This window comes from Electrona antarctica (genome assembly GCF_951216825.1).
Source record: "Electrona antarctica genome assembly, chromosome: 7".
NCBI lineage: Eukaryota > Metazoa > Chordata > Actinopteri > Myctophiformes > Myctophidae > Electrona > Electrona antarctica.
In genome coordinates, this window is record NC_136812.1 from 57,770,845 (window position 1) to 57,842,933 (window position 72,089).

The following is a 72,089-nucleotide window of genomic DNA, read 5'->3' on the forward strand; positions in this document are numbered from 1 at the left end:
TAACATTTTAATCTCTGCCCTCCTTGGGTAAATTCAGGGAAATTATTTCCAGCACTTTAGTTCAACATTGTAACTGTTTTACAATTCTCTATCTTTTATAGTTCTTTTCAGTATTTTTGTATTCTGATGCATATATTTCACATTTGTATTTGTTGTATTTTGCTGATTTTGTGTTTCTGTATTCGGCTACATTGAAAATAAGGGCCTGCCCCTCAATTGTACTCCGAATTTAAATAAAGGTTATGATGATGAATCATCACTGGGTTACAATTAGGTCAGACCAGAGTGGGTGGTTCACTTGCAGTGTTTGAAAAGTCTACAGTCAGAAAAATCAGTTAGAGTCCTCTCTAAGTTGTCTCTAGTTGTTGAAATTAATCATTACTTATTAGGATTGCACAGAGGTGGTTTGGATGTAGTTTTGTTGGGTGCCAGCACATAAGGGGTTGACAGGAAACGAGAGGGCGGATAAGCTTGCCATACGCACTTTGTAATGCAAATTTGAAAGGTGCTATATAAATAAAGTTTAATTATTTATTATAAAGGGCAACTCAACAGGTAATAGCAATACAAGTGTTGCTAGGAAAAGCAAAGGTGAAGAGAAAGCAATGATTAAAAAGAAAGGGATGGAAATATGGCAGAGAAGATGGGATGAAGATCAGAAAGGAGAAGGGACGAGGGTATTACAAAATACATAAAACCGTAACTACAAATGAGTATAATGAAAGGAATAGAAATTAATAGAGAATCATTACAAGCCTTAGGGTGGGCCACACAGGGTTAAATAGTACACTTTTTACTATGGGTAAGGTAGAGAACAATACATGTGGAACTGTGGAGAAATAGAAAATGTAGAGTACATTGTATTGATCTGTGATAGGTACACAGAGGAAAGAGCACAATTTGCAGGACAAAGTTTGTGAAGCATGGTATATGTGTCAGGAATTCTTGGAGCAGAGGGAAGGGAGTAGCAATGGTGAGGAAGGCATTGTTTTCTTTTCTGTACAATACATCTGAGTAGTAGAATATAAGGAAAGATCAGCACTGGGAAATTGACATGATGTTGCACACTCTTGTACAGTAGGTGGCGGTGCCTTTACGTTGGTCTGCTGGGAACAGAGGGTGTGCAGTTCAGCGTGTTTCTCGACGGACGAGAGAGAGAGGGACAGAACTACGAGTCGTCGAGCACATAGATATATAAAGTCTAGATGGCTTAAGTCGGAGTTTCTGACGTCGTTCACCCGGCGGCCATCTTACTTCGGGGATACAGTATAGTATGTTCAATGGCAGCTCAAACAAAAACAGTCATAACTCGCTCAAATCTTGACGGATTTACAAACGGGTTGGTTTATTACAAACGTTGTCAACCGTTGTCAACGTTGTCAAACGTTATCTGCTTAATTTTGTTTTTTTATATGAACGTCGTATAAAAGCATATAAGTATGCGGACGTCTCTGACGTTTATAACAAACACACCCGTTTGAAAATCGAGCAAGTTGTGGTTATTTAAAAGTACATGCCCCATAGACACAATGTTATGTAGCCCCGAGGTAAGATGGCCGCAACGTCGCTCTCCATTGGCCAGAGCGCGGGTGAGCCATCTAGCTTTCTTATATATATCTATGGTCGAGCAAGCCCCCAGTGAGGCTCTCCAGCGTCGAAGCACTCGGCCCTAGTGGTTTGAGTGTGAACTGCAGGCGGACCCGTGGATTCATGACGTGGAAACCCCGTGCAGATGGGCTTTAACATTGAGCGCTCGGTTGCACTTCAAGTAGAGCGTTCTTCCGGGTGCTTCAAAACGCCACTGAGCAACTTCCACTGAAATGAATAGCGGGGGGCGGGGCTAACGCTCCGGATCTGTCTCTATCCTTTTATTACTCTATCATGGTCAGAACAGAAGTAAAGTCTGGTGAGACGCGAGGTTAGAACATAAAAGAACAGAGTGAACGTCCATGCAGAGTAGCCTCGGGTACCCATGCGTTGTTGTTGTTGTTTTAGTAAAAGTAAATCGTTACTGAAACACCACTGAGTCTGACAGAGACGATACAGAATTGAAATTGATTTATCAGTCATCAGATACAGAGGACGTGGTTGAGTGGAAAATCCAAACGGGGAAGATGGACACCAGAGAGACTGACCAGGACATGTTCACAGGTACAGTGACCAACAGTGTTCCCATGTCTGCTTATTAGAAGCGACTTTGGGTTTGCTTTTCTTGAATACCAAACTCGGCTATTGGTATTTATTGCGGTTGCTTTTTTTAAAGCTTGTTGCTTGCTGACCTAATGTTGCTTAAACCTGGAATAGAACGCTAGTCTAACATGTTCATGTCAAGGACCCCCGAATGTGTTATTATTTGAGACACAAAGGACTTCGGGGATTTCAACAACAACAACAACAACCACAGAACAGCTGTTCCAGTTGGTGTTAGACCCTGTTAACTTCGGCACTGTTTTTTTTGGCGCATTCAGACCGCGTCAGCTATCGCCGTAGAGACGGAAGATGTTGTCCGCGTCAATGCCTTTTATTTTATCACAATGTCAAAACATACCAGTGTGACTGATTTGTATCTGGCTAAAGAATCGTCAGGCAGACGGACACTCACACTGCGTTGTGTGGACCTTAGACACGTTTTGTTGTTGAGAATGAGATTTGATTGATTGATTGAAATATTTATTAACAGTTTGCAGAATTACAGTACATTTCAAGCACAAACTCAATACAAAGGCTGTTAACTGTGAGTGGACAACCCAATTAAGCATTACACTTGTTTACAAGAGGGTCCACCATGTTCAATTCATCAAAAGAAGACAACCCCTTCTTATTACTGTGACAGTGTGACTGTCTAACAATACATCATATTAGCTTTTAATAAATGCAACTATTCACCATTGTAGTATGAATGAGTAAACATATGTCACGTACATTAACTATGCAGCCTATATGTAATGCGTCAAAGTAAACGCATTGATGATGAATAAATAAATAAATAGGTAAAGTTATAAACAAACTGTCTAACGGTTCTAACCTATCATGTACGTCTTACTATTTCTAAGTAGCCTATACAGGATAACATGATGAATAATAGATGATGATGATGATGATCTTGGCGAGAGATTAGATAAAAGAAATCTGTCTGCATAGTCTAGTATAGCCAGAATGTGAACCCGGACATGTTGAGTACACCAACGTTTTATGTTATAAATGTTTAGTAATATGGGTCCCCAGCATGTAGAAACTGCCGGATGCTAACTTGCATATGTTGACTAATTTATTAAAGGACCACTTCACCACTTTTCAACTTCTCTTCCTATAATTGGTCCTCACTAATGTTCATGATAAAATACAACCATTTTTTCCTACTCAGTCTGTGTCTCATAGGAAGGCTGTGGGCAGTTCAGAAACCCGTCCACCAGTGACATCATCGATGGTGAATCCAAGCTAATAGAAACGAACTGGCCAAAGCCCTCCTATTAGACACAGACTGAGTAGGAAAAAATGGTGGTGTTTTATCATGAACATTAGTGAGGACCAATTATATGAAGACATGTTGAAAAGTGGTGAAGTGGTCCTTTAAGTAAGTAAGTAATTGGCATATGTGACCATACCATTAACAACCTATGGCAAAATATTCAAAATTTCATCATGCTTTATGTAGCATGTGACATGTCAAACTAGGGGGTTTGCATGATGCTGAATCCATTCCAAGCATTAGGGCTAAAATCAAGTGGGCATGGCCGTTTTTTTTTTGCAAAACTAATGCTTGGAATGGATTCAGCATCATGAAAACCCCCTAGTTTGACATGTCACATGCTACATAAAGCAAGATGAAATTTTGAATATTTTGCCTTCTATACCTCGTTAATGGTATGGTCACAGATTATGCCAATTATGAAAATTGCCCAACATATGCAAGTTAGCATCCGGCAGTTTCTACATGCTGGGGACCCATACTAAAGATTTATAACATAAAACGTTGGTGTACTCAACATGTCCGGGTTCACAATGGGGCTCTATGGGCTGGCTACTAGACTAGCAGTGTTGGAAATCAGTGTGGTGAATGGGGTCTTAGGTTAACCTAGTGACCATGTCTGTTTGGTGTTTTAATGGCTGGTTTTATACTCTAAAAATCAGTCACATCGGTATGTTTTGACATTGTGATGAAATAAAAGGCATTGACACGGACAGATTGATTGATTGAAATATTTATTAACAGTTTGCAGAATAACAGTACAAATAGACACTTCTATATAGTCAAAGAACAGAACAGTTGGTAGGGCGCCTACTAGTGCGCAAGCAGAGCGTGTAAGTACTGTAGACCGCTACAAACTTTCAAATCTCAAATCTCAGCCTCATCACGCCATATGCTCATATGTCTATGTATATGTCTATATGTATGTATATGTAATTTCTGAGTTGATTAGTGGTATACTCGGGTGGTTTGATGCGTATGTCCCTTTAATCCACCCGACACTGAAACATATCATCATTACGTCACCATCGTAAACCAAATTATACCCTGGCATTGGTACATATCTTCATCACGTCATGGGACATACGCTTCGTAGCATGACGGAAAACATACCTGCACGGTCTGCTTCCGTATGTCCCGTGCCAGCATATGACATCATATCATATGCTGCTAAGGGACATTGGTACATATCTTCATCACGTCATGGGACATACGCTTCGTAGCATGACGGAAAACATACCTGCACGGTCTGCTTCTGTATGTACCCTGCCTGCATATGACGTCAAGATTCAAGATTATTTTATTGCCATGTCAACAAGGTTGATAGGAATTTGTCTCAGTGACATTCATTGCAGTAACGGGGGATGAGACAACAAATGAACTACACAGCTGCAGCCATTATACGTCATATCATATGCTGCTAAGGGACATACGCATCGTAGCACCTGACTGATAACATTACTTGCACGCTCTGCTTGCGCAAGTAATAAATAAATAAAACGCGTGGGTTGCTCCCATAGGGGTTGCTCCCCCAAAAAACGCAGCCACGACAGCTTGGCCTCTCCTCATGCAATTTATGTTAGTAGCAAACTACAGCATGCAAGCCGCCTTTGTTTTAAATGGTCCCCCATTAGTAGGCCTACATCGGCAAAACCGTTCACACCTGTCGGCCGGAGATGTGCTACCCCCCTCCCCCGCCGCGATGCTAATTTGCCAGGAGAGTTGAGGGTTGATAGCGAGAATTGATAAAACTACACAGGAACGTAAAATGTTAATTCATGGTGAAACAACCACTTACAAAGTGGTTGTTTGCCAGCCAGAACCATGTTTTCCCAATCCCAATGCAATCTTACGGAAGCAGTACTGTGCTCTGAAGCGCACTGAGTGTAAACTTAATAAAGTGTGAATATGGCCAATATGTGTAGCTTTTTCCCTTATTACTGTGGGAGAGTGCAATCATCCAATCCACTATGCAACTCAAAGCTAGGGTTGAACCATTTGCCATTTTGGCAAAATCTTTGGGGGTGCAACCCACATGTTTAGCAGTGTTGCTCATTCCATGAACGCCTGTACCTCATTGTAAACGTGACTAATCAACAATTAAATTGATGTAAAATAAAATACCAACCACTTTTGAGTTTCACACTGACAAGTGACCACTATAACTATAACAATAGCACAGTACAGTACAGAGTACAGTATACACACAGCCTGCACCGCTCAGTTCACAGATGTAGTGCATACTGATACATCTTCGTACAATTATATCATCATTTTTCGACCACGGTCGAGATCGTGGATTTCACAATAACACGCCAGACTTCCCGGTCCTTCATTGCCATCCACAGTTCCTGCTTACTGATGCCTGTGTCCCTAGCGATGACATCAGGGAACGACAGTTTTCTACCTCTGGTCTGCTTTGAGGCAGGACTCCAGAGAAGAAAGGAAGATATAACAGCTCTGTAGCAGTGGCCGGCAAACTGTGTTCTTCTGGATCGGACTAGTGAAGAAACCCAGGGAAGGTTTCCGTATATTAGATTAGTCGATGGGTGGCTCTTCCAAGACAGATTTTGCGCTCTCATTAGAAGGCGGGTGTAAGTGCCATCCAACCGTTTCTCTAGTTTCTTTGAAAGTGTCCATGTCTCGGAGCCATAGAGTAGAATCGGCTCAACGGTCGTCCTAAATATTTTTTCTTTTAACATCTTACTAAGCTGGGACGACCAGATCTTATGCATGTCATTGCAGGCTGACCAGGCCATACCCTTCCTGGTTTGAAAGTCCTTGAGAGTGACCCTTTTTTGAGTGGTGCTAGTCACTCCTATACGCAGCTATGTATGTATTAGGGATGTCATTTTCAAATGATCGGGATCGGGAGAAATAAATCTGAGATTTTATTTTTTAATTTCAATAAAATGGTTTGTCTAAATAGGCTTGTGTCTAATGTAAATCTCAAAGAAAGATGTATAAACAATCAATGATATTTTGTGAAAACAAAAACAAATCATGTTTATGCTTGATGTTTTCTTGGGGCACTATAGTTCCAGCAGTGGCAACAAAGACATTCACAGAGGCGTGAAATAGACCCATGATGAAAACAAAGGAATGCAACCCCCACTATGTATGATATGATAATGTCCTGTAGCAGGCCTATCTATCTCTGAATGATAGCCGTGTGTGTGTGTGTGTGTGTGTGTGTGTGTGTGTGTGTGTGTGTGTGTGTGTGACTGGATGGCACTGTTGAGCAGCGTCACACACACACACACACACACACACACACACACACATACACAGAGGCCAGGGAGGAGTACAGTACCGGAGTAGTACAGTACAAAGTAGTACAGTACAGCATGGCGTAATACAGTACGGAGTAGTACAGTGTGGTGTAGTACAGTACAGTTACTGTACTACTCCGTACTTTACTACAGTACAATATGGAGTAGTACAGTACAGAGTAGTACAGTATGGCATAGTACAATACTGAGTAGTACAATACATCACCACTCTGTTCAGACGGGTCTGATTTTACAAGTGTAAACATTTAACAAAGTAATTGCAAAATATAAACACTACTGATCATTTCAAAACAAATAAATTAGTATGAGAATCAGTCAAATCCAATCAATGAAACACAATGAGTCTCTGCTGACGTTACTTCCTCTCTCCTCCTTCTAGATATCTCACTCCTTCCTGTGGTTAAAGATGAGGATTCCCCTGAACAGCAGGAGAGTAGCCCCAATCTAGTCCGGGTGAAACTAGAACCTCCACGGATGCAACCCGTAGTAAAGTTGTACAGGACAGGTACGTACCTTTTTATTTAAAGGCAGTTAAACATGTGCTGCTCTTGAAGTATGTATATCAGCATAACTTAAAGTTTCCCTCTTAGGTGAGGGCATATATGAAAAAAAGGCACCTTACCCTAAAAAAATTGCAACAGAAGGTTTCTCAACTGTTTTGTGTAGTATTAGGTGTCCTTAATAACATACTAAAAGTTTACCAAAGTTTGACCATGCGAAAGGTGTTATTTTAGCATAATATGCATAATATGCCCATAACATCCTATATAAGGCAAAAAAGTCCAAATTTCATCATTCTTTAAGTAACATGTGACATATGAAACTAGGGTGTTTGCATGATTCTGAATCCATTCCAAGCATTAGTTTTGCACAAAAAACACTCCTTGGGAGGAAAACGGCCACACAAACGTGATGAGGTCAGCACATTTGGTCAAGTGGATATGGCCTAATTTAGCCCAAGGAGTGTTTTTTGTGCAAAACTAATGCTTGGAATGGATTCAGAATCATGCAAACACCCTAGTTTCATATGTCACATGTTACTTAAAGAATGATGAAATTTGGACTTTTTTGCCTTATATAGGATGTTATGGGCATATTATGCATATTATGCTAAAATAACACCTTTCGCATGGTCAAACTTTGGTAAACTTTTAGTATGTTATTAAGGACACCTAATACTACACAAAACAGTTGAGAAACCTTCTGTTGCAATTTTTTTAGGGTCAAACCATAATTGCACCTGTCTATCTGTGCTTTAACTCCTTGAACGGCTCGAGAATAGAACCGTTGTCTGCTTCCCCCCCCAAAACTCGTGAACCCCGTTTTTTATTAATATGCTTAGATCAACTCGGTGCACACCCTGTCATAAAGCTCTTGAAGTTGGGATCTCACTACAATACCCAGAAAATCCGTGTCATGTGATATACGTGCATGTTTGTACCCAAGAAGGGTGGCCCTTTAGACGCGTCGAGCAGCCGAGCGACAGCCCCCTCCCAGCCCTGGAAGTGCGCCTCGCATATTGCTTATCGTAGGGGAGGTACAGACGAAAATAGTCGTCAAAAGGCGCAATTGGCGACGGGTGAGTTTTAAGGTATTGGAATTGAGCTACTGAGTTGCTCTCTTCTGATGTTCTCCCTCCTCTCTCCTCATTATAGATCTCTCACTCCTTCCTGTGTTTAAAGACGAGGTTTCACCTGAACAGGAGACTGAGAAGAGCAGCCCCAGTCTGGTCCAGGTGAAACTAGAACCTATGCAGATTAAAGATGAACAGCAGGAGAGCAGCCCCAGTCTGGTCCAGGTGAAACTAGAACCTCCACAGTTTAAAGAGGAACAGGTGGAGGAGCTACTGCTAAGACCTGATGGGTCAACATTGACAGTGCAAACTGAACACGTGAAATCACAAGCTGATGTCCAGGACTGTGGAGCATCACAGCCAACCAGAGATGACCAGCTCCTCTCTTCGCACAGTGCTGAATCTGACACTGAAGACAGTGATGAGTGGACTTCACCCTGTTCTGAATCTGACATTGAAGACAGTGACTGGGAGGAGACCGGGGAAGGTCATTCAGCTTTAAACAAAGGGAAGTCACACAAGATGCCAAATGTGGAAGGACGACGATTGTCTTTGAGCAACAAGCTCTCCCAGGACCTGAAATCATCAGAACAAACTACATCAGTGAGGAGTCACACAGGGAGTTATGTGAAACAAAACATGAAGACTGATGCAGGTAAATACATAAATAACTATTTACAGTACATCTAGCCTACAGTTTGTAAAATAAACTTCACTCAAAAGGCTCATCTGAGATGCACATGAACCAAGTTCAGCCATGGGGACTCATACAGTCAAATTCATATTTTTAGTTTGTGGCAATTCACACTAGAGAAAAGAAGCAATTTGAGGTGACGCATGATATCTCATTCAAAACAGTGACATACTGTACACTACAGTATATACCATATTGCCGAATATAAGATGACTCTGATTATAAGACGACCCCCATTTAAGACTAATTTGTGGAAAACACATTTAAGACCAAATTAGGTTCTTTATAAAGAAAATCCTTTTATTTTTAAATGTTTCTATATAATGAAAATCATTTTATTTTTAAATGTTTCTATAATCAACTAAAATGATTTTCATATCACAGGAGCGATGTTTTGAAATGGGCGTCTTTTTTGCGTTTTTTATAAAGCTACCGTCCTCATTATTTAGTTATTATTATCACTGCTGCATTGTCTGAAGGAAGCTGAACAATACCTGTACGAAGATGTAACCGCAAAGTGTCATTACATTATATTAACATTCATCTAACGATCATCTGCGAACGTGCGTAGGGTTATAAGATGTAAAATAAATACAGGGTTCAATCGCTCGATTCATAACATGGTTTCAGCGGTAAGGATGTGTAATGACATGTAAAATAGTCTAGTCTAGTCCAAATATAGTTTTTTAGGATATTTTCATTGGAATACGCATTTGAATGTGAAAAATTAAGCCAAGTTAAGCCAAGTCAAGGGGAGCACAAATACTTGTGCAGTATTTGCCCCTGTAATACATGAGCACAAATACATCCTCTTGACTTAGCTTAACTTGGCTTAATTTTCATGCAACAATGTGATCTTTCGAGGGTTGAGGTGGACCAGAACATAAAACAAATGTGAGAATGAGGACGGTGTAATATTCAGCATTATGTTCCTGTCTGAAACTGTATCTCAATTTCAATGTATACTTATGTCTGACTGTCTCTCTCTCTCTCTCTCTCTCTCTCTCTCTCTCTCTCTCTCTCTCTCTCTCTCCCTCCCTCCCTCAGGAGTGAGGTCCCAGACGCCGCTCTCTTCCTGTTCGGAATGTCCATATGCCTTCACGTCTCAAGTCTTACTCCATAAACACATCAGGAGGAGCCACAACGACCTCTACCGCCGAATGCTGAGGGATGGACAGATCACCTCAGCATCCCGCCAGCCAATTACCAGCTCTGTAACCAGCCAGAAACAAGTAGACACAGACAAGTTTACCGAGACTTTAACTCAACCAGGACAAGTAAAAACACGTCAGCCGACTTGCACAAGAAAGAAACCACTCGCATGTAAACACTGTGGCAATTTATTTTCATTAGGTAACCTGGAGGTACACATGCGTGTTCACACTGGAGAAAAACCTTTCCCCTGTAATACATGTGACAAGACCTTCAGTACGTCAGGTGCTCTGAATGTACACATGCGTATCCATACTGGAGAAAGACCCTTCCACTGTCAACAGTGTGGTAAGAGTTTCAAATTGTTTCATCATCTGCGAATACACCAGCTTTTCCACACTGGAGAAAAACATTTCACTTGTAATGTGTGTAACAAGGGGTTCAGTGTGTCAGCTCACCTGAAAACACACATGCGTGTGCACACCGGAGAAAAACCTTTCCACTGTAACCAGTGTGACAAGAGTTTCGGTTCGACAAGTGCTCTGAAGTCACACGAGCGTGTCCACCACAGTGACCACACTGGAGAAAATCCTTTCCAGTGTAACCATTGTGACAAGAGTTTCAGGTCTTCATATCACCTGGAGAGACACTTACGTACCCACACTGGAGAAACACCTTTCCACTGTAATGAATGTGACAAGAGTTTCAGTGCGCCTTATCACCTGAAGAGACACATGCTTAACCACACTGATGAAAAACCTTTCCACTGTAATACATGTGACAAGGGTTTCAGTCAGTCAGGCAACCTGAAGAAACACATGCTTACCCACACTGGAGAAAAGCCTTTCCAATGTAATACATGTTACAAGAGTTTCAGTGAATCAGGTAGCCTGAAGAAACACATGCATACCCACACTGGAGAAAAGCCTTTCCAATGTAATACATGTTACAAGAGTTTCAGTGAATCAGGTAGCCTGAAGTTGCACATGCGTACCCACACTGGAGAAAGACCTTTCCAATGTAATACATGTTACAAGAGTTACACTATGATACGCAGCCTGAAGTCACACATGCGTCTCCACACCGGAGAAAGAACTTTCCACTGTAACCAGTGTAACAAGAGTTTCACCCAGATGAGTAGCCTGAAGTCACACCAGCGTACTCACACCAAGGGAAAATCATCTCCACTGTAAACAGTATGAGAATTAGCCAGCTGTATGTTGGTAGGGAAGGTGGTCATACAAGCAACATATGAATATTAATACTACTTAACATTTTACAATGAGAGAGAAAACAAATATATTGTTTAAAGTGCCTGTAATCGGGGAATGCCATTTCTTGCTGAGAGCCGTGTTTCTGGGCAGGGCTAAACACCACCTGATGACACGCACAGACGAGTTTCAAGGATGTCATCTGATGGCAGAAGACTGGTGTAGACTGGAATTATGCCAAGGTAAACAGTATTCTGATGCTATACCCTAGAGTGCTATAATTATTACACTGCATTTAGTGGACATCTCCCCCCTCCCAAAGCCCTTGGCAGGAAAAACTATGGCTTATTTATCATGAATTTAGAACCGATTTGTATACACTTAACACTTGTTTTTAAATCCTTCTAATTCATCTGGGTGGTTTGGTTTTTAAAGTTCTGTGGTCTGACAGAGTTTGAATATAATACTGCTTATATGCTTGCTTCTTTTCTACAGGGTCTAGAACTGCAAATAGTTTCCCCAATTCCCCCCATAGCCTAGACTGGAACCCATAAGTATATTATTGCTACTTGGCCAACAACTAAGTTTCTCTTTTGCGTCTCGAGCTGAAAGACGTTTGGGAACCCTGTTCTACACCCTCCACAGTCCAACCGTATTACTAAGCAGCAACAGGGACATATTGCAGTCGGGCAGAAACTTACTATCTCCATTATAGTCCATTATAAATTATAATTTATTATTATTTGTTGTATTTTCCCGGTAAATTAAAGCTCTGCTTGAGCGTCACACAAAGCATCAAAGGTAGAAAATCTAAAAGCTCTGCTACTTTTACTATTTTTGAATTTTAGTCTCATGAAAAGTAAGTTTGGACATATGAGATTTCCACCTGACAGAGATGATATGGAGCTTTGATAATAACAGTGACTAAATTAAGGAGAAAATGGCCGTTATAAAATGTAATTAATGTATGTAACTATTAATGCAATAAACCATATGCAGAGAGTATCGTATTATCTCCATTTGCTATGGAGGATTAATTGGCACAAATAAATGTCATGAGCCAGTTACCCACTATAAATTGGGCCAACCTGTACAGTACAACAGTGGTTATTTTTTAAGGAATCCCTTTCCTAGTCCCCTCTTTACACGACTAGAATATTGTGCTCAGGAAGCTGCTAAAGAAAACCATAGCAACTAGCAAGCATAATGACGCCATGACTCAATGATAATATAAATAAGGGCCCGGTTTCCCAGCCATACCTCTTACCTCATGGTGTTAGAGGTATGGTGTTGCACATGCTCAGTTGCCCTCTATGCCGCACATGAAGCCTGTGCTGGACAGCTGACAGTAGGCTCTCTTCACTCTTAAAAAAAATGTAATTTATTTTCTTTGATGCTGAAGTAGGCCTTAATTTCAAAGTTTTTATATTTAAATGAGATGAAGAAAGTCACCACTCGCACCACACATTTCTCTGTGAATACTAATTCGCCACATGTCGACAGGTGTGTGTAGGCTAAAGAGGCTTTAGGGAAACGGGTTTGTGTATTCATACAAGAGGCCTTACGTGCACAATGAGGACAGGTATGGCTGTGCTCTAGTCTAGTTTGTGTATTTCTATGTTGTGTTTGACAGTGTTTCCCAAAAAAGGACATAGTGTTTGATTGGCTGCCATGCAGCCAATTAGGCCGCACACAGGCTTCATGTGCGGCCTAGAGGGCAACTGAGCATGTGCAACACCATACCTCTTACACCATGGTGTAAGAGGTGTCCTTTGGGAAAACGGGCCAAGGAATGTTGTGAAAGAGTTAGTGCCTCCTGAGCAAATGTATTTTAAACTGACATTTCAGTAAGTCCAGTTGAAATGTCAGCAACAAATACACCAACAATGAAATTAATCACCAATAGTTTAGACACTGATGATGGCTGTGTGCTGCAACGGACCACGGTATACAGCACTATATTGTATTATTCTTGCCTATGCATTAGCCATACAATACAATAAAGGCTTTTTATTTCTTCACTCTCTCGATTGAATGTTTTTATTTCACAATATGTAGACTGGGTACTGTCACTCCCTTCACAGACGAGTCAGGTTGTTGTATAGAGCCTACTGGTGGTTTATTTAAGCATTCTTTCGACACTCCAGGACCAGCGTCAAACTGGTGAACACACAACAAAAACACAGATCAGAACAACAAAATCATACAAACATAATGCAATATGGAAAAATGCACTTGGAAATGTAATCTACCTCGCTGACTGCATAACGATGCAAAGGGAATTAATTCAAGTCAATGGATGCCCAAAACAAACAATAAACCGATCAAACTGATACAAAAGTAAATTGATCAATTAAACTCATAAACAAACATGCAACTGGCACAAGACCATATAAGGCCTAATGGCTGGAAATGACGGGGACGCAAATGTCCGAAACACAACGCTTAAAAAGATAAAAATCAGTGAACAAAATGATGAAATGATGAAAATAATCGTTTACAGCAGTCACAGGTATACATTTCAGACGAAAGCACAAGTCAATACAAAAACTGTTACTTTGTGGATGAACCATGATTAAGCACTCAACAGAACATTCAGAGACATACAAATATACACATACAAAACAGGAAATCATCATATAAGGAAACAAACAAACTAACAACATGAACAACTAACAAAGCATGTTTTCCAACATCATGTAAAAAGTAAATTATTGAAGCCACTTTTCTCTCAGTCTCTCAGACTATGGGGACATTATTTACAGGATCGCTGCTCCATCCATTTTAAAGCACCTTGACACGGTGTACCATTCTGCCCTAAGATGGGTTACTGGTGACAGTTATGGTACACATCATTGTACACTATGAGAACACTGGCTTATCCTCTCCGAGAGGCGTGATAAGCACAGGTATATGTTTATTTTCAAAACCATCTCAGGGATATGGCCCCCCCTTACATTGGCTCTATGTTGGATCAGAATGCTGGTGCCTATCAGATCCACTCAAGTGACTTCTTGACCCTCAAGGTTACTTTTGCTAACACAAAGTGGGGTAAGGCAGCATTCTCTGTCTGTGCTTTGGAATGAGCTCCAGAAAACCTTAACATTTTAATCTCTGCCCTCCTTGGGTAAATTCAGGGAAATTATTTCCAGCACTTTAGTTCAACATTGTAACTGTTTGAATCAATTCTCTATCTTTTATAGTTCTTTTCAGTATTTGTATTCTGATGCATATATTTAATATTTGTATTTGTTGTATTTTGCTGATTTTGTGTTTCTGTATTCGGCTACATTAAAAATGAGGGCCTGCCCCTCAATTGTACTCCGAATTTAAATAAAGGTTATGATGAATCATCACTGGGTTACAATGAGGTCAGACCAGAGTGGGTGGTTCACTTGCAGTGTTTGAAAAGTCTACAGTCAGAAAAATCAGTTAGAGTCCTCTCTAAGTTGTCTCTAGTTGTTGAAATTAATCATTACTTATTAGGATTGCACAGAGGTGGGTTGGATGTAGTTTTGTTGGGTGCCAGCACATAAGGGGTTGACAGGAAACGAGAGGGCGGATAAGCTTGCCATACGCACTTTGTAATGCAAATTTGAAAGGTGCTATATAAATAAAGTTTAATTATTTATTATAAAGGGCAACTCAACAGGTAATAGCAATACAAGTGTTGCTAGGAAAAGCAAAGGTGAAGAGAAAGCAATGATTAAAAAGAAAGGGATGGAAATATGGCAGAGAAGATGGGATGAAGATCAGAAAGGAGAAGGGACGAGGGTATTACAAAATACATAAAACCGTAACTACAAATGAGTATAATGAAAGGAATAGAAATTAATAGAGAATCATTACAAGCCTTAGGGTGGGCCACACAGGGTTAAATAGTACACGTTTTACTATGGGTAAGGTAGAGAACAATATATGTGCGAACTGTGGAGAAATAGAAAATGTAGAGTACATTGTATTGATCTGTGATAGGTACACAGAGGAAAGAGCACAATTTGCAGGACAAAGTTTGTGAAGCATGGGATATGTGTCAGGGATTCTTGGAGCAGAGGGAAGGGAGTAGCAATGGTGAGGAAGGCATTGTTTTATTTTCTGTACAATACATCTGAGTAGTAGAATATAAGGAAAGATCAGCACTGGGACATTGACATGATGTTGCACACTCTTGTACAGTAGGTGGCGGTATAAACCTTTAGTCTTTACGTTGGTCTGCTGGGAACAGACGGACGAGAGAGAGAGGGACAGAACTACGAGTCGTCGAGCACATAGATATACAAAGTCTAGATGGGTTAAGGCGGAGTTTCTGACGTCGTTCACCCGGCGGCCATCTTACTTCGGGGATACAGTATAGTATGTTCAATGGCAGCTCAAACAAAAGCAGTCATAACTCGCTCAAATCTTGACGGATTTACAAACGGGTTGGTTTATTACAAACGTTGTCAACGTTGTCAAACGTTATCTGCTTAATTTTTTTTTTTTATATGAACGTCGTATAAAAGCATATAAGTATGCGGACGTCTCTGACGTTTATAACAAACCAAAGTTACCAAACCGTTTGAAAATCGGTTGAAAATTGAGCAAGTTGTGGTTATTTAAAAGTACATGACCCATAGACACAATGTTATGTAGCCCCGAGGTAAGATGGCCGCAACGTCGCTCTCCATTGGCCAGAGCGCGGGTGAGCCATCTAGCTTTCTTATATATATCTATGGTCGAGCAAGCCCCCAGTGAGGCTCTCCAGCGTCGAAGTACTCGGCCCTAGTGGTTTGAGCGTGAACTGCAGGCAGACCCGTGGATTCATGACGTGAAAACCCGTGCAGCTGGGCTTTAACATTGAGCGCTCGGTTGCACTTCAAGTAGAGCGTTCTTCCGGGTGCTTCAAAACGCCACTGAGCAACTTCCACTGAAATTAATAGCGGGGGGCGGGGCTTACGCTCCGGTTCTGTCTCTATCCTTTTACTACTCTATCATGGTCAGAACAGAAGTAAAGTCTGGTGAGACGCGAGGTTAGAACATAAAAGAACAGAGTGAACGTTCATGCAGAGTAGCCTCGGGTACCCATGCGTTGTTGTTGTTGTGTTTGTTTTAGTTAAAGTAAATCGTTACTGAAACACCACTGAGTCTGACAGAGACGATACAGAATTGAAATTGATTTATCAGTCATCAGATACAGAGGACGTGGTTGAGTGGAAAATCCAAACGGTGAAGATGGACACCAGAGAGACTGACCAGGACATGTTCACAGGTACAGTGACCAACAGTGTTCCCATGTCTGCTTATTAGAAGCGACTTTGGGTTTGCTTTTCTTGAATACCAAACTCGGCTATTGGTATTTATTGCGGTTGCTTTTTTTAAAGCTTGTTGCTTGCTGACCTAATGTTGCTTAAACCTGGAATAGAACGCTAGTCTAACATGTTCATGTCAAGGACCCCCGAATGTGTTATTCTTTGAGACACACAGGACTTCGGGGATTTCAACAACAACAGAACAGCTGTTCCAGTTTGTGTTAGACCCTGTTAACTTCGGCACTGTTTCTTTGGCGCCGTTAACTTCAGACCGCGTCAGCTATCGCCGTAGAGACGGCAGATGTTGTCCGCGTCAATGCCTTTTATTTTATTACAATGTCAAAACATACCAGTGTGACTGATTTGTATCTGGATAAAGAATCGTCAGGCAGAAGGACACTCACACTGCGTTGTGTGGACCTTAGACACGTTTTGTTGTTGAGAATGAGATTTGATTGATTGATTGATTGAAATATGTATTAACAGTTTGCAGAATTACAGTACATTTCAAGCACAAACTCAATACAAAGGCTGTTAACTGTGAGTGGACAACCCAATTAAGCATTACACTTGTTTACAAGAGGGTCCACCATGTTCAATTCATCAAAAGAAGTACCCCTTCTTATTACTGTGACAGTGTGACTGTCTAACAATACATCATATTAGCTTTTAATAAATGCAACTATTCACCATTGTAGTATGAATGAGTAAACATATATCACATACATTAACTATGCAGCCTATATGTAATGCATCAAAGTAAACGCATTGATGATGAATAAATAAATAAATAGGTAAAGTTATAAACAAACTGTCTAACGGTTCTAACCTATCATGTACGTCTTACTATTTCTAAGTAGCCTATACAGGATAACATGATGAATAATAGATGATGATGATCTTGGCGAGAGATTAGATAAAAATCTGCATAGTGTCGTTTAATTTAGAACCACACACTCCCAGCCATACACTGATAGTAGAGTTAAGCCAGATGCATAGGTTGAAGGGGATCTTCATCTTCCTTCCCTGAACATAAACAAAGTTATTCACTTAACATATACAATGTACTCATCCGCATATTTCACACACACACACACACACACACACACACACACACACACACACACACACACACACACACACACACACACACACACACACACACACACACACACACACCGCAGCAGCACTCCCAACTGACACACACAGGCCATATGATACAGCGGCAATGAGGCAATGGTTCATAGGGTCACATGCACACACACGCATGGCACCCACAGGCTGTCAGCCATAAGTTAAACCAGATGCATCAACATACACAATGAACTCATGCGCGTACTTCACACACGCATACTTCACACACGCACACACACACATCCACACACACACACCTCACACACACACACCTCACACACACACACACACACACATCACACACCTCACACACGCAGCACACACACGTAGCATAGGCCTATACACACACACACCTACACATATACATCTGCACAACACGATGAGCTCATGAGGGACCCCTCAAACAGGATGTACTACACACGCACGCCACATGCACTAGCACTGTTGAAACTAGGAGGACTGTATAGGCTGATTGAGTAGGATGTTGGTGCCACCTTGGCGTGTCGGTAAGAACACTCAGAATGCATAACTGGGTACTGTAGCTTTCTTTACTTGCATTAGGTAGCAAACAAATGTGTGTGGTCTGTGCATAAACAAAAGACATAGAAAATAATAATCAGTACAATATCTGGTTATACAGAACATCCAAAGCACTTTCATAGGCAAAATACATTTCTAAACATTACAGAAACATCCATAACAATTGTCTGTCTAAACATCCATAATGTCACAAAGTTATCATACAAACAATAAATAGTAACAGCAAACATAGGTTGACCATCAAACTGTTACATATAAGCCTATGTACTGTGATAACATGGACAAAATACACTTACATATCGTCATTGACGCACAGTCAAAAGGAGGTGTTGCTCTGTCAAACACAAACTGAAAACTGAACTCTCTCTGCAGAGCAAGCTGAACCTACTACATTATGATTAACAGCACAGGTGTCTGTAATGCAGTCTCAATCAGTCCAATCAAAGGCCCTCTGCGCATGCCTGTTGGCAAGGCAGCCTAATATATGGTTTGGCCTTTCCAACACAGCCGCCCCCACATTTGAGGTTAAATGTGCTCTCCGGAAAGGCCAACAATCCATCTGCAATCAGGGACTGTTGGTTGACAAAGGCAGTCCAGAAACTATCTTTGAGCACTTGAGAGTGTATCCAATTCCGATGTCCAAGGGGCTCTGTCTGTGGATAAACTACCTCTGGGAATGAGGTGTCAGGCCGCCCCATCAGCAGGTAACTTGGTGTAACTGGATCCAGATAAGCTACTTTGGGTTCAGGGTGGCACAGGTTGAAGTCATAGTCCTGGAGTAACTTTGCGGGATAGCGACCAGGATCTTCTGCAAAGCTCTCTTGCTGTGCATTCCTGAATACAAGCATCTCTGCAGCTTGATAGGTGGTAGCAGGAGGTGTTATGGAGAGGCTGGCCGCCCCGTGCAGCTCCTCTGCAAGGGGCTCCACCAGCTCTTTCCGGGTCTCAAATCTAGGCTCATTATGTTCTCTGTGGATGGGAGGAAGTACTTAGTCCACAGAAGGTAGAATGTTTGAGTTCTTTGTTATCCTCTGTCTCAGATGGGTCTGGTGGATGAAGGATTGGCAACTCGTCAGGGGTTGACTGTAGGATTTCCGGTCCTTGACTGGGGTTCACAAGCTTGTATAGGGGTTTACCTCTGGCGAGGTTGTCTACCGGATTCTTAGAGGGTCTCTCCAGATCTGTCAGGGGACATTTCTCTAGGCCTCTAAGCTGTGGCATCACAGCACTCATAGGAGCCTGGCCGAAAGTTGAGGTCTTTCTCTGGAGCGACGGTGTCACACATTTCAGAACGCCATCCACGTCAACTCTGGTGGATATGGCTTCAAGGAGAGCTTGCTGGCCTTCTCTTGAATGCATCACCGGCTTCTCATCTCTGACTGGCAGCTTCTCCACATTCTTAACATCACTCAACTCCGCTTCTTTGGGACTGAGTGAAGTGAACAAGCACAGCGGAGGTGACAGCTGTAATTCTTTCAGTTTGGCTGGGCCCTGGAGTGTCCAACCGAGCCTGGTCTTAATAGCTGCCGGTCCACCAGGGGGTCCTAGACGGACTGGCTCGACGTGGGTGATCAGATGAGGGTTGTCTGCGCCTATAAGCAGCATAGGACTTACTTTGTCAAAGGCTTGTAAAGGAATGTCTTGGAGGTGCTTGAACTTCGACTTGAGAGCGTCCACAGGATACGTGTGGCCGGCAAGGCTCAGACGCTTAGCAGTGAACGCATCACTGATCGGGAAGGCTCTGTAAGGCTGGGAGAAAGGTGAGACACTGAAGGTGACAGACGTGCCATTCAGTGTTTGCACATCCTGGCGAATGGTCCGCAAGGCTAGTGATTCTGGGTGCCCTCGCAGTCCTAGTTTATGTGCAGCTGCAGGCAGAAGCATCGTACGCTGTGAGCCGTCATCTAAGACTGCGTAGGTATCAAATGTCTTGTTCTCATGGCGCAGGAGGACCCGCACTACCTTGAGGAGGACTCGACTGCACTCTGCAGGGCGGTCTAGGTACAGTGTCTCTGTGGCAGAACTGACTAGGCAGGATCCTTCCTCTGGAGGTTTGTAGTTGACGTCATGCAGTATCAGGAGATGTTTACCTTGACACTTGCTGCAAGGCTTCTTCAAATCACACTGAGCTGCGCGATGTGCTCTTCCACATCGCCAACAACGTCGGTTGGTCTTTATCCACTGGATGATTTGGTCTTTATTGAATGACTTGAAGGTCTCACACTGGCTTAAGAAATGGTTCTCGCTCTCACAATATGGACAGTAGGCTGGCCGGGCTTTCTTAATGCCTGTGTCTGGTGTCTGTGGTGACTCTGCTGGTTGCTCGTCTTCAGCACCATGCAGTACCGTGGCTGAGTGGGACCTATTGTCGCGCCTTTGCTCTACCTTAGGCCCTTTGAGCATAGCTTGACCTTCACTGTCCTGGCACCAGGCCTCCTCTTGTAGCCATTGAGAGAAGTCTATCAGGTTATACCCAGTTCCAGGTTGGTGGCGCATACATCTGCGAAATCCTGATCGCATATCAGAGGGAAGTTTGCTCAGGAGTCTCTCTACGTGCGAACCACATTGGAGCTTTACTGCACCTTCGTGTCCAAGGGTCTGCAGCATTCCTACTAGGGCACGCACTTGCAGGGAGAACCTTTGGAAGGCTCTCGAGTCTCCCTGGTGGATGTCTGAGGCATTCATCACAGCAGCTATTTTCTTCAGGGCTAATTTATGAGGTTGACCAAACTGGTCTGTCAACGCAGCCATTGTGTGCGAGTAGGGTGTAGGTGAGTTTAAATAGGCATCGGCTACCAGACGAGCCTCCTCTAACTTGAGATGGTCCAGAAGAATCTGATAGCGGAACAACTCTGTGGCATCAGGAGGTAGGAGGTTTTCTAGGGCAAGCTTAAGACGGGTGAATTCACTGGGATCTGCTTTAGTGAAATCTGGAATGGTTGGAATGGGACCACGATAGGTTCTCTCTCTGAGATGTGCCAGTGGCTGCTGTGCAGGTGTAGCGTAGGCCGGTCTGTGTGGCACATACTGATGCGCTTGTTGTGCAGGTGTATTATAGGCCTGTCTATGTGGTGGATACGGAGGATTTGGCATATACACCTGCTGGATATTAGCTGACTGTAGGGGCTGTGAAGGTGTTTGTGGGTTCCAGCTGCTAACAGTCTGTTGTGGATACCCCTGTGCATAAGGCTGGCTATTGGAGGCAGCCGCATACTGGCTAGGATGAACGGGTGGAGGTGGAGGATAATAGGTAGGCTGCTCACCTGGATATGGAGTAACTGAAGGTAGGTTTCCAGGCAGAACTGTTGTCACTTGATCTTTAAGGACCTGTAACTCACTCATCATTCTGTTCAGCGAGGCCATCCAGGACGCTAGTTTTTTATTCCTAGGATAGCTCAGGTTTAGGAGCGCTCGTTTTACCACTCTTTTACTACCGCGGATTTTATAATAGTTTTTGGATTAAGGTTGGTGAGGGGTACGTTAATAGTTTTTGGATTAAGGTTGGTGAGGGGTGCGTTGCTCCCCTGCTTGCGGTTATGTTTAGGTTAGAGTTAGAGATAGGGTTAGTACTAGTCATAGAGTACTAGTAGGCATAAACACTTGTGTGCGGTCCAAAACACAGCCCAGCGCTTCCTACTCCACTGACAACCAATCACAGCGCTCCAAATTCCCTCCCATCATAGGAATAAAAAACTCGCATCCAGGGCTGCTCCCTCATGTCTGCAGTCTGTGCAGTTGGATCCACTGGATTGCTGTTGGCTCTGAGAGTGTTAACAGGTGGCAGCATGAAATGCTGAGATGCTGAATAAGGATAGGGGGAAGATGTACTCGCTCCTTGTGCTGGTGGTCGCAAGACAGGCTTTGGCATAGATTGCATGTTATAGTTTTGTGGTGCAGCATAGGTGAAGGCACTGGGAAGCTGACTCGACGAAGGAACCCCATGAGCATAAACCCTCTGTGTAGGCTGGTCACGAGCTGCCAACTCGTTAGGTGTATAATAAGGCTTCTCAAAAACCTCCCAAGGTCGGTGGTAGGATGAGGAAGGCCCTTGCTCCCTCTCTGGTGGCATCTGTCTATCAGATCGGAGTGAATACTGCTGGTCACTGTGTTGTTCATCTCCTAGCTTCCACTCATCCAATGTCACATACTCTGAATACTGGCTAACAGGGCTGCTAGAGCGTGATGAATGTGCTGTTAATGCATAGTGTATGGCATCAGTGTCCTGTGCCGAGGCTGTCTGCCTCCGACCATCTTGTGCCAAGGCTGTCTGCCTCCGACCATCTTGTGCCAAGGCTGTCTGCCTCCGACCATCTTGTGCCAAGGCTGTCTGCCTCCGACCATCTTCTGCCAAGGCTGTCTGCCTCCGACCATCTTCTGCCAAGGCTGTCTGCCTCCGGCCGTCCTGTGCCAAGGCTGTCTGCCTCCGGCCCACAGGTTGGAAGTCGTAGTCATGTAGGTAGGCAGGTGGGTAAGACTGGCGCTTAGAGGCTACTACCTCATCAGGAACAGGATACTGCATTCTGAAGGCTGAGGAATCCAAGGTAACACCACTCATCCGGCTCCGAAGGACCAATGTTGAAACTAGGAGGACTGTATAGGCTGATTGAGTAGGATGTTGGTGCCGCCTTGGCGTGTCGGTAAGAACACTCAGAATGCAGAACTGGGTACTGTAGCTTTCTTTACTTGCATTAGGTAGCAAACAAATGTGTGTGGTCTGTGCATAAACAAAAGACATAGAAAATAATAATCAGTACAATATCTGGTTATACAGAACATCCAAAGCACTTTCATAGGCAAAATACATTTCTAAACATTACAGAAACATCCATAACAATTGTCTGTCTAAACATCCATAATGTCACAAAGTTATCATACAAACAATAAATAGTAACAGCAAACATAGGTTGACCATCAAACTGTTACATATAAGCCTATGTACTGTGATAACATGGACAAAATACACTTACATATCGTCATTGACGCACAGTCAAAAGGAGGTGTTGCTCTGTCAAACACAAACTGAAAACTGAACTCTCTCTGCAGAGCAAGCTGAAACAACTACATTATGATTAACAGCACAGGTGTCTGTAATGCAGTCTCAATCAGTCCAATCAAAGGCCCTCTGCGCATGCCTGTTGGCAAGGCAGCCTAATATATGGTTTGGCCTTTCCAACAAGCACGCACGCAAAGCTATGATACCAAATATCCAAATATGGAGATGTTTAAACAATCTCGAACCTGGTGGTTGGACAGGTCAAATACTAAGCGCACATACATGGCGCCCCTACACACTATATTGCGCTTCCACACAAATTAGTGGACGTGCGTGTACGGATACACTAATGTAATAGCCCAGTATGAAAGTGACAGACATGGGATGAACTGCACCTTTTTCCCGCTGATCCTGCTCCTGTAACACCCTGATCCTGACTTCCCCTTTACCTTCTCCCCATTCCCTCTCCCAAACCCCATTCTTTTCCCTTTTGTCCTTTAACCATGTTCAATTATATATTATAATAAAGGTACCAATGTTAAACCTTGTTGGACTGTCTGAATTGCATCATTCTGTCCCGACGGTGGCATCCTGTCCATTGATCAGATACGACAATAGTCTAGTATAGCCAGAATGTGAACCCGGACATGTTGAGTACACCAACGTTTTATGTTATAAATGTTTAGTAATATGGGTCCCCAGCATGTAGAAACTGCCGGATGCTAACTTGCATATGTTGAGCAATGTATTAAGTAAGTAAGTAATTGGCATAATATGTGACCATACCATTAACAACCTATGGCAAAATATTCAAAATTTCATCATGCTTTATGTAGCATGTGACATGTCAAACTAGGGGGTTTGCATGATGCTGAATCCATTCCAAGCATTAGGGCTAAAATCATTGGTCTAAAAACGGCCATTTCCGTCATCACAAATGTGATGATGTCAGCACAATTGGGCAAGTGGGCATGGCTGTTTTTGCAAAACTAATGCTTGGAATGGATTCAGCATCATGAAAACCCCCTAGTTTGACCTGTCACATGCTACATAAAGCATGATGAAATTTTGAATATTTTGCCTTCTATACCTCGTTAATGGTATGGTCACAGATTATGCCAATTATGAAAATTGCCCAACATATGCAAGTTAGCATCCGGCAGTTTCTACATGCTGGGGACCCATACTAAAGATTTATAACATAAAACGTTGGTGTACTCAACATGTCCGGGTTCACAATGGGGCTCTATGGGCTGGCTACTAGACTAGCAGTGTTGGAAATCAGTGTGGTGAATGGGGTCTCAGGTTAACCTAGTCACCATGTCTGTTTGGTGTTTTAATGGCTGGTTTTATACTCTAAAAATCAGTCACATCGGTATGTTTTGACATTGTGATGAAATAAAAGGCATTGACGCGGACAGATTGATTGATTGAAATATTTATTAACAGTTTGCAGAATAACAGTACATTTCAATCACAAACTCAATACAAAAACTGTTAACTGTGTGGACGACCCAATTAAGCATTACACCTTGTTCAATTCATCAAAACATTTAGAGACGTACAAATAGACACTTCTATATAGTCAAAGAACAGAACAGTTGGTAGGGCGCCTACTAGTGCGCAAGCAGAGCGTGCAAGTACTGTAGACCGCTACAAACTTTCAAATCTCAGCCTCTCTGTGAAAGAACGTTTGCAATATTGAATTATTAGTTTTAGCTATTTGCTACGTACCTTGCTTTTGGAGGAAAAAAAGTAGTATTTTGAAGTATGGTAATGATTACTTATGCCTGTTATGGCAGTGGTGTCAGACTACATACATGTATACATAGGGGCATTACCTTTAGTCCACCCGACACTGAAATATGTCATCGTTACGTCACCATCGATAACCCTGGCATTGGTACATATATTCATCACGCCATATGCTCATATGTCTATATATATGTCTATGTCTATATGTATGTATATGTAATTTCTGAGTTGATTAGTGGTAGGCCTATAATGTGGTTACTCGGGTGGTTTGATGCGTATGTCCCTTTAATCCACCCGATACTGAAACATCATTACGTCACCATCGTAAACCAATTATACCCTGGCATTGGTACATATCTTCATCACGTCATGGGACATACGCTTCGTAGCATGACGGAAAACATACCTGCACGGTCTGCTTCTGTATGTACCCTGCCTGCATATGACGTCATATCATATGCTGCTAAGGGACATACGCATCGTAGCACCTGACTGATAACATTACTTGCACGCTCTGCTTGCGCAAGTAATAAATAAATAAAACGTGTGGGTTGTTCCCATAGGGGTTGCTCCCCCAAAAAACGCAGCCACGACAGCTTGGCGTCTCCTCATGCTGGTCAACTACCTAGACCTGCAGTGTCAAGGAAGCCAGGAGACACCGGCGTAGGGTCCATTGGGCCATGCAGACCGTGGCCCAGTCAGTTAGAGTTTAGTTAGAGTCTAACTTCGAAGAGAGAGGGCGCAAAAACAAGAAAAATCACACCTGTGTGAAGTGAGGGGCGCTCTTATCATATCTTATCATTGTATCATTAGGTGATGTAATGATTATGTAAAACAAAGGGTCAGCGAACGGCTCTTCGCTGCGCTATCTTTATTGTCAATGGGATTTACAATGTAAAATTTCCCTTTTATTGTCAATGGCGTTTTTAAAACATTGAACTAAAAACAAACATTAGACCTGTATATAGAAGGGGCTAGCGCAAAAACAACAAAAGCTAGCCTACTTTGGCAGCCCCAAATTTATGTTAGTAGCAAACTACAGCATGCAAGCCACCTTTGTTTTAAATGGTCCCCCATTAGTAGGCCTACGTCGGCAAAACCGTTCACACCTGTCGGCCGTAGATGTGCTACCCCCACTTACAAAGTGGTTGTTTGCCAGCCAGAACCATGTTTTCCCAATCCCAATGCAATCTTACGGAAGCAGTGCTCTGACTGTGCTCTGAAGCGCACTGGGTGTAAACTTAATAAATTGTGAATATGGCCAATAGGCCTATGTGTAGCTTTTTCCCTTATTACTGTGGGAGAGTGCAATCATCCAATCCACTATGCAACTCAAAGCTAGGGTTGAATACCAACCATTTGCCATTTTGGCAAAATCTTTGGGGGTGCAGTGTTGTTCATTCCATGAACGCCTGTACCTCATTGTAAACTAATCAACAATTAAATTGATGTAAAATGAAATACCAATTGGTATTATTAAAGTGGAGAAATAATGGACCAAAGTTAAGTTTCAGAACCTTTTGTGCTGAGTTTACATTGTATTTTTGAGGGGATCCAATGTCTGTCTGTCTGTCTGTCTGTCTGTCTGTCTGTCTGTCTGTCTGTCTCAGTACAGACAGCTGCAACAACGCCGGGTGAGCTACAGTGGCACTGTTGAGCAGCCTAAAGGGCTACAGTACAGCTTTTGAGTTTCACACTGACCAGTGACCACTATAACTATAACAATAGCACAGTACAGTACAGAGTACAGTATACACACACAGCCTGCACCGCTCAGTTCACAGATGTAGTGCATACTGATACATCTTCGTACAATTATCATCATCATTTTTCGACCACGGTCGAGATCGTGGATTTCACAATAACACGCCAGACTTCCCGGTCCTTCATTGTCATCCACAGTTCCTGCTTTTTTTTGATTGATTGAAATATTTATTAACAGTTTTCAGAATTACAGTACATTTCAAGCACAAACTCAATACAAAGACTGTTAACTGTGAGTGGACGACCCAATTAAGCATTACACTTGTTTACAAGAGGGTCCACCTTGTTCAATTCATCAATTCTCAATTCATCAATTCTCCTTACTGATGCCTTACTGGTGTCCATAGCGATGACATCAGGGAACGACAGTTTTCTACCTCTGGTCTGCTTTGAGGCAGGACTCCAGAGAAGAAAGGAAGATATAACCTCATTGTCAGCTCTGTAGCAGTGGCCGGCAAACTGTGTTCTTCTGGATCGGACTAGTGAAGAAACACGGGGTAGGTTGCCGTATATTAGATTATTCGATAGGTGGCTCTTCCAAGACAGATTTTGCGCTCTCATTAGAAGGCGGGTGTAAGTTCCATCCAACCGTTTCTTTGAAAGTGTCCATGTCTCGGAGCCATAGAGTAGAATCGGCTCAACGGTCGTCCTACATATTTTTACTTTTAACATCTTACTAAGCTGGGATGACCAGATCTCATGCATGTCATTGCAGGCTGACCAGGCCATACCCTTCCTAGTTTGAAAGTCCTTTTGGGAGTGACCCTTTTTTGATTGGTGCTAGTCACTCCTATACACAGCTATGTATGTATTAGGGATGTTTATGCTTGATCTTTTCTTGGGGCACTATAGTTCCAGCAGTGGCAACAAAGACATTCACAGAGGCGTGAAATAGACCCATGATGAAAACAAAGGAATACAACCCCCACTATTTATGATATGATAATGTCCTGTAGCAGGCCTATCTATCTCTGAATGATAGTATGTATGTATGTATGTATGTATGTATGTATGTATGTATGTATGTATGTATGTATGTATGTATGTATGTATGTATCTGTGTCTGTCTGAGCACAGACAGCTGAAACACCTCGCTAATACCACTGGATGGCACTGTTGAGCAGCAACACACACACACACACACACACACACACACACACACACACACAAACACACACACACACACACAGAGGCCAGGGAGGAGTACAGTACCGGAGTAGTACAGTACAAAGTAGTACAGTACAGTATGGCGTAGTACAGTACGGAGTAGTACAGTACAGTGCGGTGTAGTACAGTTACTGTACTACTCCGTACTTTACTACAGTACAATACGGAGTAGTACAGTACAGAGTAGTACAGTACGGCATAGTACAATACTGAGTAGTACAATACAGCACCACTCAGTTCAGACGGGTCTGATTTTACAAGTGTAAACATTTAACAAAGTCATTGTAAAATATAAACACTACTGATCATTTCAAAACAAATAAATGAGTATGAGAATCAGTCAAATCCAATCAATGAAACTCAATGAGTCTCTGCTGACGTTACTTCCTCTCTCCTCCTTCTAGATATCTCACTCCTTCCTGTGGTTCCTGAGGTTTCCCCTGAACAGCAGGAGAGTAGCCCCAATCTGGTCCAGGTGAAACTAGAACCTCCACAGATGCAACCCGTAGTAAAGTTGTACAGGATAGGTACGTACCGTTTTATTTACAGGCAGTTAAACATGTGCTGCCCTTGAAGTATGTATATCGGCATAACTTAAAGTTTCCCTCTGTGCTTTAACTCCTAGAAGGGCTAGATAACAGAACCGTTGTCTGCTTTCCCCCAAAAAACTTGTGAACCCCGTTTTTTATTAATATGCTTAGATCATAGATAATATGCTTTATCAGTCATAAAGCCCTTGAAGTTGGGATCTCACTACAATACCCAGAAAATCCGTGTCACGTGAGATACGTGCATATTTTGTTAAGAAAGGAACCCCCAATTGAATTAAACAACCCACTCTTTAAAATGATATATGGCATGGGTATTTACACCCAGCAGAAAAAAGTTAAATGACAGATAAAACTTCAAATGCATTTATCTCAGAATGAATCCTAGAAACAGTACAAAAAAATGAAAAAAACAGGCTGTTTTAGATTGTTTCCAACATAAAAACGAAACATTTTATCAGCTCAGTTCATTTTTGTCATTATTTCGTTGTCGCACATTCACAACACAGAATTTTCAATAAATCTCTCAAAAAGGGGAATTTTCAATAGCAGAAGCTACCAACCGTAGAGGCTGGACGAGAATCTGTCAAAGAGTTAACTCACTTACTGAGGATGACGTATTTATCGTCTATTTTACCAATGCTTTGCCGATGAGGTCTTTTTTTGTTCTTGCGGTTGATGGCGCTCTTGGCTTACCTATGGTAACACCGCATCATCGGTAATATGAGAGCCGTTCGCTGCGTGTTTGTGAAAAAAAATCAGTTTGAAAATCTGTGCAAATGATCAGTAGTTAGAGGCCATCAAACATTGAAAGTGGCCACGCCGAAAACTGGAACAACACAGCAGCAAAATTACCAGGAAAATAATCTCTCTGCCTTTGGGAGACGTGAGAGGACATTTTTGTGACAACGTGCTGTCCATGTTCTCTCCTACACAGAGGGGGTGCAGGGTCAGGGATGCATCATAATTTAGCCAAGAGCGCCATCTAGTGTAAAGACCAAAAAAACGTATAATCCACTTTTGGCTTCCACTTCAGTTCAGTCCAACATAATGAAAACATGGTAATTTTTCAAATTGTTTTTTTGTTATTGATTTATTTATTCCACAAACGTGCAACGAACGGCTCTCATTAAAAACAATCCGGTGTGTGGTCGTAGTGAGGTATTGGAATTGGGCTACTGAATTGCTCTCTTCTGATGTTCTCCCTCATTCTAGATCTCTCACTCCTTCCTGTGTTTAAAGACGAGGTTTCACCTGAACAGCAGGAGACTGAGGAGAGCAGCCCCAGTCTGGTCCAGGTGAAACTAGAACCTATGCAGATTAAAGATGAACAGCAGGAGAGCAGCCCCAGTCTGGTCCAGGTGAAACTAGAACCTCCACAGTTTAAAGAGGGACAGGTGGAGGAGCTACTGCTAAGACCTGATGGGTCAACATTGACAGTGCAAAGTGAAGATGATAACAAAGAGACAAAGTCTGTAGCCAGCACTTCAACTGAATCACAAGCTGATGTCCAGGACTGTGGAGCATCACAGCCAACCAGAGATGACCAGCTCCTCTCTTCGCACAGTTCTGAATCTGACACTGAAGACAGTGATGAGTGGACTTCACCCTGTTCTGAATCTGACATTGAAGACAGTGACTGGGAGGAGACAGGGGAAGGTCATTCAGCTTCAAACAAAGGGAAGTCACACAAGATGCCAAATGTGGAAGGACGACGATTGTCTTTGAGCAACAAGCTGTCCCAGAACCTGAAATCATCAGAACAAACTACATCCGTGAGGAGTCACACAGGGAGTAATGTGAAACAAAACATGAAGACAGGTAAATACATAAATAACTATTTACAGTACATCTAGCCTACAGTTTGTAAAATAAACTTCACTCAAAAGGCTCATCTGAGATGCACATGAACCAAGTTCAGCCATGGGGACTCATACAGTCAAATTCATATTTTTAGTTTGTGGCAATTCACACTAGAGAAAAGAAGCAATTTGAGGTGATGCATGATATCTCATTCAAAACAGTGACATACTGTACACTACAGTATATACCATAATATGGTATATACTGTAGATGGTATATACTATATTAAAATGGGGGTCGTCTTATAACCAGAGTCGTCTTATATTCGGCACAATATTATAGACGACTCTGGTTATAAGACGACCCCCATTTTAAGACTAATTTGTGGGAAAACACATTTAAGACCAAATATGGTTCTTTATAATGTTTCTATAATCAACTAAAATGATTTTCATATCACAGGAGCGATGTTTTGAAATGGGCGTCTTTTTGCGTTTTTTATAAAGCTGCCGTCCTCATTATTTAGTTATTATTATCACTGCTGCATGGTCTGAAGGAAGCTGAACAATACCTGTACGAAGATGTAACCTCAAAGTGTCATTACATTATATTAACATTCATCTAACGATAATCTGCGAACGTGCGAAGGGTTATAAAATGTAAAAAAAAAAAAATACAGGGTCCAATCGCTCGATTCATAACACTGGTTTCAGCGGTACGGATGTGTAATGACATGTAAAACAGTCTATAGTCTAGTCCAAATATATTTTTTTAGGATATTTTCATTGGAATACGCATTGGAATTTGAATGTGAAAAATTAAGCCAAGTTAAGCCAAGTCAAGGGGAGCACAAATACATCCTCTTAACTTGGCTTAATTTGGCTTAATTTTCATTCAACAATGTGATCTTTCGAGGGTTGAGGTGGACCAAATGTGAGAATGAGGACGGTGTTATATTCAGCATTATGTTCCTGTCTGAAACTGTATCTCAATTTCAATGTATACTTATGTCTGACTGACTGACTCTCTCTCTCTCTCTCTCTCTCTCTCTCTCTCTCTCTCTCAGGAGTGAGGTCCCAGACTCCGCTCTCTTCCTGTTCTGAATGTCCATATGCCTTCACGTCTCAAGTCTTACTCCATAAACACATCAAGAGGAGCCACAACGACCTCTACCGCCGAATGCTGAGGAATGGACAGATCACCTCAGCATCCCGCCAGCCAATCACCAGCTCTGTAACCAGCCAGAAACAAGTAGACACAGACAAGTTTACAGAGACTTTAACTCAACCAGGACAAGTAAAAACATGTCAGCCGACTTGCACAAGAAAGAAACCACTTGCATGTAAACACTGTGGCAATACTTTCTTTTCATTAGGTAACCTGGAGGTACACATGCGTGTTCACACTGGAGAAAAGCCTTTCCCCTGTAATACATGTGACAAGACCTTCAGTACGTCAGGTGCTCTGAAGATACACATGCGTATCCACACTGGAGAAAGACCCTTCCACTGTCAACAGTGTGGTAAGAGTTTCACCAGGTTACATCATCTGCGAACACACCAGCTTTTCCACACTGGAGAAAAACCTTTCACTTGTAATGTGTGTAACAAGAGGTTCAGTGTGTCATCTCACCTAAAAACACACATGCGCGTGCACACCGGAGAAAGACCTTACCACTGTAACCAGTGTGACAAGAGTTTCAGTCAAACAAGTGCTCTGAAGAAACACGAGCGTGTCCGCCACACTGGAGAAAAACCTTTCCAGTGTAACCATTGTGACAAGAGTTTCAGTTCTTTTTATCACCTGGAGAGTCACTTACGTACCCACACTGGAGAAACACCTTTCCACTGTAATGAATGTGACAAGAGTTTCAGGATGCCTTATCACCTGAAGAGACACATGCTTAACCACACTGGTGAAAAACCTTTCCACTGTAATACATGTGACAAGGGTTTCAGTCAGTCAGGTAGCCTGAAGAAACACATGCTTACCCACACTGGAGAAACACCTTTCCACTGTAATACATGTAACAAGGTTTTCAGTCAGTCAGGTAACCTGAAGATACACATGCTTACCCACACTGGAGAAAAGCCTTTCCAATGTAATACATGTTACAAGAGTTTCAGTGTATCAAATAGCCTGAAGAAACACATGCGTACCCACACTGGAGAAAAGCCTTTCCAATGTAATACATGTTACAAGAGTTTCAGTGAATCAAGTAGCCTGAAGAAACACATGCGTACCCACACTGGAGAAGAGCCATTCCAATGTAATACATGTTACAAGAATCTCAGTGATTCAGGTAGCCTGAAGAGACACATGCGTACCCACACTGGAGAAAAGCCATTCCAATGTAATACATGTTACAAGAATTTCAGTGATTCAGGTAGCCTGAAGTTGCACATGCGTACCCACACCGGAGAAAAACCTTTCCACTGTAACCAGTGTAACAAGAGTTTCACTGTGATGTGTAGCCTGAAGAAACACCAGCGTACTCACACCAAGGGAAAATCATCTCCACTGTAAACAGTATGAGAATTAGCCAGCTGTATGTTGGTAGGGAAGGTGGTCATACAAGCAACATATGAATATTAATACTACTTAACACTTTACAATGAGAGAGAAAACAGAAATATTTTGTTTAAAGTGCCTGTAATCGGGGAATGTCCTGTTTTGGGCATTTCTTGCTGAGAGCCGTGTTTCTGGACAGGGCTAAACACCACCTGATGACGCGCACAGATGAGTTTCAACAATGTCATCTGATGGCAGAAGACTGGTGTAGTTGGGAATTATGCCAAGGTAAACAGTATTTTGATGCTATACCCTAGGGGTGTGCAATAATTATTACACTGCATTTAGTGGACACCTCCCCCCTCCCAAAGCCCTTGGCAGGAACAACTACAGCTTATTTGTCATGACTGTCATACACTTAACTTTAAATCATTCAAATTATTCTGGGTGGTTTGGTTCTTAACATTCTGTGGTCTGACAGAGTTTGAATATAATACTGCTCACTTCTTTTCTACAGGGTTTTTAAATAAACAGATATATTGTGAATTGACAGTGACGTGACGGCACCACTGCTGTATAGGTTCACTTCAAGGCTTGTTTTCCTACTTATATTGATCCCAAGAACCCTGTTCTACACCCTCCACAGTCCAACCGTATTACTAAGCAGCAACAGGGACATATTGCAGTCGGGCAGAAACTTACTATCTCCATTATAGTCCATTATAACATATTATTATTATTATTATTATTATTATTATATTGGTTGTTTTTTCCCTGTTAAATTAAAGCTATGCTTGAGCATCACACAAAGCATCAAAGGTAGAACATCTAAATGCTCTGCTACTTTTGCTATTTTTGAATTTTAGTCTCATGAAAAGTAAGTTTGGACATATGAGATTTCCACCTGACAGAGATGACATGGAGCTTTGATAATAGCAGTGACTAAATTAAGGAGAAAATGGCCTTTATAAAATGTAATTCATGTATGTAACTCTATTAATCCAATAAACCATATGCCAAATGCAGAGAGTATCGTATTATCTCCATTTGCGACGGAGGATTAATTGGCACAAATAAATGTCATGAGCCAGTTACCCACTATAAGTTGGGCCAACCTGTACAGTACAACAGTGGTTCTCAGACTTTCTTTTAAAGGAATCCCTTTCCTAGTCCCCTCTTTACTAGGGATGCCAGAAAGTGACCATCAGCCAAATCGAATAATCGATAGCTCTGCCGATTAATAATTGATTAATTGAACCCCCCCCCCCCCCCCCCCCAAAAAAGAAAAAAAATATGTTTTTTTGTTGTTTGTTTTTTTATCAATATCAGATAAAACTTTTAAGATTTTATATTATGCACATGCCATGGTCACAACCATTATATGTTGAGTGCATGCTTTGATGGTTAAAGTTTTACAATCAGTTTTGATGAGTAAACCTTTGTGGAGATCTTCTCAGTTCTCATTAAATGCTAGTTACTGCCATTCAGGATGGAAAATTAAATCCATTTGGATTTGGTGAGAAGTAGTTTCATAAGGGGCTGGTATGAAGTACTTGATATAAACAGAAAATGTTAGAGAGAGGGGCAGAGAAGAGTGTCTTTGCTCAACTTGATTTATACTTATATATTCTCCACTCTGATGAAGGTACATGTTCGATATATCATGCAGCGTTACTTATTAGCCTATATTTTGGCTATTTGATTTTTGATTTGATTTTTTTATTTTCGATTATGAAATATTAAAATCGATTTCGGAGACATCCCTACTCTTTACACGACTAGAATATTGTGCTCAGGAAGCTGCTAAAGAAAACCATAGCAACTAGCAAGCATAATGATGCCATGACTCAATGATAATATAAATAAGGGCCCGGTTTCCCAAAGGACACCTCTTACCCCATGGTGTAAGAGGTATGGTGTTGCACATGCTCAGTTGCCCTCTAGGCCGCACATGAAGCCTGTGAACATAGACATTCCGTGCATAGATGTGCCACGCAATGGTAGGCCTCTAGTCTAGGTTGTGTATTTCTATGTTGTGTTTGACAGTGTTTCCCAAAAAAGGACATAGTGTTTGATTGGCTAGAAGGCAGCCAATTAGGCCCCACACAGGCTTCATGTGCGGCCTAGAGGGCAACTGAGCATGTGCAACACCATACCTCTTACACCATGGTGTAAGAGGTGTCCTTTGGGAAACCGTGCCAGGAATGTTGTGTGAGAGTTAGTGCCTCCTGAGCAAATGTATTTTAAACTGACATTTCAGTAAGTCCAGTTGAAATGTCAGCAACAAATACACCAACAATGAAATTAATCACCAATAGTTTAGACACTGCTGCAACGGTATACAGCACTATAGGCCTATTGTATTATTCTTGCCTATGCATTAGCCATACAATACAATAAAGGCTTTTTATTTCTTCACTCTCTTGATTGAATGTTTTTATTTCACAGTACAGTATGTAGAATGGGTACTGTCACTCCCATCACAGACGAGTCAGGTTGTTGTATATAGCCTACTGGTGGTTTATTTAAGCATTCTTTCGACACTCAAAGACCAGCGTCAAACTGGTGAACACACAACAAAAACACAGATCAGAACAACAAAATCATACAAACATAATGTAATATGGAAAAATGCACTTGGAAATGTAATCTACCTCGCTGACTGCATAACGATGCAAAGGGAATTAATTCAAGTCAATGGATGCCCAAAACAAACAATAAACCGATCAAACTGATACAAAAGTAAATTGATCAATTATATCATAAACAAATATAACATGCAACTGGCACAAGACCATATAAGGCCTAATGGCCGGAAATGACGGGAACGCAAATGTCCGAAACACAACGCTTAAAAAGACAAAAATCAGTGAACAAAATGATGACAGAAAATAATCGTTTACAGCAGTCACATTTCAGACAAGTCAATACAAAAACTGTTACTTTGTGGATGAACCATGATTAAGCACTCAACAGAACATTCAGAGACATACAAATATACACATACAAAACAGGAAATCATCATATAAGGAAAGTAAAAAAGGGAAAAACATGGGGGAAAAGTTGTGGGGTGGGGGAACTTTATTTTCGGGGGCCAGTTTCGAGCAGTGACAGCGGCATTGAAGGAGTCAACGTTTGAGCCGAATCTGCGGGTTGCACGTGATTTGTTGACCTCCCTCTGGTGTTAATTGTGAGTGTAAGCGACGTGGTTGCAGAATAAACTCAGTTCGATACTGTAAAGGTTCTCCTCAATAACTTTGACTTTAGTCTCTCATGTAAGCAGAACAGTACATAGTCCAACACATGTCCGTTTGGGCAGCATGTTGCACAGAATCATAAAATGCTTTCATCCACTTTCAACTTGGCACCCCTGGGAGCTAGCTCTCTTGGCGCAGCTTGTTGCTTGCCTTGTATGTATGTGTATATATATATTTATTTGCACTTTCCCTCTTTTTGCCTCAATTTCTCAATTCACACGTGTATTGTGGAGTAGCGGTATTAAGAAAATCTATCAAAATCACACACACACACACACACACACACACACACACACACACACACACACACACACACACACACACACACACACACACACACACACAGTGCAGACTGCAGTTGAAAGAATAGACACTAGATAGCAGTACAGTTCATTACAACAGCCAGGGACAGATTAACCCCCACCAGGGCCCCTGGGCCTGTAATTCTTGCAGGGTCCCCATAGCGCGCGTGCGCGCAACATTTTCGTGTTTTTATCATTGTTTTGACCAAAATTTAACAAAATCAATGGACAATGAAGGGCCCCAGACGCCCTTTTCAGGGTGTTAAAAAGGGCCCCTGAGAGCCAAGGGCCCCTGGGCCACGGCCCCACTGGCCCAATGGCTAATTTGTCCCTGACAACAGCTGGGGTTTCCTCACCAGCAAGCCACAGCATTACTGACTTGTTTCTTTCACTGTGTGATGTTAAATGTTTAACCACTTAAGCCAGAGTTTGTCATAGACAGCCAATCTACAAGCTTGTCGATGTGCTGTTTTTTTTCTTTCTTTTTTTTTTACAATTAATGCCATGCACAGGTTAGGGATGGCAGGCTGAAAGTGGTTTCAAATCAGGACACAGTATACTGTGATGATGTCCATATGATACAACTGCTAATAACCATTAAAGAATGTTGACACTTTACTTAAAGGTCTCAAAGTCCTGCTATAGCATATTATTGATGTTTATAAGACATTATTCCATTTAATACACATTGGTTATAATGCAGTATGACACAGACATTACAGCACTTCTCTATGTGCCTTTATAACATATATAATATATATAAGTTATAATAGTTATAATGTGCTGTTCCACTGAGCATAATAATGCATTCTGACCAGCACTTATAATATGTTATAACCGTGGTTATAAGTTGTTATACATGATTATAAACATTTATAACGAGTGTTATAATGCCTTATAAGCACATTATAATGCATTATAAATGCGCTATAATGCATTATAAAGACGACCTTAATATAAAGTTGTTGTTTTTCCTATATTAACTTCTTTACATTTGAAACATTCATCTACTAGTTTATATGGACCAGGTGGTATATCTATATCTACCAAGTGCAATGGGATAGGCCTGTCATATATTTATTACGTAATCGCCCAATCACAATTATATGAGATAATCACAATATCTTTTTAATAATTGTATACTTGTCATCGCTTCCATACGACTGGAACGATGCACAGAAACAAATTTGACCCACGTTTACTGTGAACCTGTGATGTGACAATAGAGGTGATAGGACCACCGGCATAGGGTCTATTGGGCCACCCGGGTCGTGGCCCAGTCAGTTTAGAGCTGGCCCAGTCTAACTTCGAAAAGAGGGGGGAAACAAGAAAAACTACAACTTTGGCAACCCTTCACCCCCTGTGCATGCACATTTCTGTCAGTAGCAAACCACAGCCTTTGTTTTAAATGGTCCCCCATTCTCACCTAGACTGCACTACAAAAATAGTGGATATCTAGATCTAAACTTGCAAAGTGTCACATTCAATGGTGCACGTTCAATGGTATTGTTATTTTTTTGGACAGTATTAAGTTATTAAATATGTCATGCCTGTGTCTGTTATTTGTCATGGAAAGGGTTCATAAAGGGGCGGGGCTGAGACCTCCTACTGACTTACCTATTTCAAATGGGACAGCCCTCAAGCCCTGACAGACTTGCACCTGTGTCAGTGAGTCAGTAAGGGAGTGGATTGGAATTGTGGGTGTGTGTTCTGGAAGTTGTAGTTCCTGTTGCATACGTCTTTCGTATACGAAGTAAGAATTAACAGTTGTAGTTTTCTACTCTCTTTGTTGTAGAGATATACACGTTGAGCCTTTTATGTTTAAAGTTGATCCAATTAGTAAAGAGGGAGGGAGGATATACAAGCTCCTCCCTCTTTACTACAAGCTCCAAGTATGTAGGACTAGTAGCATGCCAAAGTTTGTGCTACTGCCATTGAGAATGCATTGGGCGTTTAAGTTAAATAACTCAGAAACTACAAAACATGTCGATGTAAACAGTTCCAGCATGTATCTCCACAGTAAGCTGAATTATAATAAGTGTGAATGGAGTTTCTAGGTGAAAGTGATTTTTTGACGTGCCAATAGCTTCCATTGAGCCCCATTATAAATGTATCCAATTTGAAAGCACTATATTTCTAAAACTAGGAAACATTTCAAAGATTCCTTTTCAGGCAATAAGTAGGTATAGGTATAAGTATGTAGGGCTAGTAGTAGCATGCCAAAGTTTGTGCTACTGCCATTGAGAATGCATTGGGCGTTTAAGTTAAATAACTCAGAAACTACAAAACATGTCAATGTAAAAAGTTCCAGCATGTGTCTCCACAGTAAGCTGAATTATAATAAGTGTGAATGGAGTTTCTAGGTGAAAGTGATTTTTTGACGTGCCAATAGCTTCCATTGAGCCACATTATAAATTTCTCCAATTTGAAAGCACTATATTTCTAAAACTAGGAAACATTTCAAAGATTCCTTTTCAGGCAAACCTGTTCACCGTAAGATGAACCTAAATAGGTTTGAATGGGGTTTCTAGGTGTAAGTATGTATGACTAGTAGCATGCCAAAGTTTGTGCTATTGCCATTGAGAATGCATTGGGCGTTTAAGTTAAATAACTCAGAAACTACAAAACATTTCAAAGTAAAAAGTTCTTCACAGTAAGCTGAATTATAAAAAGTGTGAATGGTGTTTCTAGGTGAAAGTGATTTTTGACGTGCCACTGCCAATAGCTGCCATTGAGCCCCATTATACATTTCTCAAATTTGAAAGCACTATATTTCTAAAACTTGTGATTTCATGGAGAACAAAATTCCATTCCATAAATAAATGTTTAAGTAGTAGTGAAATAGCCGTTCTACATGTTCACAGTGCGAAGCGAAGAGTTGTAAGCTTGTAGATCTGATATTTCCAGCAGCAGTGAGCTGCAGCCATGCCATGCTCGTGAATCATTTGATTTGACCCGCCCAATCGAAACCATTTTTACAGTCTTTGGTGTGACCCGGCCGGGGATCGAACCCCGACCTCACAGTTTCAGGGCAGACCACAAGGCTAGAGTGTCAGGATAGGATTGGGAATGTGACTAGATACTTATCTTCGCAATGAGTGAATAAAATGGTATAGTGCCTTGAACCCATGGTTTCAAAAAAGTATTGACAACAAAATACAGTTTTTGCCACCTTTATTGAATACAATGGTTCATATTTTATGACTCATGGTCCCTTGAATAAGAAACAACATATATAGTATTGACAACAAAATACAGTTTTTTACATTTATTGAATACAATGGGTCATATTTTACGACTGTGCATGGTCCCTTGAATAAGAAACATAGTATTGACAACAAACTACTGTTGTTGCCACCTTCATTGAATACGATGGGTCATATTTTATGACTTTGTACGGTGACTTGAATGGGAGAACTTATTCAGCAGCTTCTTTTCCCTGTAACAATAGGAAAATAATGTTAGATATTCAACAATGAATCTTTAGTTAAATCTTAGTTAAAGGATAATGAACCTTCAGTTATTGAACATTACCTTGGAGTCGCGACTCTTAGATCTCATCTTGTTGACCTGGGATTCAGCGATGTCGGCGCGCTCCTCAGCCTCTTCCAGCTCATGTTGAATCTTCCTAGACTTGGTCAGGTGAGAGTTGGCTGCTTCCTCCTGCAATATGATAGAGACATGGTTCAAAGCCGCATTTGAAAAGAGCATCTTGCAATTATAGACACTTTCAGGATATTGCAATGTGTTTGTGGCTAATACAGTTGCCCGTGCAGCACGTTCATGAGTGCGTCGGGACCGTCATGAAATTGCCTTGACAGGTTCTCATTGGAATGATACGATCATGGCTGTGTTCTTGTTCAGCATCCTGTGACCCCGAGCCAAACATGTCCGCTTACAGGGATCTTTTTTTTTTAATGCTTTCCGTGGTCTATTTTGGAAATGTTTTGCCATTACACACACTGACTGCATGTGTCTGCAGCATGTGTGCTTTCCCTTTCAGCATCCATCCAGTCACAGGCCTTCCACAACGCCCATGTGTGCGGTGTGCGCCCCATACGGCAGAAGCATGGCAATCTAGAGATGCCATGTGCGAGATTGACACTGAAGAATGCTCTGCTGTTGGTCATATTGACATTGCATCATAACTGATTCCTATTATTCCTTTTAGTTAAACTATGACGACACACAATGTCTATTTGACTTACCGCTTCCTCGGCCTGTCTCTTGTAGCCCTTCACCTTCAGCTGCAGCTTGTCTACCAGATCCTGAAGCCTGGCCAGATTCTTCTTGTCCTCTTCAGTCTGAAGTGAGAGTGAATTTATAACATTAGCTGCATGTCCATCTATTCATTTAGTCAGCGGCATGATGACCAGTTATGATGAATTCCTGTTCTGTTCTTTGTCTATATAGAAGTCTATTTTGTCTATTTGTACGTCTCTAAATGTTTTGATGAATTGAACATGGTGGACCCTGTTGTAAACAAGTGTAATGCTTAATTGGGTCGTCCACTCACAGTTAACAGCCTTTGTATTGAGTTTGTGCTTGAAATGTACTGTAATTCTGCAAACTGTTAATACAATTTTCAATCAATCAATCAATGATGGTTATTCAAGTGATATAGCCTACCTGGTATGACAGCTCCTTCACTCTCCTCTCGTACTTGCGCACACCTTTAACAGCGTCTCCACTGCCTCTCTGTGCACCTTCAACCTCTGCCTCCAGTTCACGCACCTTCACAATGGAAACATACATTATGAAGAGATTTTGTCTTATTTCATTGACATATAAGCCGTGCTGACCCATTGAGACCTGAGAGCAGATTCTACACATGTCTTCTAAATCATGACAGTTTTCTGAAAAAACTATTTCATGTGAAGGACCCCCAGAAATGTTCTGTATTTGGCCGCCGATCCCCATCTGAAAATATTATTGTTCCAGGGACTCCCCCCCCCCCCCCCCCCAGAAGCAAAGGTAAGAGGTTTGCGTTTGCTGTGAAATACATACATATTCAAAGATTTGCACACATTTTTACGATAAAAAAAAAATCACAAATAGCAGTTCTACAAGCTTAAGGACAAGCTTGTATATTTGCTATTTTTCAATAGCTAAAGTTAAAAACAATAATGGTTAAAGTGTGTAAAAGCCACGGTGACGCAGATGCGTTCCAGGTCTTAATGGGTTGAAGTAAACTACACCTTACCCTGCCCTCCAGTTTCTGGAGCTGCTTCTTGCCTCCCTTCATGGCCAGGTTCTCAGCCTCGTCGAGGCGGTGCTGCAGGTCCTTGACGGAGACCTCCAGGTTCTTCTTCATCCTCTCCAGGTGAGAGCTGGTGTCCTGCTCCTTCTTCAGCTCCTCGGCCATCATGGCCGCCTGGAAAGTCATCGTTGTTGTGAGATCAAATATACTTTATTGTCCCGCAAGTGAAACAATGTCTTGGTCTCCTGCGTCATTCAACGCATGACAATGGCTCTTTAAAATCATGAAAGGTAATAAACAGATACATGTGTGATGTGTCATGAGACCAGAAGGAATCAAACCAGGTAATACAATCACAATATCGTAGTACTCATCATATTTAGTAGTAATTGTTGTTGCTATTAAATATCTTGATTGACTGAATATATTGTTGTACCAGTTCAGTCTGCACTGTAACATTCTGAACCATCTGCCTGAAGCCAGCACCTCATGTTCAGAATGTTCTTTTCCTGAGCACATTATGTTTGATACAAGTGCTGGAAATTGTGATGTGGTTCACCCACCCCACCCCCTATGATTGTCATGGCCGTTTGAACAAGACATGCATGCAATGCCATAAGGATGTCTAATTGTCCTGGTATAATGGACCTCTCTCTGGAATGGAACTTACATCAGTGATGGCCTTCTTTGCTTTCTCCTCAGCATTCCTTGCTTCTTGAACACTGTCGTCCACTTCACCTTGAACCTGGACCAGGTCAGTTTCAAGCTTCTTCTTGGTGTTCAAAAGGCTTGTGTTCTAAAAGATAAACATTCGGATTAGCAATACAAGTATGCAAGTATGTTAAATAATGGTTTTTTTTTCTTCTCCAATTGACTTACCTGGGAGTGCAACAGTCCAGCGCGCTCACTGGCGTCCACCAGTTCCTGTTCAGCCACTTTGCGGCCTCTCTCCGTCTGTTCCAGAGCCACTCTCAGCTCCTCGATCTCAGCAACCATGAGGCCGTTCCTACGCTCCACCATGGCGGCTTGTTCCTTCACATCTTCCTGACCTCTGAGAGCATCGTCAAGGTGCAGTTGGGCATCCTAAAAAAAATGAGATCGCATATGAGGTGGACATGTTATGAGAAACGTCAGAATGTTGTTCGGATCATAGACCGTGTCAAGCCCATTCTGCTGTGATTTCAAATCCGCCATATTTCTATATCCGGTCCAGAAATTAATACTATATTGGCTACAACCGCAGCGAGGGCAGGTCTTCACTCGGTAGAACCAGTAGATTTTAAAATTAACGTGACCATAATTTACTAAACGCATATCATGATGATTTAAAAAATACTTTAAACTAGCGATTGAAAACAACGTGTTTTTGAAAAGGTTTACTAAGGTAATCAAGTGTAAAGTTCGCCCACAACCTCATTGAGATTTTAATGTCTTGCAAACAGTAGAAGACATCTGCTGGGCCATAAATAGGAACAGCAGCTTCAACAAGAAACCGGAAGTGGCTTCATTTCCAGGCAGCGAACGGAGCTAGCCCCTTGGTTCAGATGTTCAGAGCAGTTCCATTGAATATGTGTCTAACTAATATGTTTTGCACCTTAAGCTGTCCCTGGATGTTCCTCAGCTGCTTCTGGGCCTCAGCAGCCTGGCGGTTGGCGTGGCTCAGCTGAACCTCCATCTCGTTCAGGTCTCCCTCCATCTTCTTCTTGACCCTCAGGGCATCGTTTCTGCTCCTGACCTCAGCGTCCAGAGTGCCCTGCATGGAGTCGGTCACTCTCTGGCTGTTCCTCTTGATCTGCTCCATCTCTTCGTCCTTCTCTGCCAGCTTCCTGTCAACCTCACCCTTGATCTGGTTGAGCTCCAGCTGGACACGAAGAATCTTAGACTCCTCGTGCTCCAGAGTACCCTGAAATGTAATACAGGATCAAAAGGTTGTAGGACCTTTAATGTAACATTGATCATATACTGCTACGCTGTTTGAATATAAAACGTATTGAAAGGAATCTAACAATCTAGGACCTAAAAGTGTTACCTCAGCTTCCTCCAGGGCTGTCTGGATCTCTGCCTTCTCTGTCTCCACCTGTTTCTTGCCCTTCTCCAGCTCATGGATGCTCTTTCCAGTCTCACCGATCTGTTCGGTCAGGTCTGAGATCTCCTCTGCAAAAGTATGAATGAACTTTCAGCGACTATTTTGTATTTGTGTTTGAATAAAGTTTTAGCCTGATCCATATTGATCTTTATTTTAGTTATTCTTTAACTGTTATTTAAATAATGATGTAGATAACTTACGTTGCAGGTTCTTGTTCTCACGCTTCATGGTCTCCAGTTGGTCCAGGGACTCCTCGTAGGAGTTCTTCATCTTAAACAACTCGGTGCCGAGAGAACGAGCCTCTTTTTGAGCTCCTTCCAACTCCGCATTGCCCTCTTCATGTTTCTGCTTCCATTCTGCCAAGACCTGCACAGCAGCCGTGATGAAATGTGTCATTTACCTCCACTTTCAGGAGTAAACAATTACAATAATTCATGTCAAAGCAATTCACGTTGCTTAGACAACAGTCCGAGTGGCATTAGTCCGACAACACCGCTGCTCCCGACGCGCTGCCAATTAATTACAACTAACCCGTGGCTTACTGTGACTCATGACTGTAGGACTGTTAGTACGTCGGACCAAACACATGCACCCATGTCAAAGCACCTTATCGAAGTTCCTCTGTTTCTTGTCGAGGTTGGCGGCTAAACCGTTGGCCCTCTCCACGTCAATCATGAGGTCTTCCACTTCACCCTGGAGTCTCTGCTTGGTCTTCTCCAGAGAGGCACACTTGGAATTCACAGCCTCGATTTGCTCCTCAGCCTCCTGAAGACGCTGGGCGAGCTTCTTCCTGTTGATCACAAATCAAAGCATTGTGAGCAATATTTTGCATAGTGAGCGGTGTACAATGTTGTATAATTGTGTGTGTGTGTGTGTGTGTGTGTGTGTGTGTGTGTGTGTGTGTGTGTGTGTGTGTGTGTGTGTGTGTGTGTGTGTGTGTATATATATATATATATATATATATATATATATATAATTATTATTATTATATTTTGTATAATGTTTTTAGAATTTAATCTCAATGTTCTAATTCCTTATATCTTTAAATGATGTCACCTCTTTTGCAATCACAGACTCTGCTTAGCGAATGATTGGTTGTTTGTCAAAATGCTGTGCTGAGCCTGAAGAAGGTCAGTGACCGAAACGTTGCCTATACTTAATAACTGTATCCTCTTGTATCCTCTTGTACCGAGCAGATCAACAGTGTTGTTTTCTATTTCATTATTGATGTGCACTTGCCTACGCACCTGTTCCTAAGCCTACTCTAGGAAAAAACACTGATGACTTACTTAGCTTCCTCCAGCTCCTCTGTGCGTTGGACAGCATCAGTCTCATACTTGCTCCTCCACTGACACACCTCAGCGTTGGCCTTGGACATTCCGCGCTGCAGCTCCGCCTTGGCCTCTTGCTCCTCTTCAAACTGCTCCCTCAGGAGGTCACAGTCATGGCGAGCTGACTGCACAGCGTGGGCGAGGGCGTTCTTTGCCTGGCAAAAGAAATACGGCAAAATAATGTCAGCTGGATGAAATTACAAAAAGATGGAATTAGGTCTGTTCGTAAAAAAAAAAGGCTGTTCCTTATACCTTAACCTCCTCTTCAACGAGTCTCTTCAACTCCTCGATCTGCTGGGTGAAGGCCTGCTTGCCTCTGGTGAGCTGAGAGACCAGAGCTTCTTTCTCCTCAAGTTGACGACCAAACTCACCTAGTTAGACATTTGTGTATACGTTTAAAACATGTAAATCATCTCTGATCAATACATACAATTCCTGGGATCGCCGCTGATAGTATCTCTAATTATGGAATTTGCTCAAGGGCCTTTGACAAACCATGTAGGCTAGTAGACCTTACAATGATGAACATTTACCATTTTCCGTCAACAGTCTTGCTCTCTGAGCTCCAATATCATTGAGCTGGCGAACATTCTCATCAGTCTTGGCCTTGATTTCACTGAGTTGGTCCTCAAGGGTGCGGCACATCTTCTCAAGATTTCCCTGTTGATTATCATTGGACACATTCAATCACTGAAGTAACCTACAATGTATTCCTTCGTTTCCCTCCCCCCCTGATTGGTTCATTGAACGTATTTTGTCATGAATTACATACAAGCACTCTATTCTACCTTTGCCTTAGCAACAGCTTCCATGTTGCTGGACAGGTCATCGATCTCCATCTTGTATTCGCTCTTCTCCTTCTCCAGTTTCTGCTTGACACGCTGGAGGTTGTCGATCTGCTCGCCCAGCTCTGCGACGCTGTCCGCCTGCTTCTTACGGAGAGCAGAGGCGGTGGCCTCGTGCTGCAGGGTGGACTCTTCCAGGTCACGACGCAGCTTCTGGAACTCAGCCTCGCGCTTCTTGTTCATCTCGATCTGAGCGGCGGTGGCTCCTCCAGCCTCCTCCAGCCTCTCACTGATCTCTTCAAGTTCCCTGGAGAGATCAGCTCTCTGCTTCTCAACCTTGGCCCGAGCGGCACGCTCTGCCTCGATCTCCTCCTCCAGTTCTTCAATACGAGCCTTTCAAATGAATGGACATATTAAAATCCTAATTTTCACTTACTTATCATCAATGATTTTAAATAAGTATATAATAAAATAAATACCTGGAGTTCTTTGATCTTCTTCTGCAGCTGGGCTCCCATAGATTGCTCATCCTCAATCTTACTCAGAAGCTGGGATACTTCAAAGTCCTTCCTGTGTACAGTACATCATATGTTAGTGGTAGTTTTTATCCATGGCATTATTATTATTATTGTTGTTATTATTATTGTGGTCCACATTACTTCTTTATCTTCTCATCAGACTGCTGCTTGTCATTCTCCAGATCCATGATGGCTTCCTGGGCCAGTTTCAGATCACCCTCCAGCTTTCTCTTGGTTCTCTCGAGGTCCATGCGGAGCTTCTTCTCTTGCTCCAGAGAACCTTCCAACTGCACAACAATATAGTTTTCGTATTTTTCAGTAAGAAAATAAACGTACCGTATTCAAGTTTCAAAACATCCAATTGACTTGATGAACTCACGTCGTCAACTTGCTGTTCCAGCTTGGTCTTGGCCTTGGTCAGAGTGTTGACTTTGTCTTCCTCTGCCTGCAGGTCATCCAGGGTCTGCTGATGGGCCTCTTGGAGCGCCTTCTTCTCCTTGGTCAGCTTAGCAAGACCTTCATCTTGAGAAGCCATCTCCTCAGTCAGGTTCTTCACCTAAATAAGCAGAACGAATGGATCAATATTGTTCTAGAACTTGATAAGACCGCTACACTAGAAGAGTGTATAATCGTGAATGGATCATTATTGTTCAATAACTTAATAAGACGGCTACAGCGTATGATCATGAACCTTGTTTTCAGTGGCGTGTTTCTCCTTCTCCACTTTGGCCAAGGTGAGCTCCAGGTCGTCAATGTCCTTCTTGAGCTCAGAGCATTCGTCCTCCAGCTTCCTCTTCTTGGCAGTAAGCTCTGCGTTAATCTCCTCCTCATCCTCCAGTCTCTCGGTCGTCTCTTTGAGCTTTGCCTCCAACTGGATCTTACTTTTAATGAGACCTTCACATCTCTCCTCAGCATCATTCAGAGCCTCGTCTCCCTGGTTGTCAATGAAAGAGATAAGTGAGGAAACGTGTCAGCATTTGTTCTGGGCGAGATTTCGCTCCTATGCCACTTGAATGTGGAACGCCCTACTAACGGCCATTAAGAAATGTGAATCCCTAGACCTTAGTCTAGTACTTACGGGCGGCTGCAATTCGAAACTGGCGCCTGTAAAAAATGTTCCCCCCTCCATCCCCCTTTTTTCCCCATACTGTACGTTTTCCTGTTTTATTTTTACATTCTTTAACTGTAGGCCTATATATGATTATTTCCTTTTGTATATTTTTGTATATTTCCTAGTGTATATTTGATGAATTGAAATGGAGGACCCTGATGTAAACAAGTCTTGTTTGTACCCATTCTACAAACAGTGAATACAAATTTTAATCAAAGATTTGTTTTGCAGCTGCTTCCATGGGGGACACCTTCCTCCACAAGGGACACTAACAGAGCTGAACAAGCTTGTGAAAAAGGCAGGCTCTATCATTGTAAGAGCCTGGACGGTACAGAGGTGAGGACAAGGAAGAAGCTGGAGGCTATCAACCTCCAGCAGTGGCATATGCAAGGGGCCAGTGAGGCGCTCCAACGTTGAAGCTCTGGGCCCTAGTGGTAAGAGGAAGGACTGCAGGCGGCCCGTGCACGGACACTTAGGACCATCACTCCCTACGTCACCCATACGTCACCCCAGACCTCAAATTTGAGGTCCGGAGGAGGTACTTCCGGCAGTCTTCCGGGTGCTTCAAAACGCCACTGAGCAACTGAGCAAAATTAATAGCTTGGGGGCGGGGCAAGTGCTCCAATTCGGTCTCTATCCTTTATATACTCTATGGGCATATGCAGCAGATTCACCCTCCCCACAGAAGAACCACACATTGGGTCCGGCCTTTGTGCTGCTAGCCATGTAGCCATACATACAATGATGCCAACAGCCGTTGGACCCACCAGGCATTCTCTGCCATGGTCTACATTAGATAAAATATACATGGTCAGATGATAAACAATATGAAATATTATTAGCAACATTTCCTGTACAAGTGTAGCTACTTACTGATGACGCTGCCAGTGAAAGGGTATTCTTCTCCTGCGTTAGACCAACCAACTTCTCTTCCAGGCTCTTCTTCGAGGCCAGAGCACTAGCCAGGTCTGTCGTCATCTTTTCGTAGTTCTCCTTCATCGCTGCGAGCTCCTTCTCAGTCTCAGCGCTCTGCAGAAGAGGCTTGATCTTGTAGTAGACCTTCATCCATGGCCAGTGTTTCACAGCGACGAACGAGCGGAGGTTGAACTGGATGGTGAAAACGGCATCTCTGTGGAAAACAGTTTCAGTGGATCATGATCGAGGGTTTCCACGTATTACGACTGCAGGCTCTGACTATAGTTACTATTATTGTGTCATAGTTACTTGCGCAAGCAGAGCGCGCAAGTACTGCGATCGGTTGGGTATGTACATTATGTATGTTGGGGTATGTATGTCAGCGTTCTCCAACAGCCATTCTTGGTGACATAACTAAGGTATGTTTCAAGGTTGGTTTAAGGTCAATAACGGGTCTAAATTATTTAGAATAGCAAAGAGCTCTACCGGACAGACAGCAGAGAGGTCTAGGACTCGGACATGGCCTAATTGTGTGCAATAAGGCGCAAGTTGGCATCTCGAGAGTGTTACTATTGTTGTCGTTATTTGCTGTTGGTATTATCTTTGTTGCCCTGTGTCGTGGCAAGGTAAATGCAGATGGCCGCCCACCCAAGAGCCTGGTTCTGCTCGAGGTTTCTTCTCCTGTTTTTTCCTTGCAAGGTGCTTACCTTACCGCCGTCATCTTGACAAACGCCTTCCTCATGAGGTAAGCTCGTCCGAGAGCCTGAGTCATTGTGACCAGAGTGAACAGCTTCTCATCTCGCATCTCCTCCAGGGTACCCAGAAGACCAGCTTTGAAGAACACCTGAACACAATGTTACAAAACACTGTCACTAAACAACCATAACATCTTTAGTCCACTCGGGATAATGTTAAACCAGGTTCACAGTGTGTTCACCTTGGTGTGTCCAAATCTGTACTCATCAACAGGAACGTCAATGGACCCAAGCAGCTTCTCTGAAGCTTTCTTGTTGTCCATGAAGGCACCATCGGGACACGCGCTGGCGTTCAGTACTTTGTACCTGTTTTTATAAAAGTTCATGGTCATTTTGCGCTGGCATTCTATATACTTTTCTAAAAGTTGATCATTTTGCATTGACTATGTTTGGAAATAAAAGCTGCTGGGGGAAAAGGAATGAATACCTCTGCTTGAAGTCAGCGTATGGGATTCTGCTGGGGAAGCCCTTTCTACAGATCCTGATGCCCTCCAGCACACCGTTACACCTCAGCTGGTGGATGACCAGGAAGTTCTCCATCAGGCCTGTACAGATGTTGCTTCATTATTAGAAGAACAAACTCTGGCCAAAGTTGCATTAAATGATAGTTTATCATTTTTATTTTCAGTGTTTACCTGGACACTTGGACTCGTTGGGAATCAGGCAACGCACAAAGTGAGGATGAGTTGCCCTCAGGTTGGTCATCAGCATCCCCAAGTTTGCCTATTGAGACATAAAACAGCCAATTATGTTTATTATTAGTAAAAAGTCATACAAAATTGTACTTTATCCTCCGCTGCTATTATTTGAACTCTTTAGATACTAGTTTCTTTGCAGATTTAAAACATACATTAACCATTTAAGCCCTATTTTAAACTTCAGCCACAACAGAAATTGTTTAATTGTTAATTTTGTTTATTTCTTACATGGATATAATGTTGATAGTAATAATAATGCTTCACTCTTACAGGAATATAATGTTGATTATATTGAATACAAAATCTTACCCTGAATGCACTAGACACAGTCTGCATGGAACCACCCTTCTTCTTGCCTCCCTTCTTTGTATTATCTGTTTATATTTGTTAGAGTTATCATCATTAGTCATATACAGAATGCAACTTCCTCCCTAGTGTTCATAGTATTCATATAATACCCCCAGGCTCAGGTTGGGGGATAGAACACATATTATTATCCTATATTAAAACTCTATTTCTAAAACGGTTAGTCCCAATACTTGAATCTGATTGGCTGGGTTCCGTTGTAAATCTCACGATAATCGGGTGCAGTAGTTTAGTTTAGACAGTTTTTGGTTTAGACTATTCATTGGTTAGACCAGTCATTAGTCCTACAACTACAACCTATCTCAAACCCTCACCCTAAACCTAACCTCCCACGGGGCAGCACACCTAAACCTAACCTTAACCCATGTCTAACCAATGACTAGTCTAAACTAACTATGCACCCCCGATAATCCACACCTTCAATCACTTTATATAATTCCCAGCTGATCCCGCAGCTCTGCAGCTGAACTGGGGAAGGGGAGCACTTGATTGCCTTACACGCCCTGGCTGTGCGGGCGTCTAAGCACCGCCCGCGCTCATATGACTGTGAATGTGTGGCTCCGGGCGGCTTCGTAAAGACATCAAGCGCCTCCTATTCCCCCGTCACAGAGACTGGAGTAAAAACAATGAAGTGTGGCTCGCTCTGGAAAAGCGTAGCTACTTTTGTGAATGTAATAGTTTTATGAGGTTAATATTACTATGTGTGTAACCATTTTAGAAAAGCAATAAGCCACACGAGGTCCCAGCTTACTGTGTAATTTATAATGGCTGACAGGGTTGGAGACCTTCCGCTACGCGTCGGGTCTCACTACACCTCTCAGCCATTATAAAATACCCTGTAACCTGAGACCTCTTGTGTGCTTTAATTAAAATTGCCTAGAGGGTGGGCTGGTGGGTGTGTTGGACGTCACAAACGTAACAGGCACACCGCTGCTCTGAACCGCACCCAACTTGTCACCAACACTGACCAGAGGTCTGCCATCAGAATAGCTGGCCGCTGGGTGCCACAGGCGCACTATTGCTCAGCCCCTTCTATGTTCCTATTGGCTGAGGTTTAAACAGCCATAGCTCCAGTTCCCCGCATGCTGCCCCAAACTTGGTAGGTGCGTCAATTAGGGACAGGCTGTAATTGCTTAAGCCCCGCCCCTCTGTGTTCCTACTGGCTGGCCTTTAAAGTAAACAACCATAATAACATGGAAACAGTTCCCAGCATCCCAGAAGACATTACAATATATTAATAAACATACCTTCAGGCTCAGGTGGGGGATAGAACATAGCCAGCAGTTTAACTGAAGACTTCTGGAACAGCTGAATGACAGAGTCGTTAAGAGGATCTTTGTTCTTGTCCAGCCAGCCTGTGATGCTGTAGTCCACCGTTCCAGCGTAGTGGACCAGGGAGAAGTGAGCCTCGCCCTTGCCTTTGGCAGGCTTGGGCTTCTCAAATGCCTTGTTCTTTCCCAGATGCGCTAAAATCAGCGCCTCGGCAAAGGATTTGTCTGTAGCCTTCGGGAACATGCACTGCTCTTCAAGGATGGAGAAGATGCCCAAGGGCTGTGTAAAGGAGACAAAAAAAGACACATCACCAAAAACAATATTAACATCATGTCCATTAAACTAAGTAAGTATGTAAGCCTTGCCGAGCAATGACGTACATAGGGCGTAGAATAATTGTACCTTCTCAATCAGCTCAATGCAGACAGCCAAGTCCATGATAATACATACAAATGTATTAATAATTGTATACCTTCTCAATCAGCTCAATGCAGATAGCCAAGTCCATGCCGAAGTCAACGAGATCCCAGGGAATTCCCTCTTTCATGTACTCTTCTTGTTCCAGAACAAACATGGTGTGGTTGAAAAACTGTTGCAGTTTCTCATTGGTGAAGTTGATGCACAGCTGCTCCAGGGTGTTGAACTGTGAGTGGAAATATCACTATTAGTCCAATCTCTTGTAATTGTGTTGTGTAATTGTGAAAATTACACAAAAATAATTAGGCCTAAATTCTCCCACTTAAAACAAGTCCATGCTTACATCAAAGATCTCAAAACCAGCGATGTCCAGCACACCAATGTAGAAGTTTCTCTGCTGCTTGGTGTCCAGCATCTCGTTGATCCTGATGACCATCCAGAAGAACTCCTTCTCATAGAGGGACTTGGCCAAGGCACCGACTGAGTTCGATACCTAAGGAAATAGGAACATTATGAGTATGAGTGTGAATTACGCAATTTACAATTTAGACATTTATCATATATATAACACGCTATCTATTTAATTGCATTTTAGCATTTTTATAAACCGGCAAGGTTGTCAAGGCTAGGGCAAGTGCTACTAGCCTGGCTAATAAGCCAGACCGAATTGGCCGTTGGCAAAAAAAAAATTTGCCTGCCGGCGGATTACGGTCTGGAGAGGCTCAATTGTACGCCCATTTCCTACACCAGAGAACTGGTGTGGCCAATTGGCACACGGTATGCAATATGGGCGGGCTTTGGTACAGTGACGTTCAATGCTTGAGACCTTTGACTGACAGTAGCTCTGACCAATTGCGTCAAAGAGAAAATGTTTGAACCCGCCCCCCCCCGGGAAACAAGATCCATACACAGCATCTCCAGACTCAAATACCACACGACAGTGTGATTTGAGTCTGGCTTATTAGCCAGGCTAAAGTGCTACGGCAAGTGATATGGGCTAATAGTGGAGTCTGAAGATGATTTAAGACAGTGTGGACACAACTCAAAAATATATTCTAATGGCATGGTGTGTTAATATAAATGTGTGTATGAAATCAGAACATGGAAATCATGCAACTTTATATTCACCTGTGGCACAGTTTGTCCTTTCGTGACATACTCGTTTCCCACTTTCACTCTGGGGTAACAATATGCCTTAAGCATCTCTGCTGAGTTTATGCCCAACAGGTAGGCAATCTTGTCAGCCTCTGAAATGTTCATGCAATTTGAAATTTACATTTTAGGCATTAATCCAGAGAGCGACTTACAGTAAGCACGAAATCATCAAATGCATTAACCAAATAATCATCGGTCTAAACCAGCGGTTCCAAAACATCTTTGGCCATGCACCCCCTGTTACCTCCCGACCTTGCTGACGCACCCCCCCATATGGAAATATAAATTGCATAAGCCAGTGTTTCCCAAACCTTTTCGTGTCAAGGACCCCCAAATCAACATTTATTAGGCCATGAAAACATTATGTCAGTGACAAGGGAGGATTTTTACGTCTCTATAGCAGTGATTCCCGAAACATTAATTTCATGGACCCCCAGTTTCACACGCATTATGCTACGGACCCCCAATTGAATGGCATTTCTATCTCTGGTACCCCAATTTATATTGTAAAACCACTGTTAATTGAACTCTGAGAGTGTACAAATGGAACCAAATGGACCCGTTAGGGTCCATTTGGTTCCAGACCCATATGGGTGTACACAGACCCATAAAGGTCCATTTGGTTTCTATCTCTAATTGAGCTAGGTACCCCCTGGAATTCCCTCAAGTACCCCCAGGGGTCCCCGGACCCCGATTTGGGAACCCATGCAGTATATAGAGACATATATTTCCTATTTATCCACATATATGCACATGTGTATTAACCTGAATATGGCATCTATATGCAGGATAGGCTATATTCTGTATACTTATCATTGGAATAACATATATTTAAAATAAAACCAAAGCACCACCATTAGCCTTTTCTTTTTTAATTTTTGTCCCACGATTTTGTAACCCATTTTTCACCCCTGTGTCAATGATCTAATGTGATCCTGGGCTCTACACACCCTCCGCCAACCTAGTCCCCATATATGGGGGACATGGGGAGAGCAACAGACTTGAAATCATGCTTCCTTCATGCCTGAGTGTCCAAGTATCTCCTTTACACCTGCAGGGGGAGTTTCCCTGGTTGGACATAGCATGTGGAAGGAACACGTTATTCCAACCAGTTCCTTTCCCCTCCATCAGGCGCCCCGGCTGGCCAGGGGGAGGCAGTTTAGAGACCAGGATTACTGCAGGTTTTTTATGTGAGGGTACCTACCCTAGGCCCAGAATGGCTCTTTCGCCAACCCAGCCTCGGGTGTGGGCACTGATGACGTGGAGGAGGAAACACGCTACCAGCACCCACAGCGTCCCGAGCGGGAATCGAACCCAGGACCTTCTAGCTGTGAGGCGACAGCACTACCAACTGTGCCACCATGCCCCCTACCATTAGCCTTTTCATGTCGCGCACCCCCTAGGAGGCGCTCACGCACCACAGTTTGGGAACCACTGGTCTAAACAGTATAATTTATAAAATCATAATAATAATAGAAATATATTTAAAACAGAGTCGTGATTTAAAATAGTGTCGCGAGGAATCCACTGGGAACTGAATTCCGTCTTGTATTCATATATTTATATACTATATTTATATTCTATATTGTATAACAATGACCAAAAGCTACTACTTCTACTAGTACTACTAATAATAATAATACTAATATAAATAAAGACCAGCTCACCCTCTGTGCCGTCTGGTTCGGCCTGTTCCTCACGCTGCTTCTGTTTGAACTTCATGACTCCGTGGTGCATCACTGCACCGGTCATCTTGTAGATCAGCTGTTTCTCCTCACCGTTGAAGCCCAGGATGTCGATAGCTTCCTGATGTCAATAAGCAGAGAAGATGTGTTCAGAAGATTGAGATTATTTAATCATTAGATTAGCAAACATCCTTTAAAACGGTGTACAACTCAACTGTAAACAAAGCAACATACAGTGTATGCAGGGTATCTATCTGCACATTTCTAAAGTGGCAATTGAAGGACTTTTAATACCTACAAAATAAATACAAAATAAAACAAATGAGACCATTACTGCATCAAAAGTAATCAACAAATACTATACTATCATAATTGTCAAGCATTGGCCAAATTGACAAATATTACCTAAGAAATAGGCAAAACATGTGAATACATGCAGATGGGCTATTTTCACAATATGTAGGCCTATCTGTGAAACTGAGTCAACTCTTACAATTCCAAGTTCAGTTATTTGGGGGCGGGGTCACAGCCTAAAAGCTTTGAGAAGCACTGATTTAGAGAATACATTTTGCAGAGCAACTGACTGCAGTCCACAGTAAGTATTAGAAAGTGTTTTTAAAATAATGTCCACTCACGTCAGTAGCGTCGAGCTCCGCCTTGTCGTCAATGCTGGCCACCACGATCACACCCATACTGATCAGTGGGAAGTCGTAGGGGTTGGAGGAGATCAGGCACATTTCTGAAAAGGGATTTTAAAAAGGGTGAGCATGTGTTTTTTCGAGGGAGGGAGGGAGGGGGCATCTCTGATGCATTTGGGGAGTGCATTCCAGAGTGCAGGGCATGCACGCAGCCACAGAGAAGGTCTTGTTGCCCCACGTTTGGAGCCTGATCTTCTTGGGGACCTCCAAGAGGTTGGCATCACTCGCCCTGAGGGCACGGGACGGGACACGAGGCTCAAGGAGGGCTGAGAGGTGTGTGTGTGTGTGTGGGGGGGGGGGGGGGGGGGGGGGGACAAGGCAGCTTGTACAGTGCCTTGTAGGTGGTGAGCAGTATTTTGAGGTGACAGGCAGCCAGTGGAGGTCGTGAAGGACTGGTGTGATGTGATCTTTGGAGCGGGTGGTGGTGAGCAGGCGGGCGGCTGTGTTTTGAACAGTTTTGAACTGCATCGTCAGTTAAAAACCACTTACCAATAATCTCAGGTTTGTGGTTGGTCATCATCTGGAAAAAGATGTGGTAACCTCTCTCTGCAGCAAGCTGGTACGTCACTCTGGACTTCTCCAGCAGATCTGTAGGGGTTGTACATAACTCATAATAATACTAATAACAATGATACAACTACTGACTAATTACTACTACTACTACTAATAATAATAATAATAATAATCCTCAAATTAAGGCATATATAATTTTTTATCTGTGAACTTCATACTTACATGTCTCAATATCAGCACTGGCCAGTTTACCCGATGTGCCGAAATGGATTCTGATGAATTTACCCTGTTTGATATACAGTAGCACAATTAGTTGCATCGCTCTACATTGTGTAATTATTGCAGATTTTCTCATGATATGTCATTATTTTTACACTTACAAAGCGAGAGGAGTTGTCATTCCTCAAAGTCTTGGCATTACCATAGGACTCCAGCAAGGGATTGGCTGCAATAATCTGATCCTCCAGTGACCCCTAGAATGTTTTAGACATCGCCCAGTTTGGTCAGAATTGTTTTAAACTGAATTTCTATATTGCATATAAAAGCTTTTATGTTCAAAACATGTATTTGTTAAAGTTCAGAATATATCATATAGGCTCTACCTTGATTTTACCGCTATCCGCTGCCGATTTATCTCCACCGGAACTAGCTGTTGCAAAGTACTGGATGACACGCTTGGTGTTCACAGTCTTTCCAGCACCGGATTCTCCACTGGTTAGAAGATAATGCAATTAGTGAATGTGTGTACAAACCTACAAGGGCCTTGTTTTAATGCCTAGAGATGATGCAAACTTACGTGATCAGGACAGACTGGTTCTCTTTATCTGTAAATTGTAAAGCACACTTTTAGTCATGGATATACAGCTCAAAACCACTATAGTTTAATATTCTTTTTACATTGTCCTGTCTAGTACTGTACGTACCCATCAGCATGAACTGATAGGCGTTGTCAGAGACAGAGTAGATGTGGGGTGGAGCCTCAATACGCTTCTTGCCCCTGTAGGCATTTACAACCTCCTGGTCGTACACTGGGAGCCACTTGTAGGGGTTCACAGTTGCACAGAACAAGCCGGAGTAGGTCTGAAGGCGAGAAGAGAGAGAACATTAACATCATGCGACATAGCACTGACTTGTATCTGGGACAACGGATCACTAGAGCTGGGATTATTCAGTAACGAGTTGCAAACTTGTGGCAATGAGCAATACGCCACTAAATTGTGATAGTTGCTTGTTCAGTAATCAGATCCAGGTCACTCCATGTGCAATACTGCAATTATTTTCTCAGCGCGTAAACCACCTTACATAGATCATCCATGCTGCATAACGCTCTTTGAGGTTATACAGGACGGCGGCTTCACTGAGGTGGGTCATCATGGCCATGTCCTCCATCTTGTCATACTTGGGAGGGTTCATAGGGGAGATGTCTGACTCGGGCACAGTTCTTGACTAATAAAAAGAAATACATACAATAAAATTAAAAAACACTCCAGAATGCGTTATGATTACAGTAGTACTGTGCCACTGTTTGATTGTAGAATACCAGCTCACCTCCTTCTTTTCACCAAGCAACTCCACAGTGACTTTGCCACCGTCCTTACTGAGAATCTTACACTTGAGGTACAGCTCTGCCTTGTCAGCCACATATGCTGCCGTTTTGGCATCAAAGGGCGCCGACTGAGACTCCATTCTCTCCTTCTCTGGTTTACGGAGATATATGGCGGCCTTGCCGTACTGCTCCATCTCTGCGTCCGTACTCATGGTGGCGGCTTTCTGTCGACGGACAAATAGATGGTGTTGATGCCTTTTTCTGACTTGAGATCGGAGCAGATAATAATTTCTATACGACTACAGCATGTTGGACTATTATGGTTGTTATAGCTTATTGTATAATAATAATAATAATAATAATAATATAATAATATATATATATTATTAAATATTATGAACACTCACTTTTCCCTTCTACCAGTAGAAATGGAACCTCGTGTGCAACCCCTAAGTGTGAGGGGGGAAAAAACAAATTTTTAGGACATCATGAATTAATAAAATGTATTTTTATTTATTTTTTAATGTTTTTTTTGTGGCTTTCGCCTTTATTTTATATTTTTTATGGAGGGACAGACAGTAGGCTGACAGGAAATAGGGAGAGAGATGGGGGGAAGACATGCAGTAAAGGCCGTCGGGATAGGGAGTCGAGACCCCGGCACACTGCCAGACTGGATTACCAGCCTGGACCACTAAGCCATGGCCCAGGACAAACTAAATACAATTTTTAACCATGAATTAAATTGGATTATAATGAATCCAATTATAATGATGGTGTTTGACAATTCTTGTCAAACAAGTGGTGTTTGACAATTCTTGTCAAACACCACTTTCTAAGAGAGACATTTTTAAATGTCTCTTTAGTTCCACATCTGAAAAGAGGAACATTTCAATATTATTTGCATGCATTCTGTGTTTTTGTTCTTTGCTTGTTCTTAATTCCACTAAGTTGTAATTCATCATTACAGCCATGTTTTTTCTTTGTACTGTAGCAATGCTAGATTTTATTTTCTTACACACTCAATTAAGGTTACATTCAAAGGTGGGTAGATTAGCCAAACTGTACTCAAGTTAAAATATACATTGTTACTTTATAATAATAATATCTCTAGGCCTAGTAGATGTAAAAGTACTCACTAAATAAATAATTAGAAATCGCTTGATTACGAGTAGGAAATGTAAAAACACATGCAATGCAACGTATTACCGGTATTTAAATTATCATAGCATAATTGAAATCTCTAAATAGAAATAAACAAACAAAAGCAAACAATATCACTATAAACACAAACACACAATCAATAATTTAAATATGTGTACAATGTAACATAAATGATTCTGTCCACTCATTCTGTGTGTGTGTGTGTGCGTGCGTGCGTGCGTGCGTGTGTGTGTGTGTGTGTGCGTGCGTGCGTGTAATCTTGGATCATGTCTGTAGCTATTTGGCACTATGTACAGAGTCATGTTAAAATGAATAGTTAACACGTCTAATAGATTCATGAACAGCATCAGTAAAACATGTGCGACTATGAACAGCTAACATCACTAAAACATTGATATGACTTTAATGATGGACAGACGCAAGGCTCACTCACCGCCAAGTGGAACTCCAGACTCCTCTGCAAAGGGTTCCATGTCAACCATCGCAGCATGCTTATATTGGGTGTTAATTGCAGACTATGCAGAAAGTAAAAGTAGCCTAGGAGTTGCCTTTCAAGGTCCTTCCATTCCTATTGGAAGGACCTTGGCATACCAGCCTGTAAGTGACAGGCTGGTATGCATGGTGGGGTGCTGGGTTTCTTCATTTTGGCAAAGTCGTTACATTTACTTCAAGTCTTTGTAAGTCATTGTCAGGGTGGTGCGGTGCCGGCTTTCTTTAATGGTAAAGTCATTAGTATACTAAGTACTCACATACTGTACTTGAGTCTAATTGGGGACTATGCCCATTAGTCAGAAATGATAGTCAGTCCTGTGTGGCAGGACCCTAAGACTAAAAGAAAAAAATCCCCCATGGCGTCCTAGAGTTACGTTAGGGTTTGGGATTAGTGTTAGTAATTTGGAGGAAGTTGAATTTCCACTGTATGCTACTTCATAATTCCACTGCATTTCAGGATGAAACATTGAGACTACACTCAATTTGACAGCTTTAGTTACGCTTTGGGGTGTTGATGTTTTTGTAGTCATGCGGTTGAGATGTTTATGAGGCGTGAAGTTGTAAACTAGTGCTGTTACTGTTCCAACAAATAGTCTGGCTCGGGACTCACTGTCTTCACTCTAGGGACAGTTGGGACACTAATCCTTTACTTACTTACTTATCCCCATTACGCCGGCTGGCGCATAGGGCAGCAACAAAGTTCCTCCACTTGCATCTGTCTTTGGCCATCTTCTCTATGGTCCCCCAGCTCTGATGTTGTTGCTGGAGCTCCTTCTCGTCCTTTACCGGCCTATAATTGTACTCATCACATTTAATTTCAGTATTACATTTCACCCATACATGCATTCATTTAATTCAGTGGTTTTCAACCCTTTTCATATCAAGGTCAATTATTTATTCTTGCATTTAATAATAATAATAATAAAACTTTATTTATATAGCACCTTTTACATTTGCATTACAAAGTGCTTTACATCTACAAACAGAAAAATATACAGACATTTCAATAGACAACAAAATATAATAAGCAGCAGGAAAAATATATATACTAAAATATTAGATTGGCAGTGAAGGCTAATCTATAAAAGTGTGTTTTCAAAAGGGATTTAAAAGAGGACACTGATTCAGCACGCTTGATCTGTAAGGGCAGTGTGTTCCAAAGTTTAGGCGCTATGGTGCTGAAAGCCTGATCTCCTTTGGACTTTAGCCGACAAGTTTGAGGATCAAGAAGGTCTTTGGATGAGGATCTCAGGGAGCGGGTTGGTACATAGGGGGAGATTAGATCGGCGATGTAGGGTGGAGCGAGACCGGACCTGGCCTTGTATATGTTGAGAAGGAGTTTGAAATCGATTCTGAATGAGATTGGGAGCCAGTGCAGGGACGCTAGAACGGGGGTGATATGGTCAAATTTCCTGGAGCCTGTTAACAGGCGAGTAGCAGCATTCTGTACTAGTTGTAGACGATGAATAGATTTTTTAGTGAGGCAGGTATACAGAGAGTTACAGTAATCTAAGCGTGAGAATATAAATGCATGAATGACTTTTGTCAAGTCAGAGGTGGATAGAAAGGATTTGATTTTGGCGATGTTTCTTAAATGGTAAAATGATGATTGAGCGACTTTCTTAATATGGTGTTCAAAGTTGAGGTCAGGATCAAAAGTGACACTTAAATTCTTGACAGTGGGCCTGGGATTTATGGTTAAGGGGCCAAGGTCATTTTCTATTTGGGCTCTGGCGACAGGGGGGCCAAATACTAGCACCTCAGATTTTGAGTCATTAAGCTGGAGGAAGTTTGTTAACATCCAGCTGTTGATGTCCGCAAGGCACTTATGGAGGGTGGCTAAGTTGTCTTTATTGTTAGGATCAATGGGAAGATTGTGTGTGTCGTCGGCGTAGAAATGAAAATGAATGTTATGGTTACGGATAATCTCTCCTAGGGGAAGCAGGTAGAGGGAGAATAAAATAGATCCACGAGGACCACCATTTGATGACATTTAGCCTCTCAGACCCAGTACTTATATATTTTGCGGGTAGTGAACCAAATAACAATTATTCTACATTCTCTAATTGTGCAGAAGTCTTGTAAGTAATGCAGATGTTTAACAATAATTTAACTCTTGAGAGCGTTACATGACACCAACTGGAACCGTAAAGGTCCATTTGGTCTAATTCTACACTCTCTAGAGTTAAAGATCTAGCGTTAAAGGGGTCCATTTGGTTACCAACTCTCCATCATTTAGCTAGGGCTAGCTACTGGTTGAAAACCACTGATTTAATGAACAGTAACTTAATAATTGCACACTCTGAGCCTCACACAACTGATACACTCTAAGCCGGTTGTTGTCACAGCTTGCCTATATCAAATCAATCAAGATATAAAGTTTGTGTGTGTGTGTGTGTGTGTGTGTGTGTGTGTGTGTGTGTGTGTGTGTGTTTGTGTGTGTGTGTGTGTGTGTGTGTGTGTGTGTGTGTGTGTGTGTGTGTGTGTGTGTGTGTGTGTGTGTGTGTGTGTGTGTGTGTGTGTGTGTGTGTGTGTGTGTGCCTAGAGGAAGCCTTTATGACCAAGGTCATAAAATACCAACCACTTCTACATAACAACTCAGAGCTGGGCTATAGGTGCAGACTATTTGTCTTTATATTTGGCATTTTATGAAGGTATAGCCCGCACAACTCCAAACGGTCTCAAACTTCTTGAGCATTCTTACCGGGTGCGCGGTCGGGTAAATAACTTAAACAGACATTTCTCTAAAAGAGAAAACCAGCACTCGCGGAACTCATGTTTTAAGGCACTCTTAATTTATTGAATTGTTGACATGATATGCTGCAGAGCAGCAGCAACGAACGCGTTTCGGCATTCAAGCCTTCATCAGCGTTGTCACAATTGATATTTGGCAGCCTAGGGCATATGCACAGACTGGTTGTTAGAGGGTTCCAACAACTTGGGATGCCCAAAAAGGAGGCAAAAAGGCTAGCAAAGTATTGTGGTGTCTCTGCTATAATTGGCAGCCGTCATATATGGCGGAGACGCTGTTACTTATACCCATAGAGTACTGTGTGACATGCCTGTTGTATCATGAAAAACACATGCCATGACTTTGCAGATGTAACTTTAATGCACCTATAATATTTGTGTCCTTGTATGCATATCCTTTGTGTGGACATAAATAAATGGTTAAAGTGTGTGTGTGTGTGTGTGTGTGTGTGTGTGTGTGTGTGTGTGTGTGTGTGTGTGTGTGTGTGTGTGTGTGTGTGTGTGTGTGTGTGTGTGTGTGTGTGTGTGTGTGTGAACTTGAAAGTGAATGTATTTGTATTTTATATATGATGCACACCACTGGTTCCCAGTTTTAGTTTTTAAATATTATTTAAAAACAGTTCATACTGATACTGACAATAAGACACTCCCGACCTACTTTTAAAACCTTACTATTTTGTTTTTTTTAAAGCAACATTTTTCATGAATTATATATATGGGCCATTCTACCAAATTGGTTCAAATTCAGAGTTGGAAATTGTGTGAAATTTGTATGCCATTTTGGAAAAACTTTGACCATATTCATCTTGCACCAGATCTAAGGGACACATATTTAGTAAATAATAATAATAATAAAGCTTTATTTGTATAGCACCTTTTAAGAACCAGTCACAAAGTGCTTTAACAGAAAAACATATAAAGACATAGCAAGGAGGCACACAATAGATAATACATTGTCAACAACAACAGAAGAAACCAATACAAAAATCACAAATCACATGGGTAGGGGGTTGAATGCAGCTTTGTAAAAATAAGTCTTAAGGAGTGATTTAAAACGGGGCACAGACTCGGCAAGCCTGATCTCTAGGGGCAGGGCATTCCAGAGAGACGGTGCACGGATAGCGAATGCCCGGTCGCCTACAGTCTTTGCAGCCTGATTTTATTGACAGAAGGGCCGTGCCGGATGATCGTAGCCAGTAAAGGCACAGTCAATTATCATATTGTATTTTACTAATGTATTGGAATATCTTTCCTCTCCCAAAATGAAATAACTCTGAAACTACAACACATTTCAAAGTAAAAAGTTCCAGCATGTGTCTCCACAGTAAGCTGAATTATAAAAAGTGCGAATGGAGTTTCTAGGTGAAAGTGATTTTTTTTTTACGTGCCAATAGCTGCAATTGAGCCCCATTATAAATTTCTCAAATTTGAAAGCACTATATTTCTAAAACTAGGAAACATTTCAAAGATTCTTTTTCAGGCAAACATGTCCACCATAAGATGAACCTAAATAGGTTTGAATGGGGTTTCTAGGTGTAAGTATGTAGGACTAGTAGCATGCCAAAGTTTGTGCTATTGCCATTGAGAATGCATTGGGCGTTTAAGTTAAAAAACTCTGAAACTACAAAACATTTCAAAGTAAAAAGTTCCAGCATGTGTCTCCACAGTAAGCTGAATTATAAGAAGTGTGAATGGAGTTTCTAGGTGAAAGTGATTTTTTTTTACTTCACTGTCCTTTTCTTTACCAACTGCACCATCACTACCTTAGCCTGACTGAGTGAGATTTCCAGGCGCTTTTATCTTCTTCTTTCTTCAAAGTATAGTTTCAGAGTATCAGAGTGGGATTTGAACCCACAACATCTGGGTCATGTGCACACTGGACAGCCACTTAACACATTGAGCTATCAGGCTGTCTGTGTTCTGTCATGGTTTCTTCTCTGTATTATCTGATTTACATCCACGATAACACTTAAAAGCACTAAAGACACCTTTGATGAACATTGCACAGCAAACACCAATACAATGCTCTGTACACGATCCCAAGGCCCCATTTGAAAAGTGACACCAAGAAGAACAATTTACAACTTAAAATCACAGAGAGCTCAGTGGCCCCCTTGATAAGACGACATCAATGTGAGCCAGAGGTTGTGAGTTCAACTCCAGCAGAGTTCCTCCTTCTTTCACTCTGCAGCATGTTTTGGGGAATAATGTCCAGGAGAAAACAGGAAAGAGATGGAACGCTGAGGAGATTCTCAGAGAGCATGGTGGCACTCTGTGAAAAGTTGCTGTCTATGTGAGCTACAGGTTGTGTGTTCAAGTCTAGCTTAGTTCCTTCTACTCTTCACTGTGGACCACCTTTTGTAGAATAACACCCAGAAGAACAATCGAAAGCTGAGGAGATTCTCAGAGAGCATGGTGGCTGTCTGTGATAAGCTGCTGTCTATGTGAGCCACAGGGCGTGGGTTCAAGTTCAGCCCATGGCCCATTGTCTCAGATGGCATGCTACAAAACATTTCAAAGTAAAAAGTTCCAGCATGTGTCTCCACAGTAAGCTGAATTATAAAAAGTGCGAATGGAGTTTCTAGGTAAAGTGATTGTTTGACATGTCAATAGCTGCCATTGAGCCCCATTATACATTTCTCAAATTTGAAAGCACTACATTTCTAAAACTATTACATATTTCAAAGATTCCTTTTCAGGCAAACATGTCCACTGTAAGATGAACCTAAATAGGGTTGAATGGGGTTGCTAGGTATAAGTATGTAGGACTTTTAGCATGCCAAAGTTTGTGCTATTGCCATTGAGAATGCATTGGGCGTTTAAGTTAAATAACTTAGAAACTACAAAACATTTCAAAGTAAAAAGTTCCAGCATGTGTCTCCACAGTAAGCTGAATTATAAAAAGTGTGAATGGAGTTTCTAGGTGAAAGTGATTTTGTTATGTGCCAATAGCTGCCATTGAGCCCCATTATACATTTCTCAAATTTGAAACCACTATAGTTCTAAAACTAGGAAACATTTAAAAGATTCCTTTTCAGGCAATCATGTCCACTGTAAGATGAACCTAAATAGGTTTGAATGGGGTTTCTAGGTATAAGTATGTAGGACTTTTAGCATGCCAAAGTTTGTGCTATTGTCATTGAGAATACATTGGGCGTTTAAGTTAAATAACTCAGAAACTACAAAACATTTCAAAGTAAAAAGTTCCAGCATGTGTCTCCACAGTAAGCTGAATTATAAAAAGTCTGAATGGAGTTTCTAGGTGAAAGTGACTTTTTGACGTGCCAATAGCTGCCATTGAGCCCCATTATAAATTTCTCAAATTTGAAAGCACTATATTTCTAAAACTATGAAACATTTCAAAGATTCCTTTTCAGGCAAACATGTCCACCGTAAGATGAACCTAAATAGATTTGAATGGGGTTTCTAGGTGTAAGTATGTAGGACTAGTAGCATGCCAAAGTGTGTGATATTGCCATTGAGAATGCATTGGGCGTTTAAGTTAGTTAAATAACTCAGAAACTACAAAACATTTCAAAGTAAAAAGTTCCAGCATGTGTCTCCACAGTAAGCTGAATTATAAGAAGTGTGAATGGAGTTTCTAGGTGAAAGTGATTTTTTTTACTTCACTGTCCTTTTCTTTACCAACTGCACCATCACTACCTTAGCCTGACTGAGTGAGATTTCCGGGCGCTTTTATCTTCAAAGTAAAGTTTCAGAGTACCAGAGTGGGATTTGAACCCACAACATCTGGATCATGTGCACACTGGACAGCCACTTAACACATTGAGCTATCAGGCTGTCTGTGTTCTGTCATGGTTTCTTCTCTGTATTATCTGATTTACATCCACGATAACACTTAAAAGCACTAAAGACACCTTTGATGCACATTGCACAGCAAACACCAATACAATGCTCTGTACACGATCCCAAGGCCCCATTTGAAAAGTGACACCAAGAAGAACAATTTACAACTTAAAATCACAGAGAGCTCAGTGGCCCCCTTGATAAGACGACATCAATGTGAGCCAGAGGTTGTGAGTTCAACTCCAGCAGAGTTCCTCCTTCTTTCACTCTGCAGCATGTTTTGGGGAATAATGTCCAGGAGAAAACAGGAAAGAGATGGAACGCTGAGTAGATTCTCAGAGAGCATGGTGGCACTCTGTGAAAAGTTGCTGTCTATGTGAGCTACAGGTTGTGTGTTCAAGTCTAGCTTGGTTCCTTCTACTCTTCACTGTGGACCACCTTTTGTAGAATAACACCCAGAAGAACAATCGAAAGCTGAGGAGATTCTCAGAGAGCATGGTGGCTGTCTGTGATAAGCTGCTGTCTATGTGAGCCACAGGGCGTGGGTTCAAGTTCAGCCCATGGCCCATTGTCTCAGATGGCATGCTACAAAACATTTCAAAGTAAAAAGTTCCAGCATGTGTCTCCACAGTTAGCTGAATTATAAAAAGTGCGAATGGAGTTTCTAGGTAAAGTGATTTTTTGACATGTCAATAGCTGCCATTGAGCCCCATTATACATTTCTCAAATTTGAAAGCACTATATTTCTAAAACTATTACATATTTCAAAGGTTCCTTTTCAGGCAAACATGTCCACTGTAAGATGAACCTAAATAGGGTTGAATGGGGTTGCTAGGTATAAGTATGTAGGACTTTTAGCATGCCAAAGTTTGTGCTATTGCCATTGAGAATGCATTGGGCGTTTAAGTTAAATAACTCTGAAACTACAAAACATTTCAAAGTCAAAAGTTCCAGCATGTGTCTCCACAGTAAGCTGAATTATAAAAAGTGTGAATGGAGTTTCTAGGTGAAAGTGATTTTTGACGTGCCAATAGCTGCCATTGAGCCCCATTAAAAAAATCTCAAATTTGAAAGCACTATATTTCTAAAACTATGACACATTTCAAAGATTCCTTTTCAGGCAAACATGTCCACCGTAAGATGAACCTAAATAGGTTTGAATGGGGTTTCTAACTTTCTAGGTGTAAGTATGTAGGACTAGTAGCATGCCAAAGTTTGTGCTATTGCCATTGAGAATGCATTGGGCGTTTAAGTTAAATAACTTAGAAACTACAAAACATTTCAAAGTAAAAAGTTCCAGCATGTGTCTCCACAGTAAGCTGAATTATAAAAAGTGTGAATGGAGTTTCTAGGTGAAAGTGATTTTCTGACGTGCCAATAGCCCCATTATTTGAGCCCCATTATACAGTTCTCATATTTGAGCACTTTATTTCTAAAACTATAAAACATTTCAAAGAGAGATGCCGTGAAGATCTGGCCTCAGTTCTCAGCTCCAACTCCTCTAGTCTGACACACCTGGAACTGTTGAGTAACGACCTGCAAGACGCAGACGTTAAGCGTCTCTGTGTTGGACTGATGTCAACACATTGTAGACTGAAGGAGCTCAGGTCAGTAGTCCTGAAGTTTATCACAGTCCTTTATCAAGCCTGTCTGTCTGTCTGTCTGTCTGTCTGTCTGTCTGTCTGTCTGTCTGTCTGTCTGTCTGTCTGTCTGTCTGTCTGCATGTATGTCTGTCCTTCTGGTCTCTCTCTCTTTCTCTCTCTCTCTCTCAGACACACACACACACGCACGCACGCACGCACAGTGCAGTGCGTGCGTGCAGTTCAGTGATGTTCGGTTATAATATGTTACAATAATGTCTGTGTGGTTTTCTTCATGAATATGCAAATGATCATTTTCTATTCTCCATTGTCTTGTGTTTGTTTCAGGTTGACGGCCAACAACCTCACAGAGGAATGCAAGAAGGAGTTATCAGTTCTCCCCTCCAACACATCCTGCAAGATACACACCTAAACTGTCCAACACATCAGACTGAGAACTGTGTATAGCTGTGGCCGGTTAAGACTCATGCGTGGCCGGTTAAGAATAATGCGTGGCTGGTTAAGACTCATGTGTGGCTGGTTAAGACTCATGCGTGGCTTTTTAAGACTCATGTGTGGCTGGTTAAGACAAATTATTTACATTTCATAGTGTTTTGAGTGTTTTCTCTGTCAAACTAATATATTCTGTCTCCCCAGCTTTTTTATAAAATGTATTAGATCTCTTAAATTAATATAAAATGCTATTGCAAATATTTAACCAATGACTTAAAATGCATGTATTATTGCACATTATAGCTAAACAGTAAACACATATTGTGCATTGAATGTTTACTTATTCTGGTTATATTTGGCATTATGCATGGTTACCTGCCTCAAAATGGCTTCCCAATCACTTGATTGGTTTTTCCTGATGAGGACCACACCCCCTATGGAGTCCACCTGCTGCCCAATAAGTGTGTGTTTGTCCTCTGGCTGGTTTATTCCCTGAAGAAGACCTCCTAGGTCGAAACGTTGGATTCTTGTCAATAAATAATAGACAGCATCGTGGCTACGAGTACTGTGCAGCCTTTTTTCTTATTTTTACTTGTTTAAGACTCATGCATGGCCAGTTAAGAATACTCATGCATTCTTTGAGTGCTGTCGCCTCACAGCTAGAAGGTCCTGGGTTCGTTTCCCGCTCGGGACGCTTTGGGTGCTGGCGGCGTGTTCTCTCCTCCGCAGACAGTCTGCCTGCCTTAACCTTATAAGGTGCTGGTGATGTTGGCTCTGGGCCTTTTTTTCCCCCTATGCTTTCGTCACTTGCAGTTTTTGGGGCTGGGATCATTTAATCAGTGGTGGAAAGTAACTTAAGTAAGTACTGTACTGTACTGTAAAGGTCAGCATGAACCTGACCTTTCCCCAACCCCTGCTGATGATATGAAACGTCAATGCTGTTCATTATAATCGTCTCTCTGGCATTACAAAAACACATTCAACTAGCTCTGTCATTGCGTCTCGTTGCGACACACGTCAACCAGTAAGGCAGTGGTTCCCAAACGTTTTCATGTCAAGGACCCCCAAATTGACACTAATTAGACCGCGGACCCCCATTAGAAAATATATGCCAAGGACCCCACCATAAGAGAAGATTTCTACGGCTCTAACAGTGAAATACTGCAGTAAGGAGTCGGCCATTTAAATACAGAGCTGCTCAATTATTACATTATACGCAAACTAATGAGCACTTTTCCTAATGGGCACTTTCCTAATGGAAAAAAGGGGAATATCCGCACTATGTATAACGTTTAGTTTCTTTATTTCATGAAAACACACACTGAAAAATCGTTGACTGCCTTTTTCCACTGACGGCAACTAAAATGGAAACTAAATGAAAACTAAGCTATGATGACTAAAACTAATATACTGACAATTTTGTCAACAAATAAACACTAGACTAAAATGTTAGGAAGGGACTATATATAGTAGACAAGAGATCCAGTATAAGTCATTTTACAATTAGTTGCATGCTAACTTGTAACAATTAGTTACAAGCTCACAACGCGTCGCAGCTGAAAATAGATCGGCTATTTTCAGCAAGTGTAAAAACAGTCATTACGGTGGCATCAAGGCCCACCAAAATACATTGTGTTCGACTAAATCAACTGTAGATTTAGTCGACTACAATTGTATGGGGCACGGTGGCACAGTTGGTAGTGCTGTCGCCTCAGCTAGAAGGTCCTGGGTTCGATTCTCGCTTGGGGTGCTGTGGGTGCTGGTGGCGTGTTTCCTCCTCCGCGTCATCAGTGCCCATACCCGAGGCGGGGTTGGTGAAAGGGCCTTTCTGTGTGGAGTTTGCATGTTCTCCCTGTGTCCCCTAGGGTAGGTACCCTCAGAAAAAACATGTGGTAATCCTGGTCTCTAAACTGCCTCCCCCTGGCCAGCTGGAGGGGAAAGGAACTGGTTGGAATAACGTGTTCCTTTCCACGCGCTACATCCAACCAGGGAAACTCCCCCCTGTCAGGTGTAAAGGAGCAACTTGGAGTTCCAGTCCGTTGCTCTCCCCATGTCCCCCATATATGGGGACTGGTTGGCGGAAGGTGTGTAGAGCCCAGGATCACATTAGATAATTGACACAGGGGTGAAAAATGGGTTACAAAATCGTGGGATAAAAAAAAAAATTGTATGACATTTAGTCGACTAAAACTAGACTAACACTAAGACATTCCAGGTGACTAAAATGTGACGAAAACTATTCAAGAGACTAAAACTAAAAACAGAATTTGCTGCCAAATACAACACTGTGTCCCGGCTAAATGCCTGATGTATGGTCTGACGTGTGGCGGCTTCACCACATGCAGACAAGTATAAATCTGGCTTAATATTCTGTCGGGAAATTTCATTTCAGTTTTTTTTATTTAAGCAATATTACACGAGAGGGGGTGGGTTTAACGTCATTAATGCACGCCTGCGATGCTGCAGGGACTCACCCTGCATAGTTCATTAATGACGTTAAACCACGCCTATAGATCAAAAGGCTAATTGAGTTCATCCTTGCGGCTGGCGTCACTGCGTCAGTGCAACCACACCTTTCTAGTTTAGAAAGACATTATAAACTTGTGATGTATATGGAAATCACAATTAACACTAATATAGCTTAAACAACTGTTTAGTGTAGTGTGACATTACATTGTCTTTCAGCAGGGCAAACATGTCAGGACACAGAGGCTAGGAATTTCAGAACAGGGCTTGACCAAACAAATGGACGGGGGTTTGCTGATAGCAGGCCCTGCAGGACACCTACTGTTCTTCCTGTGCTTGCTTCCTGGTGACCATATATGGAGACAATTTGGAAAAAATGGAACTCCGGAAGAACTTTCATCTGCTTGCCTGTGCTTCTTCATCCATCTATCTGTCTGCAGAACTTCTCCGTATTTTTGCCTGAGTGTTTTTTAGTCTAAGTCTTTACGTCTGTTTATGGGCTATAGAGAGAGAAAAAGCAGTCTCTCTCTTTGTAGTTTATATTCTTCACTTGAAAGATATTGCGCCCCTGAGATATTCTGTTCTCTCTCCTTCCTCCTTACAATACTTTTTTTCCCTCCTCAATTCTCATCCTCCCTTCACCCCACCCCACAACCGTCCAGAAGGCGTGTTCATCTTCTCTCTCACAAGCGTAACCCTTTTCAGTGGCGTGCACAGATAGACACTAGGGGGTGCTAGAGCACCCCCTGCCCTTTTGACAATGTGCCCTTTTGAAAAAAAAAGTGAAGTTTTTTTTTTTTTTCAAAAATAACTTTGATTTTTCAAAAATAGCAGACCTATTCAGAATAGATAGATCTGCTATTTTTCAATAGCTAAAGCATAACATAATGCTAACACCAAAAGGGGTTCCCGCCCAAAATGGATTAAGGCAACCGGCCGGTTCCACGCGCTGCACAAGGTGCCCTTTTTTAACTTGAGCACCTGCCCCTCTAAATGTCTGTGCACGCCACTGACCCTTTTCTCCCTTTCTCCTCCGTCATACTCATCCGTCATACTCTCATCCCTTCGCTCGGCATAGCCATTAAGAAGCTTCCTCCTACAGTCATAGTCTAATTACAGCTCCATCTCAGTGAATTAGAATGTTGTGTAAATGTTTTCCCTTAATTTAATTTAAAAAGTGGAACTTTCATATATTCTCAATTCATTAAGTTAAGTATTTAAAACATCTAAATCTAATCTAAATCTAAAAACCACTAAGAAATGAATTTTTCAAAGGAGAAATGTCGACCATCTGAAACGTTTGTTGATGTATGCAGTTAATACTTGGTCTGGGCTACTTTTGAACAAATCATTTCATCAATGGGGCGTGGCATGGAGGTGTACAGCCTGTGGCACTGTTGAGGTGTTATGAAGCCCAGGTTTGCTTCGATAACAGCCGTAAATTCATTTGTATTGTTTAGATACTTCACCTTATGCACAATGAATTGAGAATATATGATAATAATTGAGATGGAGCTGTGTGTTGTTGTTCTCTCTCTCTCTCTCTCTCTCTCTCTCTCTCTCTCTCTCCCTCTCTCTCCTCTCGGTCCCTCCTCTCTCTCTCTCTCTCTCTCTCTCTCTCTCTCCCCTCTCTCTCCTCTTGGTCCCTTCTCTCTCCCCCTTCTATCTCCTCTTGGTCCCTCCTCTCTCTCTCTCTCTCTCTCTCTCTCTCTCTCTCTCTCTCTCTCTCTCTCTATCCCCCTTCTCTCTCCTCTTGGTCCCTCCTCTCTCTCTCTCTCTCTCTCTCTCTCTCTCTCCAGGACCATCGGTCCACGGTGCTGTCCCTGCAGAAGCTGATCGCCAGGGAGGTAGCGAACGAGGAGCGGGGTCCCTTC

General features: G+C 42.0%; 2 protein-coding genes across 2 annotated transcripts; one reads left to right on the top strand and one right to left on the bottom strand.

Annotated features, from left to right (window-relative positions):
• Window positions 1-1,901: 1,901 nt before the first annotated feature.
• On the top strand, window positions 1,902-13,413 carry LOC306926724 (uncharacterized protein). Its single transcript, XM_079506130.1, has 4 exons — window positions 1,902-2,151; window positions 7,142-7,267; window positions 8,418-8,990; window positions 10,077-13,413. The coding sequence occupies exons 1-4, from the start codon at window positions 2,115-2,117 to the stop codon at window positions 11,372-11,374; spliced, it is 2,034 nt and encodes a 677-aa protein (XP_079362256.1). The 5' UTR covers window positions 1,902-2,114; the 3' UTR covers window positions 11,375-13,413.
• Window positions 13,414-39,811: 26,398 nt separating this feature from the next.
• On the bottom strand, window positions 39,812-57,729 carry LOC306926999 (myosin heavy chain, fast skeletal muscle-like). The gene is made up of 39 exons (XM_079506569.1): window positions 57,508-57,729; window positions 57,262-57,405; window positions 56,883-57,039; window positions 56,756-56,783; window positions 56,562-56,670; window positions 56,340-56,432; window positions 56,182-56,245; window positions 55,936-56,034; window positions 55,384-55,487; window positions 54,731-54,869; window positions 53,037-53,155; window positions 52,252-52,401; window positions 51,964-52,134; window positions 51,467-51,770; window positions 50,163-50,227; window positions 49,791-49,878; window positions 49,583-49,700; window positions 49,338-49,461; window positions 49,108-49,244; window positions 48,359-48,614; window positions 47,066-47,308; window positions 46,754-46,930; window positions 46,516-46,661; window positions 46,336-46,426; window positions 45,860-46,249; window positions 45,605-45,731; window positions 45,324-45,442; window positions 45,030-45,226; window positions 44,347-44,530; window positions 43,941-44,106; window positions 43,684-43,808; window positions 43,249-43,557; window positions 42,534-42,737; window positions 42,325-42,450; window positions 41,658-41,828; window positions 41,084-41,188; window positions 40,663-40,758; window positions 39,989-40,117; window positions 39,812-39,893 (listed from the first exon to the last, which is right to left on the bottom strand). The coding sequence occupies exons 1-39, from the start codon at window positions 57,715-57,717 to the stop codon at window positions 39,873-39,875; spliced, it is 5,805 nt and encodes a 1,934-aa protein (XP_079362695.1). The 5' UTR covers window positions 57,718-57,729; the 3' UTR covers window positions 39,812-39,872.
• Window positions 57,730-72,089: the final 14,360 nt, after the last annotated feature.

Excerpts from the sequence above, each read along its gene's own strand:
- LOC306926724 (XM_079506130.1), top strand. The coding sequence starts at position 2,115 with ATGGACACCAGAGAGACTGACCAGGACATGTTCACAG. Across the intron at positions 7,268-8,417 it reads AGTAAAGTTGTACAGGACAG|ATCTCTCACTCCTTCCTGTG; the intron begins GTACGTACCTTT and ends TCCTCATTATAG. Across the intron at positions 8,991-10,076 it reads AAACATGAAGACTGATGCAG|GAGTGAGGTCCCAGACGCCG; the intron begins GTAAATACATAA and ends TCCCTCCCTCAG.
- LOC306926999 (XM_079506569.1), bottom strand. The coding sequence starts at position 57,717 with ATGAGTACGGACGCAGAGATGGAGCAGTACGGCAAGGCCGCCATATAT. Across the intron at positions 46,427-46,515 it reads TCTGATGAGAAGATAAAGAA|GAAGGACTTTGAAGTATCCC; the intron begins GTAATGTGGACC and ends TACTGTACACAG. Across the intron at positions 44,531-45,029 it reads GAGGAGCTGGAGGAAGCTAA|GAAGAAGCTCGCCCAGCGTC; the intron begins GTAAGTCATCAG and ends TGTGATCAACAG.